Consider the following 72,089-nt stretch of genomic DNA (forward strand, 5'->3'; position numbering starts at 1 on the left):
AGTCGACAAGCCTTGACATGGACCGTATGAGTACCGACCAGTATAGCGATGTATATCACTAATGTAGTACTTTTTGTACGATTTCATGCACTATCTTACTAATCTCTCCTTTTGTTTCATTTGTCCAGTCCCCTCCACCTATCTGTGACAGAATGGAATCGCTGGACATGGAGCAAAATGCGCATCAGAAGCGGTGAGTCGACATGAGAATGCTGTAGAGGAGGGAAGCGTATGAACATCGGTAATACGAGCAATAGTATGAGGAACTATAGCTCAAGCGTGAGAAGGAGGGGCGTATGAGGAAGGCAGCGAAGGAGCGCGCCGTGGCTGAGGCACGTGAAGCAGAGAGGGAAAAGAAGCGGGAGAGGTCCTATCGTGCTAAAGCGGAGGGCCCCGATACCCTGTGAAAAGGAAAATATCCTAGGTGCACTCAGTAAACAGTATCTATTATAACCTAGTCTATTTTCACTCCCTAAAGCATATTTGGTTTAGCAGTAGTACTCTATTAAGTTAGTCTTTAGGCGTACCGTACATGCCAATGTTTGCTGTTGTCGTCTCTTTATGGTTAGGGTTCATTCGCGCAGCGATGAAAAACCTCATATCCTATGTAATGTTTATCAGCATATGTAACCTCTATATCGGATTATATGATAATCGTACTTTACAACTATTATTGTTCGATAAATTAGAATTTGTATCCTCTCAACGATACTTCACTAAAAAGTTACCTACATAAATATATTAAATGAATAATAAAATATCGACAAAATTATGTTCAAACAAATTTACATAAACTCACTCATTCAGTTCCTTTATGTATTCGCTCGTGCCCTCATAAAACAAAAGTTGTGCTACTACACTATTTAGCCTCACTATCACTAGTAGGTACTGCACTCTATGCAGAGAGATGACACGAAATAAAACACGCTCACTCATCAAGTTCTTTTCTTTATTTATTTACTCGTGCCCTAATGAAACAAAGTTGTGCTATTGTACTTTATTCAGCCCCAAAATGACACATGATAAGACGTGATGTGAGCGAAGAAACGGCACAAACGACCTGTATTAGGCACCTCATGTGCCAAATATGGCAGTGGGCACCGTATTCAACACCTTAGGTGCCGAATATATGACATTTTCGATACCTGAGGTGCCGAATATAGTGAACGATGCTGTATTCGGTACCTTAGGTGCCGAACACAGGCTAGGCCTATCGTTTTTCGGTACCTCACGTATCGAAATCGGGTTTACGGTATTGAAGTGCCGAATATAGGTGCTAAATTTAGAAATACGCCGCTATGTTATCTATTTTAATAAATATGATGGCATATGTTGTTTATTTTTGGATTTTTGTCGAAAGCAAAAGATACGTATATACATGTATAGAGATGGCCAAATGGGTTGTGTCTATTGGGCTGACCCGAGGCCCGGCACTGTAGGCACGACCCAGGCACGGCACGGCCCGAGCTGAGCTAGGCCGGGTCTATTGTGCCGGCACGAGGCCATAGGCCGTGCTTGGGCCGAGCGCGTGGCATGGTGGGCCAACACGACACGGGCCGGCTAAGTCGGGCCGGCACGGGCACGACCTAGCGTAGGCCGGCACGACCTGGGCCGGCACGTTTGGACTCGACTATTTTGTATTTTCTATATATATTTTAAATTTTACAGCTATTTTTATCTATTTTTTATATTTTATCTATTTTCTATATATTTTTTAAATTTTGTAGCTATTTTTTATTTTTATTTTTTCAAACCATCTGTGGCACTGTGCCCGTCGTGCCCACAGGGCCAGGCGTGCCGCCGAGCTGCAATTGTACCCGAGCCAGCCTGACATAGCACGATGCATGACAAACCGTATTGTGGGCTGAGAGTACGGTACACGGGCCGACATGATATGACCCGTTACATTATCCAGGCCTATCAGGCTATACCTAACCGGACCCGTGCCGGTCCAACCCGACTTACCAATTTAACCATCTTTGTACATGTATATAATTACCTTCGAAGAATCTAAAGCACATCTTTCTTTATCTCTCCTCTCCTCACAAGGAATTTTTCGTTTGCAGAAACAGGTGCAGGCAGGGCCGGCGTCAGATACGGATGAGCACAAGCTAGGAGTAACCTGGCTTAGCTAGCAGCAGGCCAGGAGCATACTCTGCATTATAGTATATGCATGCACTTGCTTCCAAGCCACACACCAAAAGAATATTGCACAGCCAGAAAACAAACAGGCCAGTGATACTACATCGCACTAGATCATACCACACATACATAAATGCTAGTAGTATATATATGCTACCAAAGCAAAGGCATAATCCAACAGCAACAACATCACCTCTCTCTCTCTCTCTGCCGTGGCAATGCCAAAGCATGCATCAGACAAGTGCTAAAAGCTGGTAATGATACTGCCTGTCTATTTGCACAACAATTACTGGAATAGCAATCTGGTTGACACCAGCTGAATTGAGGCACATATGCTTATTCTTGAAGAGGGGAAAGAGGAGAAGAAAGGGGTTAGTAACTGTGCTGTTGGGTCCCACAAGTTGGAGAAAGCATTTAAAAAGACAAGAAATGGCACCCAAGAATACAGTAGTGAAAGAAAAAGAAAATGGTTCTTATCCCCATACATTGGCAATTGGCATACAATGTGGCAGGAATCAATGGCAGCAAGATTTGGGGACCTCTTTGCAAGAAAAACTAGTTTTATAGAAGTTCTACTGGCACCTAGCAGCCATTGGCTCCATGGCAGAGCTTGCACAATTGATAAGAGGTCCCCCTATAACTACTGAATCACGGAGACAGCTCAGGCGTAGCCATTGCGGCTGAGGTGGAGGAGGCCGGAGCTGCCGCACTTGGGGCACACGTCGGCGAGCTTGGGCACCATGAAGTACATGAAGCACGCGCGGCACCCGGCCGCCACGAGAACGTGCCCGGCGCTGTTGTTGTCTACAGTGCGGAAGGCTCTGCCGTTGTCGCCAGAGGCGGACTCGTCCGTCGGCGAGAAGGACGAAAGCATGGACGAGACGGCGGAGCCCCGGCTGCTTCCGGTGCTGCTCGAACTGCTGCTCGTGGTGCTGCTGCTTTCGGCCTCATCCTCCTCCTCGTCGCCGTCGTCGTCCTCGTTGTCGTTGTCGTAACCGCTGTCGATGTCGGCAGCAGCGCCGGCGTGTGGCCACTCCGCGACGTCCACGGACGACACGGAGGTGTAGCCGGACGACGGGGTGGAGTCGCGGCGCGAGCGACGGGAGGCCGATGACGTGAAGCGCGGCGTCGGCGCGAGGGAGAAGGCCGACGTGCGCGGGTCGACGGTCGTGCGGGTGCCGTCCTCCCAGTTGATGTAGTACACTTGCCCCGTCTGCACAAATCAGCTCAGACATAGATACACATTACTGTTACACATGGTTTCTTTGAGCATGCCCTGCATGCAAGAAATTGGAGAATGTACATACATGATGATTAGATGCAAATGCTGTTCAAGAATGTTGTGTAAATGATATGCATGTAGACTAGATAGATGATGGAAATATGCAAGTACACATTTGGACAGTCTGCAAGAGCAACTAATGCTGCACAGTGGTTGCTTAAGTGATTGAAGAAAAGGTTGATAGTTAAGTGATGCACACAAGGTACAGAGGCTGAGCAGAACAAGACTCTGGGTCAAATGCCACATTATCTTTGTTTCTTTTGTTTGTTTGTTTATATTACAAAAACTAGTGGCATTTGAGGGGCACTATGCAGGTATCCAGGAACAGATTGCAGGGCAGATGGGCTGTGTTGGAAAGCAAGAGCACCACACCTTAATATCTTTTGGGGGTAAAGCTTTTCAGAAAAAGCTTGATGATGAAAATACTTTCGAGTATGATGTCCATTTACTTTGATCTTTGGGATTTGAAAATACTATTTAGGCCTCCCAAAAAAGATACTTTTTTCAGGTACTCTGAATTCCTGATGGAGAGAAGATGTAAGAAAAAACTCGGTTTTGATGATAAATGGGATATTTTGAGCTGCATATTAGAGTACAACCTTTTTAAGTTAATCATGTGTTCGTTCAAAATAAGAGAGTACAAAAGAAAGACATGGGCTCCAATGTAAAAACTTCTCTGCAGTGAGAACACACTTGCGCAGTTGATTAAGCTTGGTGAGTACGGCCAGGGCCAACAGAGGACTGTGGTCCAGAAGAAATCTATAGCGAAATCTAGAGTTTCAGATAGAGACAGATTAAACAGGACCGGATCCGCAGGGATATGCCAGGATTTAGAAGACAAACAGATCTGAACTCTCCTTAATCAGTTAGTTCGATATGAAAATTTGAGAAACAGAACAAGCATATGGAACAACAGCACATTGATATCAGTGGGAGAAAGTTTGGAGCCTTTGCAATCAATACTGAAAACCTAAATCTTTCTGAAGATTAAATCCAGGAGCAAGAGGAAAATGTTTTTTTTTTGTAAGAACTGAAGTCTGAAAGACAGAAGATCAAAGAATCTCAGGAACGAGTGAAATCTCCTCCTGTACCTGAAATATCTGACGAAACAATCCTTAGAAAATACAGGAAAGAACAAGGAGGAAGACGGAGAAGGAACTGATCTGAACCGGGGAGGTAAGAATCCAAGAACAAGAGAACAAAAGAGCGGGGACAAAAGGGGAGCGAGCGAGTTAATGAAGGAAATCTCCGACCGGTTTGTTTGCCACTTTCGCCATTAATGATCGAATGATTGATCCATCTATAGCGAACCTACCCAAACGCGCCGCCGGCATCCACCTACCTCGGAAACTGTTTGCCATTTATGGCCAAATGATTGGAGAACACGCGCGCGCGCATCGCCATGGCCTGCTGCTTCTTGCCCTCTTCTTGGCACCCATGAAGCGAAGGAAGGAAGGAAGGAATCCATGGACACATACATGCACAGGTGAGACCAAGGCGTACCCGGAGGTCGAGGCACTGCTCCCAGTGGTAGGGCAGCGCGACATCGGAGTTGAGCTCGACGGTGACGCCCTCGCTGTCGTCGCCGCCCTCGCTTCGCCTCCTGCCGCTGCCTCCCCGGCGCCGCCCGCCCCCGCCGCCGTTGAGGGAGCAGTGGCGCAGCGAGGAGGCGATCATCTCGATGTTGGGCGCAGTAGTCATCAAGGCCTCGAGGGGGCCGGGCTGGGGCGCCCCGGCCGGCCGGCCGCGCAAGAATGGAGAGGAGGGGAAGGGAAAGGAGGTTGCTTCTCGCTGCGGTGGTGTTGTGCGTTGTGCGTGTGGGGCAACGCGCCGCGGCAGCGAGGAGGGAGGCTCAGTGGGCTCGCTGGAGCCACTGTTATATGCTGCCAGACCATGTGTATTTTTGGTTGATTTCTTCATCATGTATCTTTGGTACTTCTCCTTTTTTTCCTCCTCGCTGGGTTACTCAATTAGGAGGTTGAATTTGTGCTGCCTTTGATGCATTTCTATAAGACTACGAGAAAAGATATATACCTATGATGGAAGAAGTTATTTATACAAATATAATATTATCTTTTAGGATCACGATCGACTCGACTTAAAAAAAAAACTCTCTTGGATAATGAAACGGACTGTTAAAATTGAGTGCTATCAATAGGTACTCAAACTGGGCATTGCCTTTCTATATTGAGAGCGTATTGTTGCGTACAAATAAACTCATGTTAATTAGGCAGGCCAGTTAGCCCAATAGACACCCTGACAATTGGCTACCACACCACGTTTACGGTGCCAACCACAAATAGATGCGTCACACCACTCGCCTGTAGCCGATGCATCACATGTTTTGATATATTGCTAAGCATACAACACATCGTTGGCTATCATCTAAATATGCATTGTACCACTGGCTGCCGTTACTTCCCACCCTGCTCTCAAATGTTCCCGGGTAGCGTAGGCGCATGCAACAAAGTTTGTATGCTAGAACCACCACTGGCCACTCCTCTCTGTCAGCTGCAAACAATGTCTAGTGGCTCGCGCTCATCCTCAACTTCATGCATCTGAGTATCGAGGTTCCAGGGTTGTGACCTAATACTCAATTTTCAAAACCCATGTTCTTAAAATTTAATGCAAATTGCTATATTGCTGCTTTAATATGTTGTCGATTGTTTGGATCCCAACTATTTTAATTGCTACTAACGATGACTTATTGTCCGTTAGTATAAACTAGCATCCTTTGTTTTATTTCTGGCCGTGAAAGGCGGGACACGTTGCTTTCCTAGGGCCAAGAAGAAACGATTAGGGAAATTGAGGGGGGGCAAGGTAACACCCACCAAGCTCCTCCAATCACCTCTCCCTCTTTCTCATATGGTGTGTTTTGGTGCTGCATGTTGTCCCTACATATATTGTAGCACACCGCTGGCTACCATCTAAGCATGCAGTGTAGCATTGGCTATTGTTGCTTCCCACCCTGGTGTCAAGCATCCCCGGTAGCGTAAGGCATAGTGCATGTATACTAGGACCACCTCTGGCGCTATAGTCCCATTTGGATCCCATGTGTACCGAACATTCCTCTCTATCATTTGTTGGCAACAATCAATGGCTCTTGCTCATTCTCAACTCCCCGCATCTGAGTAACCACACCACGTTTTCGGTGCCAACCGCAAACGGATGCGTCACATGACTTGCATGTAGCCGGTGTGTCACATGTTTTTATACACAGCTAAGCATACAATACATCGTTAGTTGTCATCTAAACATGCATTGTACCGTTGGCTATCGTTACTTCCCACCCTGCTCTCAAACGTTCCCGGATAGCATATGCGCATGGAACAAAGTTTGTATGCTAGGACCACCACTGGCCACTCCTCTCTGTCACCTGCTGGCAATGATCGGTGGCTCGTGCTCATCCTCGACTCCATGCATCTAAGTGTCGAGGTTCCAGGGTTGTGGCTTGGTACTCAATTTTCAAAATCCATGTTCTTAAAAATTAATGCAATCGCTATATTGTTGCTTCAATATATTATTGATTGCTTGGATCCTAGCTATTTGAATTGCAACTGACAGTTGCTTTTTATCCGTTAGTATAAACTAGCATCCCTTGATTTATTTCTTGACGTGAAAGGTGGGACATGTCACATTGCTTTTGTAGGATGAAGAAAGAACGATTAGGGAAATTAAGGGGGAGGGGCAAGGTAACACCCACCAAGCTCCTCCAATCACCTCTCTCTCTCTCTCTCTCATATGGTGTGTTTTGGTGCTGCATGTTGTCCTTGCATATATTGTAGCACACTACTGACTGTCATCTAAGCATGTACTACTGGCTGTCATTGCTTCTCACCCTGGTGTCAAGCATTCTTGGTAGTGTAAGCGCGTGCACAACGCCTGTATACTAGACCACCAGTGGTGTCATAGTCCCATTTGGATCCCCACATGTACCGGCCCTTCCTCTCTCTCATTTGCTAGCAACAATTGATGGCTCTAGCTAATGCTCGACTCCCCGCATCTGAGTGCCGAGGTTCTAGGCTTATGACCTGCTACTCAAATTTCAAAATCCATGTTCTAAACTTTGAACAAAAATTGCTAAATTGTTGCTACGATATATTGTCAATAGCTGGAAACCCGGTTATTTGAATTGCAACTTACGATGGCCTATTGTCTATTAGTATAAACTAGTGTCCCTTGATTCATTTATGGCATGTGAAGGGGGGTGATGTCATGTTGCTTCCCTAGGCCAAAGAAGGAATGATCAGGGAAATTGAGGGGGGGGGGGGGCAAGGCAACCCACCAAGCTCCTCGAATCATCTCTCCCTCTCTCCCATGGAACCGAATCCTCTAATGTTGCTCCAGCAATGTTAGAGAGCAGTCCGGATCGTATCGGTCGTCCAACCGCCATCCAACGCCATGCCCTCCTTTACTCGTCGCCCTTCCACTTTCTCTCCCTAATTCGCCTCACCTCATCGCCCCCTCCCTTGACCTGCTCATCGTTGCACTAGCACCACTATACGATGGCAACGACCGAAGCTTCTCGTTCGCGTTGACGCCGTCGCGGGCTGACTTGTCTAGCGAGAACATGCAGCTCAAGAAGGACAACCACACACTGGCAACCAAGCTGGCGTAGGCACAATGGCACTGTGAGTAGAACCTGGGATTCCTCTTGTGCTTCCTCAACGTTTGGCAGCTCGACCTCCGATTTCTCTTGGAAGAAGACATGCGAGCGGCTGGGGACGCGTAGCAGTGCCATGTGGTGGTCGACCAAGAGTGCAGCAGCGAGGAGGAGAAAAGCGTGAAGCTGTTCAATATGCTCCTCAACTCCTCAAGGATGCCACGAGGAAGAGGGACTAGTGCGAGGAGGCGATGGGTAATGAGCGGTTGACCAAGATGATTAGGATCGGCGAGCAATGGGTTGGCATGCCATCGTTGGGTCCAAGGTGGTGCGGTAGCGAGAATAAGGTCTAGAACCGATGCGCGCTAGTGCCACGATTATGACATTGCCGACCGAACAGTGTGCTCGCGCAGGCGTGTTTTGGATGCATGGTGAGATTGATGATCCGAGCTTGGGATTTCTATAGGTATGGAGCTTGCGTGTGGGAGGTCGAGATGGGATTTCCGGCAAGGGGACCTTGCTGGAGATGAGGTCAATGGTGGTGATTAAGGGAGGAGCGGCAAGGTGAGGCGAATTGAGGATAGAAAGTGGGAGGGTGATGGGTGTGACGTTGGATGGCGGATGGACGGTCAATACTATCCGGACTAACTTAAGAGGATCCAAACTAGCGTAAGATCCAGACTACCTCAGATTTGTGGCATTAGATGACGGATGGACTGCCGATACGATCTGAACTAACATAAGAAGATCCGGTTCCCTCTCTCGTATGGTGTGTTTTGGTGTTGCATGCTGTCCCTGCTGGCTGCATTGCAGCCGAGAATACACACACCAAAGCACTGCCCCTGCACTGAGCCCCGCTACGCCCCCCCCCCCTCCCCTCCTGCACAGATTCCCCTTCTGCAAACCGAGGAGGTAGGCTGAAAGGTTCCCTTGTCTCTCACCTCCATGTATTGTAGCTCTCTCTATCTCTCTCATTAGTCTCAGTCTTCTTCTCTCTCTACCTGCATGTATTAATTGTAGCTCTCACTCACTCCTCTTCGGCTTTCTGTCTCTACTTATGTACATGTACACATGCATCATGGCCACTTTGTTCCTCGTTTCCCTCGGTCTCAGACACAAGACCAGAGGGTGCGAAAGAACGACAGCTCTGCCTCGGCCTTTTCCTTCCTGCACCCCACTTTTTGCCTTGCCACCTCCGTTTGATTTGTCCTTCCTTCCCTTGCCTAGAAGGTAAGCAACGATGCCCCTGCCTCACTCATTGCCTGCATGGCTGCATGCGGCCTTGCTTGCTTGTTCGCCTCGTCGAAATCTTTTGGTTGGTTAGCTCTTCGTGTAGTACCGTGCATGCATATCCAATCGCGTCCAATCTCGTGCGCATTCTGCAAGATTCCGGCGTGTACGCGTTCGTTTTTGCTTGGTTTCTCGCTCTTGTCAATCGCCAGGCAGTGGTGATGTTGTTTGCATAACTGTAGGGCATGTGATGACATGACACTAACGAATTGAAAGAAATTTGGTTTAATATGCTGATCAGGGTTCACAAAATCGTTGAGTCAAAATTCACGATATTAGATTAATTCGGTTCGCACCACATTTTGAATTCGACCAATTTTTGAATTTGAATTAAAAATTTCAAAAAACACAAAAAATCTTAAAGTACTAGACAATTCTAAAACCTTCTATAATTTTTTTTTTCAAAAATAATGTTGTTTGCATCATATTTTATGGAGAGAAAGTTTAAGAAAATGCTGAAATAGGCAGTATGAGTAGGATAATTTGGCTCATCACGTTAAAGAAAAGCTTAACATGCAAACATATATTTTTTTTGCGTAGGACGTATCTTAAGAGGATATTTAAAATTAGTTTCACTTTATTAAGTTTTATTAATTTCTTCATGATTTTTATAAAGTTCTAAGTATAAAGTGAACATGTTAAGAAATAACACTGTAATTAACTTTTTCATATCTATCATTATTTTTTCTACATAAAGTATATATAAGTAAACTAACGGAAGTAGTTTCACTAATTTTGTAGGTGTGATGAGTTATTTATGAATTAATTTAGTTGCAACACATTTACAAAATCATGCATGCTACAATAACTATTTCATGAGTTCATGTACTTTTAAAAGATATAGGATCATGTAAGAAGACTAAAAAAATTGGTTTCATGATTTTTTTGATTAGCAAAGAATTAACTTTGCATTTAACTAGGCTTAGCAAATACATTTTCTCATAAAAAATATTCAACTTTTTTATGGGTATAAATACATTTTTCATGTATATCATGTTAGTGGGAAAAAAAATTTGTTTCACTTGATTTGAAGCTCAGATGAATTAGTTATTAATTTTACAAGGTTGAGCTATTTTTTGGTTTTTTTATTGAACTTCATTGAAATTTGAGAAACACGTTCGGTAAATCAGAAAATTCGACCAATTTTCAACTAATTCGTTCGAAATGCGTTCAATATAGAAAATACGGTTGGTTTTTGGTATAATTCGATCAGTTTTTTGTTGAATTCGAGCGGTTACCAAATATCGATTCGGTCGGATTTTGCCTCCGATTTATAAATTTGACCGAATTCTCACCGATTTTGAGCACTTTTCCGCATTTCATGAATTTCAGAAATTTGCCAGGGGTGGTTTTTGAGCCTCAAACAATTTTGTTAACCCTGGCTGTGATACATATGTTTTATCTTAATGTCTTCAAATGGAGCCCTCAGCATTTCTAGTAACCTTGATGGTACATGTCAGCAATAAATCTGCGAATGAGTCAAGACAAACTGCAAATTACGGAACATGGGTATATGTGTGTATATAACACACCATTTAACGTGTTGCACCCTGAATAATATTCCACGCGCTGATGCCAGGACCAATCCAACTCTCTGGAACGATCCAATAGGCCTGCTGGCTTAAAAAAAGAAAAACACACATTATAAAAACAGGAAAATACACATTATAAAACAAGAAAACATGAGTCAGAGCGACCAAAGAAGCCCGCGGGTGGGGTTTTTAGGAATTTTTCATCCTTTAACTGGAAAATTCTTATTATAAAACAAGAAAACAAACATTATAATATAAGAAAGTCGGAAAACACAGATTACAAAAATTGGAAAACACAGATTCCTTTGACTGGAAAACATCTGTTGGCATGAACCGAAAACATGTCTTGACGTGAGTTGAAAACATATATTGGCATGACTGGAAAATATTTGTTTGTATGACTAAAAAATATATGTTAAAAATAAAAACCAAAAATTCGCGCAAGTTGATTCATCTGACAATATTGCACCATATATGTAGTAAAGAAGTAATAACAACATGCGATATTTTCTCTCTAAACAAGGAAACTAATAACGTATTTAGGGAAGTAATCATTGGCTAATCAAGGAAGAATTGCAAGTGTACAATAATTAGATTACCTAGTGATCATTACAAAAGGATGAGCAAATTTTTTTTGACAGTGCATGCTATTGCTTGTGCCCAATTTTTCAGTCTAGCCTTCACTTCCTCTTCCTCTGAATCGTAACATATCAGATTAAATATTAACCAGCAAAGAACAACGTGTCTTTATAGAATAAGTCGATCTGAACGATGCAATAACAAATCCCCTTCAAAAAAATCATAAAACCTTGATAATTGATAACTCCTGAAAGTACGTGGACATTAAATCTCCAATCAAGAAACCCATTAGAACATAACCAAATAGTTGAGCAAAAATGCAAAGAAATAACCAAAAAAGAAAAATAACCAAACGAAACATCTGATCGTCTGATTACCTCTATATACTGAGGAATGAAGCTATGTTGTTTTGATTGGATGGTTTTGCCGGGGTAAATTTGGGTACATCCACGGAAGAGGAGTCATCTTTCTTCCCCTGTGCATGCCAGATTTGATGTTGTGCGCCCAATCACAAAACCCACTTAAATATAACTAAATAAATCAGTATATAAAAGACATGAAAAATAACTAAAAGACGCATTTGATCATCTGATTACCTATATCTAATGGGGAAGGAAGCTACGGGGCGTTGATTGGATGGTTCTATCAGCGGAGATTTGGCGGGAGAGGTGGCAATGTTCTTCCCTCACACTCGCCAGATCTGTGCTCACTTAAACTGAGAGGGGAGAGGGCGAGGAGAGAGAATGAGAGGGTACAAATGACTTGGAGAGAAATACAATTAATATGCCATGTTAAGTCATATGGTATTCACTTTCAACTCCATGATGCGCAAATCACGGAGCCAACGGTTTTGGTCTATTACGAGAGTGAACTTACAATTTTTTGTAGTTAGAAGTTATAGATTTTTTGGCTGCGGAAAATACCTCTTCAAAATGACTGGAAAACAGCCATTCTAAAACCGAAATACTGGAAAACAATGGATTGTTTTTTCTAGTTACAGGAGTGGGGGCAAACACATGACTTTTTCTGGTTGCAGAGTAAAATTATTGTTTTTTTTATTGCGGGATGGTAATTCTGGCTTTCCTTTATGTGGAGTAAATTTTTTTTTGGCACGCTTAATACTTATTTAGCTCACTCGGAATGAAATAAGAGTTATATGTGTAGAGAATATAAATATTATTTTGTTTTATATGTAGAGAAGACAAAGACACAAATAAATATCGACATCAATGATGGTTATTTGAAACAACACCATCAAAAAATTAGAATACTAACTCAAGAGGAGGATACAGAATTTGCCTGAGGAAATGAAGCTGTTTGAGCTCCATCAGCCTATACATGGTTGCTCGAACAAGAATGATCTCCCGTTGTCGTCATTACGCTTATTTGATTATATCGTTCTATTTCCAAAGTTCAATGAGATCGTCTAGAGTAAGTGGAAGCATGAAATGGTTAAGGTAGAACTTTGTGGTGTGCAAGGCCTTGGAGAAAACCTAGGCTTCTTCTTCCTATACCTTTAGGCCTGGATCCTTAGATACAATAGAAAATTATGTTGCTACAAAACCAAGTCTCTCTCATTAATAATTGTACATAGTATGCCACATTTTCAGTTTTATAAACTCTTTAGTATGATCTTTCTGCCCCCAAGTTCTCCATCCTCCATTTCCGTTTCCTATTGGTTTTTCATCACCATATTCCCTTGTATGATGTTACTACTAATTCATGGCTCCTGGTATGACCGAGACAACAGCCGCCCCTTTAGACTACAATCAATGTTGACAGTCACTTGTGTATGATAACTTTTTTTTTTTTTTGCCCCGCATAATTGATATCTTCTATCACTAGATCCGCCCAGGTTCCATTCACTAATTCATTGCTCCACTTGTGATGCCAACTTTATCTCTTGGTATACTCTTCTTTGCCGCCATTGCTAACAATGATACATTGAAATGGTCTAAAAACACAAGCTCAGCATGCCCTTGTTTTTTTAAAATAAATTATACATATACATATAGCGAAAATTGCAAAACCTACTTGCATGATAGAAGGGTTTTCATTTATCCACTAACAAGAACTTTCGTTTCAATATACCACCCACAATATTTAAGTTTTTTCATATACTCACTTAGAGCCACTTGTCCCTTTGACCGTGACACATGGGCGCCATGTGGTCACTGATCGTGCCGTGTGGACTCCCTCAGCTCATCAAGTGTGGTAGCTCGACTTGTTGTCTCTCCCTTTTGATGGCTCAGCTCCGCTAATTGGCTGCAGTCGATTCTTTCCTTAATGACAGATCAGTTTCCTCGCCAAAGGTCAAGGGTTCGTCGGCTGGTGACAATCGCTACTCTAGCAGGCAGACGATCGTTGGTGGCAATTGTTGCCCAAGGAAGGGCTCTACATAATGGAGCCTGATGAGACTAAGCGGGATGGTGAGCATATTTCTAGGTTATTGGTAATGGAGCAAACAAAGATTCACTCTCCTGGTAGTTCACAGGTAAGCCTCAGCTCGCCTGTAGGATTTTACAATCATGTAATTGTTTGGAGGTAAAAGTCTCATAGTTGGATGAATTAGTTGTTTGATTTCGTTCTTTTGATTGATATTGGGCATGGTACAAAGAATTATTCATTTTAGTTCGCCCTACTCAATCTCATCCTATTGTCTGAGAAATCCACATTAGTGACAGATGATAACCCTCAATAGTGATGGGTCTGGACCCATCACTAATGATATACATTAGTGATGGATCTAGATCCGACCTATCACTAATGACTACATGTTAGTAACGGGTCTAAACTCGATCTGTCACTAATGACAAATATTAGTGACGGATCTAGATCTGACCCGTCGCTAATGACTCCATATTAGTGACGGATCTGGTCCTGACCGTCACTAATATATGTTTTAAAAAATAAAAAAGGAAAATAATTTTTGGTCTAAAAAAATTGACACCCGACCAGGCACCCGACAAGTCATTGTTCACCCGACCGCACTCGACCATTCACAAGTCACGTGATTCCAGGACTCGAACTCACGACCTCAGAAGTGAGCTCCGCGTGTGTGACCCCTCTAACCATCTCAACTCTCGTTCGTTGTTGAGTATAATAGCAAAATTAATCCTTTTGACATCTTCTGATTGAACATTTGAATGGTTAATTGAACAACTAAATGATCTTAAATGAAAATTTTGTCAACTACAAAGTTGTAGATCTCGCCGAGTTCTACAATGTTCATATAAAGTTTGTCTTCATCCGATTTTGTATAAAAAAGTTTGTATCCATCCCGTACAGTGTTTAGTAAAACAATCATAACTTTTACATACAGAGTCAGATTTTGATATTTTACTTCTACTTTCGAAGCTAAGAGGAGGTGCATCTGAAAAAATATAGGTCTTCAGATCTATACCTTTCCTGACCCCAAAAAAGGCTCAAAAGACCTTTGACCGAACATTCAAAGTTTTTCGTCGAAAATTGACCTTCTCTGATTTGCCTGAAAATTTTGGAGACACAGTGCTACATCTGAAAGTTAGTGCTGCACAGATATTTTATCAATCCGAGTTACCAAACTAACGATAACAATCTTTAAATTTGCAATTTTCAACTATATGACCATATATGTATCTTTTTCAATGATTCCTACTAGTTTTATGCTAGATCCAACACTTTATTTTGTGGTCTTGTGTGTGGTTTCTTCGACAATCTTTATATATTTATTTGTGTATCTATATGGTTTCAAATAAAAAAGTGATCAACTACAAAGTTGTAGACCTCGTCGAGGACTACAATTTTCATATAAAGTTTTTCCCCATCTGAGTTAGTATAAAAAAATATAAATTTTTTACATGACCAGCTATGACTCGGGATCCGACCAGTCATTAGTAACGAATGTTTACATGACCAGCTATGACTCGGGATCTGACCAGTCATTAGTAACGAATGTGTTTATTACCCATCACTAATAGGTGTACCCTCTCTACCCGCCACTAATGACTGACTCATTAGTAACGGATCTTTAGGTAACCTATCACTAAGGAGTGTGCTATCTCTACCCATTACTAATGACTCTATCATTAGTGTCCAGCTATGAGGTCACCCATCACTAATGAGTGTGCTCTCTCTACCCGTCACTAATGACGGGTTTTAAGGTGATCCGACACTATTATCTCTAGTGACGGGTTATTTTCTCGCCGTTATTAATGACCTCTCATTAGTAACGGGTCTTGACCGAGTCTCAATCCGAACCACACATTAGTAACGGGTTGTCATTTAACCCGTCACTAATAGTGCATTAATGACGCATACTGAACAGCCGTCACTAATGATTTATCTTCTTTGATGGTTTCTTACGTAGTGTGTGTTTCAAATGTGTTATTGAAAAACCTGACATCCAGATCTGGCATAGTGCACATCACTGAAATTCTGATAGGAGAAAGAACATGTTATGGCACATGTTCTCTACCTGTAACTAACATGCTTGTAAATTGCAATTGCTGCATGATTTCAGAGGCTAATAGAAGCGTCACATGTCAGGTGGATGTATTATGTATACTTGGAAAATTACATTAATGAATAGGAGAGCAATTCAACCTGGCAAACTATTTGTATTCATTCCTGACTAATACAAGCGCAGATGCAGTTATCCTATACATTTATCGTGAAGAAATAGAGTTTCAGCAAAACAGCCAGTCCCAACTACTGTGTTCATAATTAGTGAAGCTATTGTGTACCTAAATACACTTACAATATGTGCCAACCAAAAGGTTCATGGATCTTGAAACAAACACTTGTATTAATATGTACATGATTTCTGGTACAACCAAAAGGTTTATTGCAGTTACATAGGCAACATAGTATTACAAATACATTGCAGGGATTAAGACCAACAATTCTATGGCACACACTAGTCATACACTCTCCCAGCCGTGCTCTTCTAGTCCAAGTCCTCCAGCTTGTGCATATTCCTTCTTCCTCCCCCACCTCTTGGCTTCTAGTAAATTAGTTGACAGCACCGAAGGTGATGACCACAATGCCAGCGTACTGCTGTTCTCTGCATCTCTCACTAGTTGGAAGTATGGTGTGCCTGCAAGAATTCGAGCATCCAGTATAAGACAACATTCAGCTTGCCCTTCTTAATTTCTCACCAAATTTATTTACTGTTGATACTAAAAATGGAGAAAAAGAAACCCCCACACACTTTCATCTCCCTTTTGGCCAAGCAGGCAACAACTTCATCAACCAGACTAACTATTCAGACCATCAGTGGATTCAGTGAAAATGAATTCCATCATAACAATAGTAATTATGCATCCAAACAAAACAATAATAACGTGGCTCGAGCCCTGAAATCTAGCAGAAATAAGAGCTTTAGTTAGTAGCATAACCTTGATGCAGCTCATGTCAATTTGAATCATCCATTTTGCCAGGTTTTTCAATAAAACATTCGAAACACAGTAGGTCAAGATTGAACAGGACGAACTAAAAATGAATAATTCTTTGTACCGTGCCCAATATCAATCAAAAGAACGAAATCAAATAACTAATTCACCCAACTATGAGACTTTTACCCCCAACAATTACATAATTGTAAAATCCTACGGACGAGCTGAGGCTTACCTGTGAACTGCCAGGAGAGTGAATCTTTGTTTGCTCCATTACCAATGACATATAAATATGCTCACCATCCCGCTCAGTCCCATCAGGCTCCATTGTGTAGAGCCCTTCCTTGGCAACGATTGCCACCAACAATCGTCTGCCTGCTAGAGTAGCGATTGTCACCAGCCGACGAACCCTCGACCTATGGCGAGGAAACCGATCTGTTATAAAGGAAAGAATCGGCTGCAGCCAATTAACAGAGCTGAGCCATCAAAAGGGAGAGACAATGAGCCGAGCTGCCACACTTGACGAGCCGAGGGAGTCCACACGATGTGATCAGTGGCCACATGATGCCCATGTGTCATGATCAAAGGGATAAATGACTCTAAGTGGGTATCTGAAAAAACTTAAATATTACAGGTGATAGGTTGAAATGAAAGTTCTTGTGAGTGAGTAAATAAAAACTCATTTATCATGCAAGTGAGATTTTACAATTTTTCCTTATAAAAAGTACAACGAGTGCCCATATAGGAATGAATGAAGATAAAAGAAACAACATAACCAATAGATCATGTACATTGCTATTTCATTTTCTTCTTGTCAAATGTTTTGCAATATATAGTCATGAAAATATTAGTTCTTTTTTTACCTTAGTAGAAATGATTTTCTAGAAGAGTTTGAATCCAAAAGGATTTCTAGAAGAGTTGAAGACTTCTCAAACCGTCATCATATCGTTCAGCCTCGAACGCGGCTGACAGACGACCCAACCATTCCCCAATTCACGCGGCTGACAGCGACCATGGCGTCCAAGACCCCCGCGGCGGCCGCCGGCGAGCCCGCCCTCGGCGTCCCGTACCATCCAGCCGAGGTCCAGGGGCCCTATTACCACGCGCCGCCGAACCCCTATGCGGCGGGGATGCCACCGCCCAACGCGATCTACGCCGGCGCGCCCAAGGGGGTGCCGCTGCAGCAGACCATGTTCCGCGACACGCCCGCGCCCTTCCACTGCCAGGCCTGTGGCGCCGCCGCCGTCTCCTCCGTCCGGTGAGCGCTCCTCCCTGCTTCGCTTACCCCCTCTATGGTCGTGTGTTATTGCGTAGGTTTGGGTAGGAAAAGGTTCGTTCGTTGTGGATTTTAGATTCGAAATTCGAGTGGAGAGAGATGAACTTCTATTGATATATGGGTCGATCGAACGGAGGAATGCGATGGGCTGGGCAAATCCTTAAATTTCCTGGTGAGATAGATGTTCCTATTCTTCCTAGGACTGATTTGACTGGAAGACTGGAACGCGGAAATGCTTCAATGATCGATAGGTCAAGATGAGATGTTGATCATATGGAAATCTAATTATTGATATGGGTTTGCATGCTTAGATTGGTTGGGGAAAGAGACGGTGTTTGGTTAGTCGTTTCTTTTGTTGAGTTTACTGTTGTGACAATTGGTATTAAGAGCCTGTTTAGTAGAGTTTTTCCTGATTCAAATTCTCTGTGTAGAGTGATTCTTTAGGGGAAGTGATTCTGTGGCTGAAAGTGATTCTCTAGAATGAACTATATGGAGGAAGTGATTTTGTGCAGGAAGTGAATCAGGTAAAGCTGTTTTTTTCAGCTCCCCAGCTTCTAGTTCATTTCAAAGAATCACTCATACGGATTCCACTCAGGGAGCTTAAAGCTGAAAGTTGCTGTTTGGCAAAGCTCCCCCTGATTCCAGCTGGGAAGCTGCTCTGAGAGCTCTGCCAAACAAACCCTAATTGTTCCTTTGAAATATAAGATTGGTGCTAACTATAATTACGAGATAGAGAAGAAGGAATTTCTTGGCTTCCTATTGACATCGTATCGCAGTAGGGGCTGGGGATTGGGGAGTACATTGATTACCATCACTATCTCTCTGTGAAGGACACCCCCAATCGCACCAGCAGGGCAGCACGCCCACTACGTGTCTGCCACAAGCCCACAACTGGATCATTGCTGAAAGCTAAAAGTAAGGAGACCATGCAAACCTATGAATGAGAAGGCGTGCGCTGCACCCCTTACCACTGTGGATAGCGACAAACACCTGGACCATCTACTTCCTCTCACCCCTCAGGTTCCCTTGCTACGATAAAGTGGATCATTGTTTGGTCTCTGCCCTTTATGGACAAGCGAAAGGATAATTTGATACTATGGACCATATTGGTTGTAATGGCTTTTTACTAGCACATCACTTGTAACCTCTTTACCACACAAATGGAATAACCACAATAGTACCTTCCTAAAGGGCTAAGGGCTCCACCAAAGGGCTTCTCGACTTCCAATTGACATCATATCGCAATAGCCTTGAAAGGATCAAGATGTAGTAGCTCAATGGGTGACGGAGGAGGGCCTTGTTTCATTTATCAGAAGACACCTTGATCATCACAATGATCTCTTAGGCCATCTCCAGTGCAAGTGCTTGGGCAAAAAAAAAAAAAAAAAACCGTTCTTTTTTCCCCATGTAGGACAAAGGAGGTGCTTATTATATGGCTTCGTTGCCTGGGAAGGAAGTGAAGCTCGTTTGGGGCTCCCCCACGTTAGGGCATCTCCAATGCAAAAGTGCCTATAGGAGTGCCTGAGTATAGCCACGCCATGAAGCACCTATATACAGCACCTCTCTCCAATGAAAGCGTCTTTCTGTAGATGCTTAGTCGGGTGCTTGATGCACTTATTGTAGTTATATGTGCAAGCACCTTGATGCTTGATGAAACACCGATGCTACGAAATAAGCACCCTACTCATTCTACGTGGCGATAAAATCTGGTTTTCTTTTGGTAAGCACCTTCGAAGCACTCCCACCAGAGATGGCCTAACCGCCCTTCCTTTCAAATCGGTGCTTCCTTGATTGCTTGATCAAGGTTATTGACCGCTTGCTATTGCATGGTGTATGTATATGCACGTTAGCTTACTTGCATGCATGACTGATTGTACTAGTTCACGACGAGATTTTGTGCTATGTAGCCATTTTTGTTCATATATTTCCGATTCTCCTTAGCATGTTCTGCTACCAATTAGCTATGAATTCTTACCCAAATGGTTGTTTCATCAGTTTGCTATACTCACATAATTTCCAAGCTGAAAACTCCAATGACCAATATATAGAATTTTTCTTACAGCCACATCATTCAATCAGTTCTCACCACTTATTTTTTAGATTTAGATTATTTGGATTGGAGAGCATGAGTGCTTAGATAAGTGCTTGAAACTATCTAAGCACCTTCATGAGGGTGCTTGCATTGGAGGAGTTAATTTTTATGTCCATGCATGCTGATGTGTCAACATTCTCTTTCCTTAGTTCATAGGTGCTTGCATTGGAGAGGCCTAAGGGTTCCCCGATTGCAGCAGGACAGGTGGTCCACTATGTGTGAATCATAACCAAATCATATCAGCAGATCAGAGCTTGTGCTGAAGCCTGAAGGCAGAAAGTTATACTTTTCTATGTTGAACCGTACAAACCTACGAATGAGAACGCCTGTGCCCCTCACCACTATAGATAGTGACAAAAATCCATTTCGCACACATGATATCTCCCTAAGCTTATCCAGTACATGACACCACTGTTTTTAGAGTATTGTCCAGTATAGTCTCTACACTTAAACTTAACCTGTATCTATATGGATAGTCTGTAACTTGGTACTTGGTAGTTCCTTTACTAATCTCCTATGCTACAAGGTTCTGCGGCACTCGACCATCTACTTCTTCTCACCCCTCAGGTCCTCTTGCTATGATCAAGTGGGCCCTATTTTGCTTTGCTCGATGGTTTGTGGCCTCTATGGACATGGTTATGTGTTAGCTTTTAAATTTACTATTGTGGAAAAAATGAGACTTTGATTTACTCTTGTGAGCAACTGGTGTGGATCATATAACGTATCAAAGATTTATTTGTCTTTATATTGCTAGAAAGAGATGACATTCTGATGATATCTAGTGATTCAAGTGAAAAATAATGATGAGACTGCGATAAATCTGTAGTTTGATTAAAAAAAATTGACATAAAACTATGCCGATCTTTATTGGTAGTTTGAGTGAATGAAAGACGAGAAATTGATGGCTTGTTATCTTAAGAGTGAGATGAAATTTAAGAGAGATTTTGTACTATGTAGCGATTTAAGGACTTCACACCTCAAGTGCACCTCAAGTCGATTGTCACCGTATCTGGCAGTGCCACTCTCTGCCGGTCTGATTTTGAGGGAGGGCAGCTCAATCCAGTGGCTTCCAGAGAGAACAGCGGCCTTCCTAGCCCGCGTGATGGCCAGCCTCCTTGCACTTAAGCGCCAAAGGCGCGTGCCTTAGTGATGGCTCTGCTCCTGGTGCAGCTTGAGGCGCTATTGCTGCGCTGTCCCCGCTTTTTGCTCCTAGGTGCACGCCTTGTGCACTTTTGACTACACTGTTCAAAACTATTGTATTAATCACGTGGGTAAGTATGAGCTGCCCATAGTTGTCACCATCCTAGTGTTTATTCGTGATATTAGTAGGCTGTCATAATAGCTCGATCTGGTTCAACTTGAGATTGATTTTGAGTTCAAACCCAAATCTGAGCGCAACTCAGCTTCCAATCTTTGCTACAAGCCTACAACAGGGTTGGGTATACCCAAATTAGAGTTTGACTCGAGCTGTAGCTTTGATCTTGTAGCTTCTGCCTTCTACATTGTGGTAGCCATCGAGCTTGCTGATCTCATAGTCACTCGAGCTCTAATTTTATTTCTGTATTTTCTGATTTTGAACTTGTCGAGCCTGTCCAAGCTGACCTCGAGACTATTTGAGCTTGCTCAAGCTGAACATGAGTTCAGTGTTGAGCACTTGAGCTTGCAAATAGTTTTGTTTTGAGCTCTTCTGATGAAGCCCTATGATCCCCTGGAGCAGGGGGTAAGCTTTTCAAGGACCAGAATGGGTCATGGCCCCTCCTTCTTTGGAGAATTTCTTAATTAAACACTTATTTTTACCACTTAATGCTAAGTACTAAATTAGCTCCTTGTCTCAAACTTTAGCAATTGATTGGCCACCTCAGCATTTCCATCCAAGCTCCGCCACTACCTTGGAGTAGCATTAGCCTCAAGATCTGTATGGTGACTCAAGTTGGTCTTTGTTATTTATTGCAACTTGGGTATGTTTTTGGGAACGCGAGGTGCCAGTATGTTGAAAAGAAATTATTCTAGCAGTTATGTGGTAACTGGCAATACACTTGAACTGAGCACTGTTTTCTAGGACTAGTTTACTAATGTTTGCTGGCAGCCTCAACTCTGGGACACCTGCTTGGGAATGCTAATAGTAAATTGTGATACTGTTTGTTATCAGGATCTATGGTAATTAGCAAACTATACTTCAATTAAGCATTTTCTCTTTTGAAAAGATCAAAACACCATCTGAGTAACATCTGCTATTTTTATTTACATTACCTTGTGTTGATTACTTCTACTTGAATAGTCGTGGGCATTCGTGTTTTTTTACCGTTGATGTTTTTTCTTTTTGTGATTCATGGGGATCTGTTAATGGAGCTAGGTCGTTAGTCATATATTGCGGTAGTTAGTCATAAATTGTTTTTCCGAACCATCAATCATGTAGCAGTGCTGCAGTGGTCAATTGAGTTTGTGTATTCTGCTTTATATTTCTTGTTTTATGTGGCACATTAAGTTGTTAATGCAAGATTTGTTAGAGTAGGTGAAAGAGGCATTCTGTTGTGAATGAAAGATTTGGCTAAAATACCACATTTCTTGCAGAAATCTTCTTTTCCAGTTTGCCCTGACATTGGAATGGATTTGACACACTGTCTTCATGCATTATCTTTTGTTGCGAGTAGTTTTGGCAATAGGTATTTTGATTTTATATGCCACTTATCTGGGACAGCAGGACATATATGTTCCGCACCGAATCATTAGGTGAAACTTTATAGCTAAAACAAAATCACTTATTCATTCCTATTGTTCCTTGGAACAGGTCGAAGCCAAGTCTTGCATCCGTTGTGGCTTGCATGATGCCCTTCATGATGGGGGTCTGCTTCCTGTGCCCGTCAATGGACTGCCTCTGGCACAAATACCATTACTGCCCCAGCTGCGGGGAAAAGGTTCGGCTTGTCCCCACACATTAAGCTCTATCTTGTCTTGACCGCTTCGCTTCCAGGTTTTGATCCCTCTTCTGCGGCACTCTGCAGGTGGCTGAGTTCAAGAAGTCCGACCCGTGCCTCGTTGTGGATCCAACCCGCTGGTCCGAGCCGAGCTTCGCCCTTCCTGCATAGCGTGTGCACCACTTGATGTCATACCGTTTCCTTCAACTGAAAGAACGCGTTGTTCTTGTGTGATATGCACATAAGAAATGTCACTAGCCTGTTGCAAGTTGTACATCCTGTACCTCATCTGCAATTTCTTCTCCCTGCTGTCTGTTTCTTTAGGATCAGACTTAATGTGTTGCTGTAGCATTTTGGTCCATAGCTAAAGGTAAATGTTTCGATGATTACTAGTAACTATATCATTGTAATTAATATGTTTGCTTTAAAGGGTAACTAAAAAAATTAGTTTGTAATAGTGTTGGACGATCTTGATCCTTTAATTAATTGAATGAACGATCAAAAGAAGATGTGAACGAGGCTTCTAGTTCTAAGTGTCATAAGAAGATAAAGTATATTTAAAATAGTATATGGTCTGAGTGTTATAAGAAAATGAAGGATATTGAAAATAGTATATGCTTTTTTTCTTTAATCGTACTGTAAAGAGTGATTAAGAGTAGTAGTTTAAACTAGTTAAGTCTATACTTGGTTGGATGTATATTTGTGGAATTTTTACACTAGGTAGTTCAGAGAAGATCATAGATGAGTTGAAGCGAAGATAGGATTTAGAGAAGTTTGAATTGAGCAAGTTCGAAAAAAACTTTACACGATGGGTGGTTCGACGCTGAGTAGTTTATACACATTGAAACTTTTATCTCGGCGCTCTTGTACACGTTGGATGATCCGATGGTGTGAAGTTGTCTACGTCAGAGTTTTTTTCTTTCTTTCAGAAGATGGACTTCAAGCTTGTACATGTCAGATAGTTCAGCGTATACATCGGATACTTCGTCGGAGTAAAGTCTAGACGATTTCTTTCAGTTCACTGAAAGATGGACATATACACACGGGATGGTCTGGAGGCTTCGTTGGAGCATTGTGTGTTTGTAACGGCTAGTTTGGATGAACGATTCACATCGGATAGTTCGATGCTTAAAGCCTGTGGGCGCTGGATCATCCGGTGTTCACGTGTGTTTAGACAATGGCTAATTTTGGATCTCTAGCCTATATATACCCTCTCATTTTTTCTTCATTAGTGCCTTTGCCATTCAGATGAGCTGAAACACTTAGTGCGTGATCAAGAGGCAAGTGAGTGAACTAGAGTGATTTGCAAAGTTCTTAATTAAATATTAAGGATATCATTAGTGCAATGAGAGTAGCAAGTGTGCATCGAGTTGTAGTCTAGGCTTGATTTGGGTCAAGTGAAGCTATTTGCTTGTTACTCTTGTTGGTTGGCAACATTTAGCCGGTATTAGTGATTCGAGGTGTCCGAGAGCTCTTGGAGATCTTATGGGAGCCCCAAGAAGAAGCCATGCTTGGTTTAAAACCCACCAATTTAGAGATAAAGAAGTGACTATCACTAGAGAGCACTTGAGTTTTTGTGACTCAAAGGGGAGCAATATCCTTAGTAGATGCTCCAACGAAGTCTGGAGGAGTGCCAACTCCTCGATGCCTTAAGAAAAAAAATTGGTGTCTTCTTGCCTATCTCTTTACTTCCTCATATTTACTTTGAACATTTACTTTCTTGTAAGCTAAATTTTCGCAATTCACTTCTTGTTGTAGCTTGCATGTTTTCTTACTTAGAATTCTATCTAATTTGATCGTTGATGTTGCTTTACATTTCTTCTAGGTCTAGTTTGTCTATTTGTTCTAGATTTAGTTTGAAATAGTTTAACTATAGTCCAATTCACCCTCCTCTTAGACTATTCGATCTTTTTAATTGGTATCAGAGCTTCGTGCTCTTGTTAGACTTAACATCCTAAAGCAATGGCCCTCGGGATTGGCAATAGCGTGCCAAAGTTCAAGAAAAATAACTTTGCTTATTGGAAAGTTCATATGGCGAGCTATCTTGAAACTATTTCCCCCGAAATTTGGCTAGCCACTTCTATTGGGTTTGAAAAACCTTTTACTAAACAAGAATTTGGATGGAATGCTAAAGCTAGAAATACTCTCTTTGAGGGAATTAGTGAAGAAGTTTTTCTCTAGAGTAAGAAGCAATGAGTTAGCACATGATATTTGGACTGGTCTATGTGAAATTCATGATGGCTCAAAGAAAATTTGGGAGGAAAGATATCATGTGTTAATAAACAATCTTAATCAATTTAAGATATTTCTCAATGAATTATGCAATGATATATATTCTTGTATAAGCATGCTTGTTAAGAAAATTAACTAATTTGAGCTTACTCAATTGTCTTAAAGGGATATAATTTGTCGGATCTTGATGGTGCTTCCCAAGCCACAATTCAACATTGTCATTTCTTTACTTCATGAGAGAGACATTAATGAGATGAACGTCATCAATGCTGTGGGAAAGATTCGTACTCATAAGATGTTCTTGTTTGGAGATTAAGGTGACGAATCTTCCTCCAAAAAGAATCTTACTCTCAAGATCAAGATAGTTGAGAAAACAAGAAAAAGATAAAGTTTCCATCATCAAGTGAAAGTGATAAAGATAATGATGAAGATGATGATGATGACTCTGATACCAAGCTTGTCCTCCTCATAAGAAGAACCACAAAAATGATATCCAAGTTGGGCAAGAAGGGCTATAACTATGATTCCAAGAAGAACAAGTTTTGTTCAAAGAAATTTGACAAGTCTGGTGGCGGAGCCAAGAAGAAGTGCTACAATTGTGGTGACTATGATCACATGTCATATGATTGTCTTCATCCTGATTAAAAAAAAAAGAATAAGAACATTTCAAATAAATCAAGTGATGATGATGATAAGTACAAAAAAAACAGTCAAGACATGAAGAAAAAGGAGATGCTCTTAAACAAGAAGGATAGATGCCGCAAAGCCTAAATTGTTGGTGAATGGGTCTCTGATGAGAGCTCAAGTGATGATTCAAGTGATGATGAAGACAAGAAATTCGTAGGCCTCGCCATCACCAATGATCATCCACTATTTCCTCCACCACCTATGTGCCTCATGGCAAAATGTTACAACAAGGTGAGTAGCAAGGAAGATGATAGTAGTAGTGATGATGATGGTCTTTACCTAACGATCTATCCAAACTCATGAATGACTATGCTATTATTATCAAGAAGTAAAAAGCTAAACTCAAGTTGTGATGATGATGGTCTTTACCTAACGATCTATCCAAACTCATGAATGACTACGCTATTATCATCAAGAAGCAGATAGCTAAACTCAAGTCCTTAGAAAATGTACATGCTAAGCTTAGTTTTAGCCATGATGAGTTACTTGCTAAATATAATGATTTGATAAAAAAAAACATGATGAAGTAGTTGCATCTAGCAAGTCACTTAAAGAAAGTAAAAAGAAGCTTAAACTTGAGCATGTAGATTTGAAGTGCAAATACCAAGATCTTGAGTTTGCTTATGATGTCATTGATCCTAGCACTAATGAGTTAGCTAACATTGATATTGTTAAGGTCAATGCATCCATTTCTTGTGAATATCTTCATGATGTACCATGCTCTTCTTCATGTGATATTATTGCATCTTCTAAGACTAACCATGAAAGGGAGCAAGAGCTCAAAGATGAGATTGCAAGTCTCAATTCACGTGTGGTCTAGTTGACCAAGGGGGAATACAAGAACAAAGGAATCCTCATGAAGAATGTGATGTACTTCAATAAGAGAGGCCTTTGGTGCTTCCCTAACCCGGTAGAAAATATTACCAAGTTATCAAAAATTAAGGATTGCTTCATCAAGAAGTTGGTTCATATTGTTAACATTGTGAGGTCACTGGCCACCACACAAGGGAGGGTCAAATTATTACTCAACCCCTCCCTACTTTGCCTCGTAACTACAAGTGCATTTTCAATGAAATAATTTCTTGTTGCATAAACTTAATAGTGGTAAAGTTATGGCAAAGTTTATTGGCACTTAAGTTAAGGGCAAGCTTCCTAGGCAACTTTGAATACATAAAACTCTTGTGTCTCATGTCAAGGGTATCAAACTTATTTGGGTACCTAAACAAGAATCTTGATCTCTTATGTGTAGTTGAACTATAAAGCCGATGGCAAGTATTAGGTGCTTGATACGAGATGCACACAATATATGACTGGTAATGTAAATATGTTCACCTCACTAAAAGATAAAGTGGGTGATCATGATAAAGTCACCTTTGGTGATAACTCAAAGGCCAATGTAGTAGGTTTGGGTAAAATTGCAATCTCCAATGATCTTTCTATCTCTAATGTGCTCTTAGTAAAGTCTCTTAGTTTTAATTTTCTTTCCGTAGCTCAACAATGTGATCTAGGCTTCACATGCTTATTTAGTGATGTTGATGTTGTCATAACTAGCAAGAAGCACAATGATTTAATATTTAAAGGTTTTAGACATAGACATATGTATCTTGTGGATTTTTTCTCTAATAAAGCTAGCTTGTCAACATGCCTCTTCACCAAGACTTTAATGTGTTGGCTTTGGTATTGTTGACTTGCACACATTGATATGAGCCAACTCAAGAAGGTGTTTAAGAATGAAGAATATTTGAGAAAGACAAGTTGTGTAGTGCTTTGCAAGCGGGGAAGTAAGTTGCAAGCTCTTATCTATACAATTCTATGATGCCAATATCAAGACTCTTGGAGCTTCTACACATGGACATCTTTGGACCAACTACCTACAAAAGTCTTGGTGGTAATTTCTATTACTTTACCATTGTTGATGATGATACAAGATACACATGGACGTTCTTTTTAGACGACAAGAGCAAGATCGTTGGTATCTTCAAGAAGTTCGCGAAGATGGCTCAAAATGATTTTGAGGCCACAATTGTGAAGATTCAGAGTGACAACGGGACAGAGTTTAAGAACACTCAAGTTGAAGAATATTGTGATGATAGAGACATCAAACATGGGTTTTCATTAACCTACACTATTCAACAAAATGACGCAGTGGAAAGAAATGTTGGATGAGTATGGTACGTCAGAAAAGTTTTGGACGGAAGCAATCAACACGACGTGTCATGCATCCAACTGAGTGTACCTTAACTGACTCTTGAAGAAGGCGCTATACGAGCTTTTAATTGAGAGAAAACCTAATATCTCATACTTCCGGGTGTTCGGGTGTAAGTGCTTCATTTAAAAAAAAAGAGATTGCATATGGAAGTTTGAGCATTGTTGTGATATTGACTTTCTTGTTAGTTATGCATCAAACTTCAAAGCATATTGAGTATTCAATAGTGTCATCGGTTTTATTGAGGAAACTTGTGATGTGGAGTTTGATGAATCTAATAGCTCCTAAGGAGAAGGTATCTCTTATGATGATGTCGGTGATGAACCCTTGAGAGATGTGATGAAGAAGATGACAATTGAGGATATCAAGCCAAAGGTGGATGAAATGTACCTTCTACTTCCACTCCACTCATGGCGCCTCAAGATGATCAAGATGATGAGAAGAACGATCAACCAATTCTATCACAAGATATGCATATCTCTGAAGAGGAAACTCAAGCCCAAGCTCAAGATGTTGGATTACTTGAAACTCAAGTCCAAGCTCAAGATGTTAGATTACTTCAAGATACATCTTAAGTACTACAAGTGAAGCAAACACACATTTCCAAGGATCATCCAATTGACTTGATCATCGAGAGTCCATCTAAGAGAGTAAAAACACACTCTCACAAATATGCTTCATTTTGTGAACATTACTAGTTTATCTCTTGTTTGGAACCCACACACGTAGATGAAGCTCATGAGGATCCAGATTGGATGATTGCAATGGAAGAGGAACTCAACAACTTCACTCGCAATGAAGTTTGGGTTCTAGAAGAGAGGCTTCAAGATAAGAACATGATTGGAACTAAGTGGATCTTCTTAAATAAGCAAGATGAACATGGTGTGGTGGTACACAACAAGACAAGACTTGTGGCACAAGGATTTTCTCAAGTTGAAGGTTTGGATTTTGAAAAAACATTTGCTCCCGTGGCAAGCCTTGAAGCCATCCATATCCTACTTGTATTTGCCTCACATCATGACATTAAACTTTATCAAATGGATGTGAAGAGTGCATTCTTAAATGGCTTTATTAATGAACTTGTCTATATTGAACAACCTCTCGGATTCGAGGATCCTAGATATCCTAACCATGTTTATATATCGCACAAGACACTTTATGGACTCAAGCACACCCTAAGAGCTTGGTATGAACGTCTACATGACTTCCTCATCAACCAAGGATTCAAGATCGGGAGAGTGGACACTACATTGTTCACAAAGATCATCGATAATGACGTTTTCTTATATCAATTTTATGTTGACGATATAATATTTGGTTCAACTAACTATGAGTTTTGCAAAGAATTTGGTGATCTAATATTTAGGGAATTCGAGATGTCTATGATTGGCAAGCTCAACTACTTCCTTGGGTTTCAAATCAAGAAATTGAATAAAGTGATATTCATCTATCAAGAAAAGTACACGAAGGACGTCGTTAAGAAGTTTATGATGGATGATTGCAAGCCAATAAAGACTATCATGCCTACAAATTGACATCTCTACATGGATGAAAAGGGTAAACCGGTTGACTAAAATCTTTATCATTCTATGATTGGGTCACTTCTTTATCTTACCGTATTTAGGCCCGATATTATATTTAGTGTATGCATGTGCGCTCGTTTTCAATCTAATACTAAGGAATCTCATCTTAGCACGATTAAGAGGATCCTTAGATATCTAAAGCATACACCTAGCATAGGCTTGTGGTATCCTAAATGCACTAGTTTCTTAATCTTGGGATACTCGGATTCAGACTTTGCCAGATGTCGTGTGGATTGTAAAAGTACATCGGGTGGGTGCCCTTTGCTAGGGCATTCTCTAGTTTCATGGTGTTCAAAGAAGCAAAACTCCGTGGCTTTGTCCACTGCGGAGGCGGAATACATAGTCGCTGGAGCATGTTGTGCTTAAATCCTCTCTATGAACCAAATCTTGTTGGACTTCGATGTTCGTATAGAGAAGATTCCACTCCTTTGTGATAACGAGAGTGCCGTAAAACTTGCAAACAATCATGTTCAACACTTTCGTACAAAGCACATTGATATTTACCATCACTTCCTTAGAGATTATGTGGCTAAGAATGATATCTCTTTTAGAGGGGTAAGGACGGAAGATCAATTAGCGGATATCTTTAAAAAAACCTCTAGATGAAGCTACATTTTGTAGGTTGCGTAGTGAGCTCAATGTTATAGATACTTCAAACGTCATGTGATGCCTTGTCATATAGATGCATTTCATATGTATATATGCTAGGTGCTTGTCTAACCTTCTTAAGATAGTGGTGAACATGTGTTTTGCTTGAGTTGGTGGCCCCCTCATTTCACTCAAGGCATGTAGTTGGGTTCACTGTGGATAAGCTTGAGAAGGAAAGTAATACGACAAGATAAATTTGTTTTATGTTATGCATTCACTTGTCATATAGCTTGCACTCATGTCTACTTTTTATGCATTTGTTTTGCATTGTGCATTTACGGTAGTAAGATCACAAATAAGAATATCATTCTTTGAGAAAGTTGTTCGCTCTCAATGTGAACCTACAACTCTACAAGTGTTCTTAAATCAATATTTGTGCTTAACGCCAATTGAGTTATGTCCTAGCGAATTTAGAGCTTCAATATTTAAGTTCATAGTCAACATGACTCATACATTTCCTTGAGTTTTCCCCTCCCCTTCTTGATTGGTTCTTATTGCCTATTGCGAACTTATGTATACAATAGCCTTTTTGGCAAATACTTTCAAATGAGTGTTTGAGAGGGTAAGTTTTTCACTCGAATTTAGTCCAAACATGTATTTTTGTAAAGTGTTTTATTTGAAGTTTGGACGCAGTGAGAGATTTTAGTTCAGGAAAAAAAATTTCTATACACCGAAACATCCAGTGTATTCAATCTTATCCGCACCAGAACATCTATCATGCTGTGTTCTTTTAGCCATCTTCTTGACTTTGTGTAATCATTTAGTGTATTATTTTTCCTCATCACCGGATTATCCGACGTGGTTAACTCAGTTTTCTTCACTGGACCATCCGGTGTTTATATCTTCAAATCATGTTCATTTCTTAACCTCCTAAATTTAGTCCAGCATTCATTCCTTGTCAACAGCGGATCATCCGACATTCGAAAAATGTGATGGACCCACTTGTCATATCTGGATCTGGGTCGTTGTCTCATCTTTCTCTTGACGTCGCCACCTCGCTCTCGCGACCATCTCTACCGGGCGCCAACGCCGAGCCCCACGACCTGCCATCGCCGCTTCCTCCTCTCGCCTTGTAGCTCCATGTCACCACAACCTCATGCTCTACTGCTAGGTTTCCACTAGTTTTGCTACCGCCGCTATCTTCTCTGGCCGTTGTGCCATTCTTTATGCACCGTCGGCTACCATCATTGCCACCTCACTTCATCTCCTCGTGGTGGTGAGCTCAAATCTGATCAAAATCTTCAATTCAGACAAAGTTCCTTCAATTTTAGTTCAAGTTTGTGCAATTTGATCAATTCTTGTGGCATTCTCTCTTAATCTGAAGCATGTTCATCAAATTGTGTCAATTCCATGCTTTAGGATTCGATTTCGGTAAAAATTAATGTCAAATTTATTCAAATCCTAAGCTCTTTTGTTCCTTTTTCGTGCTAAATCTATCCCAACATCAATCTTTGGCTTTGCTCTAGATGGGTTGTGAGTGACGTGATAAGGGCAAGGGAGTCGAAACTCCTAAAAAGAAGAAAACAAAGGAGCAAAAGGAATGGGATTGAGCTCAGGCAGCGACAGATGCACCTATCACAGTTGATAGTACTCCACCTCATTGGTTCACCAACAGTCGCTCTGCTGCAGGATTGGGAACAACGACTTCTGGCCAGTCAGGGCTCATCAGGAGTTTGAGTCAGAGGAGGAGGAGCAGGCTCAGGTGGAACAGCCAGAATAACAGCCACAGAAATAGGCTAAGGTCAGATTGCGTGATTTGACCACTCTCAAATCACCCAAGGTCAAAAGGTTGAGGCTTTTTCCAATTAGTGAGTGGTTTTCTCCTCAGAGGGATGATGGGGGTGAACCCCTAGTTCTGGTCAGTGTTGCAGGAGAGCTTTCATGCCTCATACTTGAGAAGGAAGGTTGAAAGTGCATCTAGGCCCCCTAAGTGGCTTTTGGCTTATTGACGACAAAACGATTAAGGATCTAATATGTTTATCTAAGTCATGAACAGGTCTAAGTCTAAATTGAGAAGACATATGATGTTTGACGCCCTTCGAAAAGAAAGGAGAAGCAACTAGGAGTACTCAACAGGATTTAAATTCTTTTATTTTTGAAATTGAGTCTAGGATAGCCGCTGTATTAAGAGGGTTGCATTTGATTGCTTGATTAGTGTCTCAATGCTCAAGATATCCTTTAGAATCAATAAGTTGAGAGACACACTCAACCACGAACACCGAGTTTGTATTGCAAAGTTCAGTGAGTCCGGAGTCTCCGGTGTTCACTGGATACTCCGGTACTTAGTATTTAGTCCGGAGTCTCTGAGATAGACTCCGGCAAAGGGTGCTCGGTTCCGCTTTATTTTTGTAGAAAAAGACCGGAGTCTTCGGTGTTCACCGGATACTCCGGTAGTTGGTGAGTTTTAAGTCCGGAGTCTTCGAGGGAGACTCCGCCAGAGGTCGATCAGTTAGGCCTTTATTTTTATTTAAAAAGACCGGAGTCTCCGGTGTTCACCGGATACTCCGGTAGGAGAAATTGTTTTAACCGGAGTCTCCGAGGGAGACTCGGGAGACTCCGGCAGGGGTGTCTCAGTTAACATTTATTCTTTTTGATAAAAGGACCGGAGTCTCCGGTGTTCACCGGATACTCCGGTACCTGGAGAAGCCGGAGGGTCCGGCAAGTCTCCGGACTTAGTCTTTTTGATAGCCCTGTCAGGACCGGAGACTCTGGTGTTCACCGGAGACTCCGGTAACTTAACAGAATTGTAACAGCTAGTTCTGACACGTTCTGTGACCGTTCTGACGCCGTTTTTGGATTTGGGACCGAATACTCTGGTGTTCACCGGATACTCCAGTCATGTCTGACAGAACAATAATGGCTAGTTTTTGTGAGAGGGCTATATATACTCCCACACCTCTTGGCATTAAATGCTTGCTGTTGCTGGTGAACTCTAGACTCGTTGAGCATTCTAAGAGCATTCAAAATCCCTCCAACCACTTCTAGTGCTAAGTTTTGCAAAATTTAGTGAGTTTGAGTTTGGAGTGAGATTAAGCCACTTGAGCATTGAGAGTTCTTCCTCGAGCATTCACTGTGATCTTTACTTTTGAAGCTTTGTGCTTCTAGACGGCAAGGTGTCGCCCGTAGAGCGCCCAATCTTTGTGGAGTGCCACGAGAAGTTTGTAATCGACTTCAAATTGAGTAAGGAAATTCTAGCTTGATCTTTGTGGTCGCTAGAAGAGGATAGGGTTGCAAAAGACCCGGCTCTTTGTGAGCTCCTCAACGGAGATGTAGGCACTTCTTTGTGAGGTGGCCGAACTCCGGGATAATCCCTTGCGTTCTTATTTGTGCAATTTACTTAATCGTGTGAATTTGAGAATTTACATATAAGTTGCCTTAGTGATCATCTTGCTAGTTTTAACTGTTGTTTTAGCTTTGTGATATCTAGTAGACATAGCTTCACCTTTAGATTCTAGCTGCTCGCTTTAATTCATAGTTGTTCTTGATTTCCTGTATAGACCGGAGACTCCGGACTAGACCGGATACTCCAGACCAGACCGGAGTATCCGACCTTCACCAGAGTATCCGACGGTTTTAATCCGTTGTTTTAGTTTTAATTTTCAGAAAAGCCTATTCACCCCCCTCTAGGCACTTTCAATTGGTATCACAGTCTAACCTCCTACAAGGCTTCACCGTTTGGAGAAAATTATAATGTCGACATCCGGAAGTCCGAGGGGTTTTAAAGATGATCCATCGAAGAATGATGACGGAAATGGTAAAGGAAAGGGAAGTGAAATTCCTTTCAATTATGATCGGTTAAATTCTTCAAGCAACTATATCTCCGTGCCTTCCGGGCGTGCACCATTTTTCGATGGTACACATTATGCCGCTTGGAGGCACAAAATGAAAATGCATTTAATCTCTCTTCATCCTAGTATTTGGAAGATTGTTTGCACAGGATTTGAGTTATCGGAGGAAGATCAAGAGCTCACCTCAAGTGAAGAACAAAATATGCACCGCAATGCTCAAGCCACAAGTGAATTGCTTAGTGCCTTGAGTCCGGAAGAATTCAATAAAGTGGATGGACTTGAAGAAGCCAAGCAAATTTGGGATACTCTTCAAGTTGCTCATGAAGGGACAACAAGCGTAAGAGAATCCAAGATAGAGCTACTTGAGGGCAAGCTACGAAGATTTGTGATGGAAGATCATGAAACTCCTCAAGCCATGTATGATTGAATAATGGTGCTTGTGAACAAGCTAAGAGGGCTCGGGAGTGAGGACATTGATGATCACAAAGTGGTAAAGAGATTGCTTAGAGCATTTGCTCATAGAAACCCCACTTTGGTGACTCCTCCGAGAGAGAAGGGACTACAAAAGGCTTACACCAAGCGATGTGCTTGGAAGGATCCTTGATCATGAGCTCATGGAAGAAGAAGCAAATGAAGTGAAGATTCATGCCAAACAAAGCTCAACCTCCAAGAACAAGGAGGTTGCATTCAAGACAAGCAAAAGCAAGCAAGCTCAAGAATCAAGTACAAGTGAAGAGGAAAGCTCTGAAGATGAAGAAATGACCTTCTTTGTGAAAAGATTCAAGAAGTTAATGAGAAAGGGAGGCTCCTCAAAATACAAGAGAGACATGCCCAAGAAGAGAACATCAAGAAGGGCATGCTATGAATGTGGCGAAGTTGGTCACTTCATAGCCGATTGTCCGAACAAGAAGAAAGGAAAGGACAAAGAAGACAATAAGATCAAGCCATACAAGAAGGACAAAAATATGATATACAAGAAGAAGTATTCAGGCCAAGCACACATTAGAGAAGAGTGGGATTCAAACTCTGACTCCAACTCTGATGATGAAGGAGTCGCCATCATTGCCATCCATGAGCCAACACCAAGAAAATCACTCTTAATGAGTGATGATGATGACGACTCCCCAAAGTGCTTCATGGCTAAAAGCCGCAAGGTAAAATCTCAATCCAAGCTTTTAGATAGCGATAGTGAATATGATAGTGATTGTGATAGCTTGTTTAAAGGTTTGAATAAAAATATCATGGCTAAAATAAAGGAGCTAATGGATACAATAGATAGTCATGAGGAGACCCTCGAGAGACAAGAGGACTTGCTCATCCTTGAAAAGGAGAGAAACCTTGAACTCGAGGAGCTCTTTGCTAAAGAGAAGGAGAAAGTTGAGAAATTGTCAAATGACTATGATTTGGCCAATTCCTCAATTGCCGACCTTAAGAGTAACAATTTCTTGCTTCAAGAGAAATTATCTTGTTTGGATAAAAATTATGAAACTCTTGAAACACAAATTGATATCCTTAAGAAAGGCTCATCCAACTCTAATGAAGCTAATTTACTATCTAGTGCATCTACTAGCAATAGATGCTCTCGTTGTTTCAATTTTGATATAAATGCTTATACGACTAATGTTGAATCCTTGCAAGCATTACAAAAGGAGAATAAGAGGCTAAATGCCTTGGTCAAATATAGATGCATCAAAACCTATAAATCAAAAGATGCACTTTACAAGACCATCCAAGCCAAGGATAACAAGCTAAAGAGAGGTCTTGGATTTGACCAATACACGAGCAAACCAAATGGTCGTGTGCTATTGAATGAAGTGGAATACCTCAAGTTTGTCAAAGGAGGCAAGCAAGTTGATCACACGGCTCAAACAAGACAACCAAAGGCTCATGCTCCTCAATGCTCACTCTATGCCTCATATATGTTCAAGAGATACCACTGTGGTAAAGTGGTTGCTCTCTATGTTGATCCCCGCACAAGAGATAGAATTGTTAAAAGGAATGTGTGGATATCAAAAATGCTTATGACTAATGCTAAAGGACCCAAACAAATTTGGGTACCTAAAATAAAGGCATAACTTTCTTTTGTAGGCATACTCCTCCGGTGGATCAAGTTGGGTCATTGATAGTGGATGTACAAATCACATGACCGGAGAAAAGAGTATGTTTTCCTCTTTTGAAGAAAATGGAGGACCTCATGAAAACATCATTTTTGGCAATAATGGAAAAGGAGAGGTAATAGGCCTAGGTAAAATCGCCATCTCAAATGATCATTCTATTTCAAATGTCTTGTTAGTCAAATCTCTTAATTATAATTTGTTATCCGTGTCTCAATTATGCGAGATAGGTTATAATTGTATTTTTACCAATGAGGGTGTTATTGTCTCTAGAAGGGAAGACGCCTCAATAGCTTTCACCGGTTAGTTGAAGGGTAAACTTTATCTTGTTGATTTTTCAACGGATGAAGTGAAGCCTAAAACTTGCTTGATGGCTAAGTTTATCATGGGTTGGCTTTGGCACCGCTAACTAGCTCATATTGGCATGAGGAATTTATCTAAACTTCAAAAAGACGAACACATCCTAGGACTAACAAATGTTTCTTTTGAGAAAAATAGAATTTGTAGTGCTTGTCAAACGGGAAAGCAAATTGGAGCATCTCATCCCGTTAAAAATGTGATGACAACTACAAGACCATTGGAACTCCTCCACATGGGCTTATTTGGGCCGATTGCCTACATAAGTATTGGAGGTAACAAATATGGTTTAGTTATTGTTGATGACTTTTCACGTTTCACTTGGGTATTCTTCTTGCATGACAGAAGCGAAACATAAGCTATTTTCAAGAAGTTTGTAAGAAGAGCCCAAAATGAGTTCGAAGTGAAGATCAAGAGAGTGAGAAACGACAATGGAAGTGAGTTCAAGAATATACAAGTTGAAGAGTTTCTTGATGAAGAGGGAATCAAGCATGAATTCTCGGCTCCTTACTCCCCTCAACAAAATGGAGTGGTCGAGAGGAAAAATAGGACTCTAATTGAGTCCACTAGAACAATGCTTGATGAATGCAAGGTATCGGATCAATTTTGGGCGGAAGCAATCAACACCGCATGCCATGCTATCAACCGGTTGTATCTACACAAGATATTGAACAAGATCGCATATGAGCTTCTAACCGGTAACAAACCAAACGTTTCCTACTTTAAAGTTTTTGGTAGCAAATACTTTATTTTAAATAAGAAGGCAAGAAGTTCTAAATTTGCTCCAAAAATAGATGAAGGTTTTATGCTTGGTTATGGATCAAATGCCTACGCCTACCGTATTTTCAATAAAACCACTGGTTGCGTTGAAATTGCGAGAGACGTGACATTTGATGAATCTAATGGCTCCCAAGTGGAGCAAGTTGATCCTAATGTGCTAGGTGATGAAGAAATACCAAGCGAAGCAATCAAGAAGATGGCAATTGGTGAAATCAAACCTTTAGAGCAACAAAAGCTATAAGAGACTCAAAATGATCAAGTCAACCATCTTCATCAATGCAAGTGGAACCATCAACATCAACTCAAGATCAAGGTGACAAACGACCACAAGATCAAAATCAAGACTATGAAGACTCAAATAACTTTTTGGATGATAAAGTGGGAGATATTCAACATCAATTTCAAGTACCACACCCACGCGTTCATCAAAGCATCCAAAGAGATCACCCCATAGACAACATACTTGGTGATATACAAAAGGGGGTAACTACTCGTTCAAGAATTGTAAATTTTTGTGAATTTTACTCTTTTGTTTCCTCTTTGGAGCCTTTGAAGGTAGAAGAAGGTCTTGATGATCCGGATTGGGTGATGGCCATGCAAGAAGAATTGAATAACTTCAAAAGAAATAAAGTTTGGTCCTTGGTGGAAAGGCCAAAGCAAAATGTGATTGGCACAAAATGGGTCTTCCGCAACAAACAAGATGAAAATGGGATAGTAACAAGGAACAAAGCACGATTGGTTGCTTAAGGGTTCACTCAAATCGAAGGTTTGGATTTTTGTGAGACTTATGCTCCCGTAGTTAGGCTTGAGTCAATTCGTATATTATTAGCCTATGCTACTCACCATGATTTCAAGCTATATCAAATGAACGTGAAGAGTGCATTTCTTAATGGACCAATCTCTGAATTGGTGTATGTGGAGCAACCGACCGGCTTTGAAGATCCCAAGCATCCCGCACATGTTTACAAACTCCATAAGGCGCTCTATGGGCTAAAGCAAGCTCCTAGAGCATGGTATGAATGCTTTAGGAATTTTCTTGTCAAAAAGGGCTTTGAAATAGGCAAAGCCGACTCTACTCTCTTTATCAAGAATGTTGATAATTTATTTGTTTGCCAAATATATGTCGATGACATTATATTTGGTTCTACTAATCAACAAAGACTTTAGTAGGATCATGACAAGAAGATTTGCGATGTCTATGATGGGGGAATTGAAGTTCTTTCTCGGATTTCAAATCAAACAACTCAAGGAAGGAACCTTCATTTACCAAACAAAGTATATCAAAGACATACTCAAGAAGTTTGACATGGAGAATGCCAAACCGATCAAGACACCTATGCAAACTAATGGACATCTTGATCCCAATGGAGAAGGAAAAAGCGTGGATCAAAAGGTATATCACTCCATGATAGGTTCTTTGCTTTATCTTTGTGCATCTAGGCCCGATATCATGCTTAGTATGTGCATGTGTGCAAGATTTCAAGCCGCTCCAAAAGAGTGTCATTTAATGGCTGTTAAGAGGATTCTTCGATATTTAGTTCATACACCTTACCTTGGCTTATGGTATCCTAAAGGGTCATCCTTCGACCTCATCGGCTATTCGGATTCTGACTATGCCGGTTGCAAAGTAGATAGAAAAAGCACTTCGGGGACTTGCCAATTCTTGGGTAGGTCCTTAGTGTCTTGGTCGTCCAAGAAACAAAACTCCGTAACCCTATCCACCGCCGAAGCTGAATATGTTGCCGCGGGAGCTTTTTGTGCTCAACTCCTATGGATGAGGCAAACACTAAGAGATTATGGCCACAAAACATCCAAAATTCCACTTTTGTGTGATAATGAGAGTGCCATCAAAATAGGCAATCCCGTACAACACTCAAGAACCAAGCACATAGACATTAGACATTACTTCTTGAGAGACCATGCAACAAAAGGGGATATCGATATTCGCCATGTGAGAACGGAAAGACAACTAGCCGATATCCTCACTAAGCCACTAGACGAGCAAAAGGTTTTGCGAGTTGAGAAGTGAATTAAATATCCTAGATTCTCGAAACGTGGTTTGAACTGTTTCATACATTTGCTTGTTATAGATTTGTAGTTTTCTTAGCTAGGAGTTTGCGAAAACTACATTTTTGAGTGAATTTCTCAAAATTATTTGGTTCTTTGATCTCTCGATCATAATTTGCAATTTGTGATCATAGTTATATAATGTTGCTTGTTGGCTGATCACATTTAGCAAATTAGTCTTTTATGTCCAACGGCCTTCACCCGAAAAATTTCTCCCCAAATTTCAGCCTTCAATCTATTCTGTAACAGTTCCAGGTGCCAGAATGTCCGGTGTTCACCGGAGTATCCGGACCTAACACTGTTCACTTTTCCAGCTGATTCCTGTCCAGGTTCCAGTTACCGGATAGTCCAGTCTTCACCGGAGTCTTCGGTAAAGTATCAAAACTGGAGTCTCCGGTCTTCACCGGAGTCTCCGGGGTCTCCAGATTTCTTATATACCCCTCTGCCCGAACAGTTCCTCGAACTCATCTATTCTCAACTCCTCTCTCCCAAACTTAGTCTCTCCGGTGATTTTTGAGGAACAACCAAGGAACTTCAAGATTTTCATCATTCCTCACTTGGATTCAAGGTCGGAATCTCCGGAAAACTCTATTAATCAAAATCTCCGGAGTATTTTTGCTCCAAAAGGTACTTTTTCCCAAATCTTCCCGATATATCAATGCCCTCATCTAGGATCGATTTTCCTTGGTAGAATAGCTCCATATACTTCCTAGAACTTGTTCCTAAACCGGATTCAACTCTTGTCGGCCAAATCTTCCAAAACCCTAGGTTTTAGGGATTTTCTCGGGCTGACCGGAGTATCCGGTTGTCACCGGATACTCTGGTGTCTGCCTGTTTTTCAGCAGCAATCTATTAATTAGTGTTTCTTCTTATCCTCCTTATTCCTTCTATCTCTCTCAGGTAATTTTCTATGGCCGGAGATCGCTTTGTGAAGGGTCACACGTTTGAGAGGAAGAAGAAACAGAAGAGTGATCCTCGTGCTCAAGAGGCGAGAGCACCGGCCCATTCAGAGGATAGCGGGAGTGGGCATGCGAGCGGTGAGAGAGTCCGCAAAGTGGCCACCAGAAGAGGAATTCACATAGAAGAAGGGACATTTGCTGAAGATTCTCAAAGAGACGTTGTCACTCTGTGTAGGACCAAGAGTCAAGCCATGAGGGGCCGCGAAAGTGGTCGTGGAAAGGGTTTAGCCCGAGTGACAGCAGGAAGGGGAAGAGGTAGGATGCCTTCTCGAGAAGAGAGAGGCAAATGCATCGCCACGGAAAACAGTTCTAAGTCCAATGAAGCTGATGAAGAGGATGAGGAAGAAGAGGAAGCTGATAATGTGATTGGACCTTTGAAACTCCATAGACCCCTAAGGATTGCCTCTATCTTTGACACTCCGAAACAAACAATGAATTACATGAGGCATGCATCCAGGGTGGTCAATGAGAGATTGAACAACCCGTATGACTATGAGAAGAATGTCACGGATCATCGCTTTTGGAATGACTTCCAAGCAGATTTTTATGAAACGGTGATCCTATCAAAGAAGAAGCCGATTACACATATGCAGTGGATTGATTGGAACTACATGGCGCAGAAAAATGACCAAGTGTTTAATGAAGTCATCGCTGCATGTGAGAGCAAGAAGGTCAAGAACATAATGGCATTCAAGTATGATTGGTGCGAGGAAGTCATCGCACAATTCTATGCCACCGTTTGGTTTGAGGGATCGGAGAATCCCTTTATGCATTGGATGACAGAGGGAGTTCAGTACAAAATAAGCTTCAGAGGATTTTCTCATCATTTCCATTTTGATACTCGAGACACACACAAGGATCAAATCCATAACGAGAATCAACTTACCTTGGAAGAGCTTGGGTTCATGTATCTTAACCATGGACGAGTCGAATTTGGAAAACTTACAGGAATGAGACCATTCCACCGTTGCTTGAACTCCTTGTTTCGACTCACTTTGGCACCAAAGAGCGGGGATGCGACTACTGTGCAGAGCATCTCTAGGAATCTCCTCGCCGTCATGTCCAACGATCATGTTCCTTTCAGTGTGGCGTATTTTCTTTGGGAGGAAATTGTGTTCACATCCAAATCGCCCATCAAGAGTTGTGGATACGCTCCATATATCATGTCTATCATCGAGCGAGTATCCAATAAAACCTTTGTGAAGGAGATAAAACATGAACCCTATCGGATGAGACCCCTTAACATCCAAGCTCCATCTCCCTCGCCATCACCTCCTCATGCTCCACCAAGCTCAAGGAAGATTGCCTTGAGACGTGCTCCTCCTCGAGGGTCATCTTTTATCAAAAGTGCTCTCAAAGCTATTTTCAATGTGTGCACTCATAATGCTACACAGATCAAGGAGCAAAGTGTTCGTTTGAAGAAAATGGAGAAGCGTCAGAAAACTATGTATGCCTTCATGAACCTTCAGCCACCTTGCTCACCTATCGCTTCGGATGAAGCGGAAAGTGCACCCGTTGAATTTGAAAATCCATGGGCATGGTATGATGAAGCCCAAGCAGATGCCGAGAGCTCTCGAGCTCAAGCTCAAGATGACTCCTCCGACGCTGTTCCTGCAACGAGCTCATCTCCTGGCAACGACAATGATGGAAGTGATGATGATGACGACGCCGACAACGACGAAGAAGCCAGCAGCGATTAGGTTCTCTCTCTTTTTGGTGCTTGATGCCAAAGGGGGGAGAGAGAGTTATCCGATTCTTAGTTTCCTTAGTTTCTTTCTTTTCTAGCTATGTATTCTATTTCATCGCTGTTGGACATTTGGACTCTATTGTGTGTGTGATGAACTATGTGCTCCATTTGAATTTGTAAGACTCCTCATGTTAGTGTGATGCTTGTCGTATTTCTTAAATTAAGTGTGATTCATATCTTGCCATATGCATCTTGTCTACTTAATATTGCATCCCACGGATCCTGGGGAGCTCTTGCAAATTTAAATCTTGAATATGTGCATTTGAGTATAACTCAATCTTAAATCAATGCACATATTTAGGGGGAGCTCACCATATCTTCTAGAATTCAAAATCCTGTTTCAAATATCTTTTTGTAAGCTTTAATCGTGTTGTCATCAATCACCAAAAAGGGGGAGATTGAAAGTGCATCTAGGCCCCCTAAGTGGGTTTTGGCTTATTGATGACAAAACGATTAAGGATCTAATATGTGTATCTAAGTCATGAACAGGTCTAAGTCTAAATTGAGAAGACATATGACGTTTGACACCCTTCGAAAAGAAAGTAGAAGCAACTAGGAGTACTCAATAGGATTTAAATTCTTTTATTTTTGAAATTGAGTCTAGGATAGCCGCTCTATTAAGAGGGTTGTATTTGATTGCTTGATTAGTGTCTCAATGCTCAAGATATCCTTTAGAACCAATAAGTTGAGAGACACACTCACCCACAGACACCAGGTTTGTTTTGCAAAGTTCACTGAGTCCGGAGTCTCCGGTGTTCACTGGATACTCCGGTACTCAGTATTTAGTTCGGAGTCTCCAAGATAGACTCCGGCAGAGGGTGCTCGGTTCCGCTTTATTTTTGTAGAAAAAGACCGGAGTCTCCGGTGTTCACCGGATACTCTGCTAGTTGGTGAGTTTTAAGGCCGGAGTCTCCGAGGGAGACTCCGCCAGAGGTCGATCGGTTAGGCCTTTATTTTTATTTAAAAAGACTGGAGTCTCCGGTGTTCACCGGATACTCCAGTAGGAGAAATTGTTTTAACCGGAGTCTCTGAGGGAGACTCCGGCAGGGGTGTCTCAGTTAACATTTATTCTTTTTGATAAAAGGACCGGAGTCTCCGGTGTTCACCGGATACTCCGATACCTGGAGAAGCCCGAGAGTCTGGAAAGTCTCCGGACTTAGTCTTTTTGATAGCCCTGTCAGGACCGGAGACTCCGGTGTTCACCGGAGACTCCGGTAACTTAACAGAATTGTAATGGCTAGTTCTGACACGTTCTGTGACCGTTCTGTCGCCGTTTTTGGATTTAGGACCGGATACTCCGGTGTTCACCGGATACTCCAGTCATGTCTGACAGAACAGTAACGGCAAGGCGTCGCTCGTAGAGCACCCAATCTTTGTGGAGTGCCACGAGAAGTTTGTAATCGACTTCAAATTGAGTAAGGAAATTCTAGCTTGATCTTTGTGATCGCTAGAAGAGGATAGGGTTGGAAAAGACCCGGCTCTTTGTGAGCTCCTCAACGGAGACGTAGGCACTTCTTTGTGAGGTGGCCGAACTCCGGGATAATCCCTTGCGTTCTTATTTGTGCAATTTACTTAATCGTGTGAATTTGAGAATTTACATATAAGTTGCCTTAGTGATCATCTTGCTAGTTTTAACTGTTGTTTTAGCTTTGTGATGTCTAGTAGACATAGCTTCACCTTTAGATTCTAGCTGCTCATTTTAATTCATAGTTGTTCTTTATTTCTTGTATAGACCAGACCAGAGTATCCGACCTTCACCGGAGTATCCGACAGTTTTAATCCGCTGTTTTAGTTTTAATTTTCAGAAAAACCTATTCACCCCCCCCCCTCTAGGCACTTTCAAAGGTTAGTCTAAGTGTCACAACCGGTTCTAATGGACAAACCAAGTACAGCTTATGTGTGCTCAGGAAATTCATCACACATAAGGACATCATAAGTGAAGATAACAGTACCAATACTTTAACTTACAATCGTTCAACTCTTACATTAAAGACTTAAACTAAACAACTTTATTGCCTAAACGATAGCAAACTAAACGATAGCAGCAGGACAAAAACATCAGCGACAAAGCACTCCACAAGCACCGATCTGAAGACATGCTCCTAGAACATCAGGTCGTCGTCTTGGAAATATTCAAAGTCTTCCACTGAGCAGCATATGTATTGTGGGAGATAGCAAGGGTGAGCACATGGAGTACTCAGCAAGTGTGGTAAAGTAATGACATGCAATCTTTCTACAAGAATAGGATAACATATGGTATATTTGCGTGAATACAAGTAAAGAAACAGTAATATAATTGAAAAGCATTGAACAATTGTTAAGTGAATGTAACACAAATGACCCAACAACTATCATCTGAGTTTAACCACCATAATCATCTAGTATTCCCTGTACTACAACCAAAACCATAACCAAAACCAACTAATCATAACCAGAACCAACTAATCATGTGAGGATCCAAGTGTCCCATAACCGCGGGCGCGGCTGATATATCAGATTTTACACTCTGCAGAGGTTGTACAGCTTTCCCTATGAGTCGTGATTTCTATGTTGCCGTGTTCATGAAACACTTAACACACGCCAGTGGTGTGCCTCTAGGAGATCACTACGAAGCATGGTCCATCAATTAGGTCCTAGTACCCTAACAAATGCAAGTTAGGTATTTAATCAATATGCTAAGCCTTACCCATATCGGCCTCGTGGTTTACGGTAATTCTTGGGTTGTCGCTTTACGAACCGGTCCTTATATGTGAAACTTCGAGAAATACTATCCAACAGGGAAACAACAATAAAATCTAACACCTTTTCTTGGAATGTATTCACAAGCCCGCCACATAAACCACCATTGTCAAACCAACTCCTTGCCCAAGTCCTAGGGTTCCATGTTACTATATCATGTTTACCATCAACACTGCATATGTCCACTAATCCTGTAAATGACACTTCCCAACATCACGATAGCATGGCTAAGCAATTATATCCAAAGACTCATATCAACTACCATCTAGGCTTCAAGGGATATAAAGGAAAAACTAGGGCAAACCCTAACATAGGTGACTACCTATCAGATTAATAGACACTGCATGCAATTTGTAAAATAAAATATTTAAAAACATAGGTAAAAGGTGATGAAGGACACTTGCCTTCTCCTTGCTGCTGCTCAATGAACTCTAGCTCCCGATCTTGATGTTCCTCAAACTGATCCAGGGTGTTGTTGTCTAATCGCACAATTATCGACAAAGCACGCCGGAACCTCATCACCAGCCTCAGGGCACGATGCGGGTGGTGGACTATGATGAAAGGACGACGGTGACTCCATTTTGGGGCTTACCTCGGGCGATGAAGCACTGGAAGGGTGCTGGTGATGGTAGAGGCGGCGATAGCACAAGGGACCACGTTGGGGAAGCAACTCCAGTGGTCAAGAGGCGAAGGAGATGATGGCATGAGCTTCAAAGAAGGCAGGCGGTTCTGTTGGTGGGCTCGAGTGAGGCTAGACGACACTGGAACGGTACGGTGGAGAGATTGACAGAGGGCGACGCTAATGGCGGTGGTGGCGATTGAATCTCGGCGAGGTGCACAAGATTAGGTGACTTGGTTGATGCGAAAACACGAGGGGGTCACGGGGGACATATATAGGCGGGTGGAGGCTCGGGACGGGCCAGGACTCCTCGGGCGATAGCGAATTCCAACTCATACTTGGCAGCGACAGTGAAGTCGACTCGGAGATGAAGACGAGCATATCCTACCTTTATAAATCCTAGGCCTCATAATGTAACTACTGCTATGTTGCTAAACCCTAGATCTAGTGGTACTTCAATTACTAATAAAAAGATAAGTCTAGAAAAATTACCAGAAACCGAGATCCAAAATCCGCATATCAAAAACAGTAGGACTTCGTCGCTCTGCCTCCCTCTCCTCTCCTCCCCCTTTCTTTCTTTCTTTTTTTTCTAGATTTAAATGGCTATTTTAACTGATTTTCAACATTTTCATACTGTGAGGGCAGTGGAGGGATGCGGGAGCGGGGGGCTACCCGCCCTCTCAGTAGGCGGTAATGGGCAGCATGGCCGGTGGACGCGGGGTGGATCCTAACTGCCCTCTAAAAGGGCGGCAAGGGATGACGCTATCATCATGGCATCCTTACCGCTCTCTGAAAGGACTGTAGCTTACCTCAGCTGCAGCCCTTTTAGAGGGCGGTAGGTGTCTAGTTGTACAAGGCAAGCTGCAGTCCTTTCAGAGGGCGGTAGACGTCTAGTTGTATAAATATTGCCATCAAAGATCTATTTATTTAAATATTAATGATAAAAAATATAAAAAAAACTCGCAAACAAGCATGCCATGGGCGATGAGTGGATGAGTGCGTAAGTGTGGGGTTAGCCAGTGCATCATTGTGAGAGTTGGGCCACATGCCGTGTAACGCTTGTGGGCTGACGTGGAGAATGAACTGGATATAAGCGTGTGTTGTCATGAGGAGGGGATAAGAAAGATGGCGAACTTTGACTCGGCTGCTTGCTAGAACAACCTTCCTTCCTATCTCAATCCAATCCCTCCATCCTCGTGATCCCTTTCTTGCTCTTGTATTCCACCGATCGCTAACAACTTGGTATCATAGACTCGTGACGATCCACACTGGAGCAGCACCACCACTTCACCCGATTTCAGAAGCAACACGGCGCCATGGATGCTCAGACCAAGTTCATCATCGATGAGCTTAAGAACTTCAGCGAGCGTTTTGAGGCGGTCGATAAGCATCTCGATGGCATGGAAGGAACCAGTGATGAGAAGTTCAAGCACGTGGATGAGATAGCCGTTGCGATCGAGTCCTAGAAGCCACAAATCAAAGCCGCGGTGGAGAACCTACGCATCGACATTGGCGTCCTGCGCAAACAAGTGGATTGCGTCATCCTCAATCCCGCTTCGGCTGCGCCTGGAATTATGCGATCTTTTCAATTGTGAAGAATTCTCAAATGATTTCTCTGATGTTCCTGACAATACCCTCTTGACAATGTCGTGCGATGCGTTGTCTGACAAAGATTCACCAAATACAATGAAATTTCTGGGCAACATTCAGGGTATTGAGATTCTGATGCTTCTGGACTCCAGCGGTTTGCACACCTTTCTTAGTGCCAACATTGCTAAGAAAATCAAGGGCGTTACAAGATTACCAATTCCTCTTAGAGTGCAAGTGGCTAATGGCTCTATTCTCACTTGTACTAAAGAAATTCAGAATCCGACTTGGGTCATTCAGGGTTATACTTTCCAGACACCACTGAAGATTCTACCTCTCCAATCGTATGGCCTCATTATTGGGATGGATTGGCTTGAATACTTCAGTCCCATGAAGATTCACTGGAAATTTAAGGGATTATCGATTCCATATGAGGGCTCATGGATCACCTTACATGGACTATCTTCACAGTTACAAGGGGCTTCTGTTTAGTTTCTTGACAATGAGGTAGTAGACATTCGGAGCATTGAGTCCAGTGCATATCCTGCTCTTATTCAAGCTCTATTGACTGAATATCAAGATATCTTCGAGGAATCTCAAGGATTGCCACACCTCGTATGTGTGATCACAGAATTCCACTGATTCTGGGTGCCAGGCCAGTAATAGTGCATCCATACCGCTACCCACCCAATCTGAAGACAAAAATCGAGGATCAAGTTCAGTCTATGCTACAGCAAGGTATTATACAATACATCACAAGCGAATTTTCCTCCCCAGTATTGCTGGTTTGCAAGAAGGATGGTGCTTGGTACTTTTGCATCGATTACAGGTAGCTCAATGCTTTATCTGTCAAAAGTAATTACCCAATGCTGGTCATCGACAAGTTACTCGATGAATTGACAGGAGCTCAATGGTTCTCCAAATTGGACCTCAATGGTTCTCCAAATTGGACCTACATGCAGGCTACCACCAAATCCGACTGAGTCTAGTAGAAGAATTCAAATTGGCATTTCAAACACACATGGGCCATTATGAATTCAAAGTGACCGCATTTGGATTAGCAGGTGTGCTAACAACCTTCCTTAGTGCCATGAACAATACATTGCAGCCACTCCTCCGCAAAAGTGTTTTGGTCTTCTTCGACGATATTATCATTTACAGTGCCAATTAGGATGATCATTTGCAACATCTAGCTCAAGTCTTTCAATTGCTCCAAAGGGATCAGTGGAAAGTGAAATTATCCAAATGTTCATTTGCACAGACAAGCATTTCTTATTTGGGGCACATTGTCAGTGCTGCGGTGTTCACACTGATAAGACCAAAATAGCAGCAGCCAGAGATTGGCCTACACCGAACAATACCAAAGAGTTGTTAAGTTTCTTAGGACTCACCAGGTATTATCGCAAATTCGTCCATCACTTTGGTTCTATCAGTCGACCCCTCACTGATCTCCTTCACAAAGGAACTATTTTTGTCTAGACATCCATTGCAGACACAATATTTCAGTTATTGAAGAAAACCCTGGTACTTGCCTTGCCGGATTTCAGCAAAACTTTCCACATCAAAACAGAGGCTAGTGACTACGGAGTGGGTGTGGTTCTCATGCAGGATGGACATCCACTAGCATTCAAGAGCAAATCATTGGGTCGACGCACCCGAGGCCTCTCTATCTCTACATAAGAAAAAGAACTCTTAGCCATTTTGTTGGCCATGGAATAGTGGCGCCCATATCTTCAGCAAAGTGAATTCATTATCCACACGGATCAATGCAATTTATCACATCTAAATGAACAACATTTGCACACACCATGGCAACAAAAGGTCTTAACAAAGCTATTGGGTCTCCATTACCGAATCATCTACAAGGAAGGTGCTGATAACCGCACAGCTGACGATCTTTCTTGGCATCCCCGTCGATGAATATGCTAATGATCTAGTGGCTCAGAAGATTTTGATAGAGTTGGTTGCCTCATCTATGTACACTGGACCTTATACACCGCACCAGGGCATTATCAGATACAAGCAGCGTATTTGGCTCGGCGACAATACATCATTACAGACGAAGATAGTTTCAGCTTTGCATGATAGCGCGGTAAGGGGGCACTCAGGCTTTCTAGTGACATATCGCCGTATGAAGAAAATTTTCATATGGAAAGGGATGAAATCACAAATACATGAAGCAGTGCAGAGTTGCCATGTCTGTCAGCAAACAAGACCGGATCGAGCGCGCGGACCTGGGTTATTGCAGCCATGGCCAGTTCCAACACAGGCATGGCACATCATATCCCTGAATTTCATCGAGGGGCTACCACAATCAAATAGATTCAATGCTATCTTGGTAGTTATCGACAAATTCTCCAGGTACAGTCATTTTATTCCATTGGCACATTCGTTCACTACTCTGAAAATTTCTCAGATCTTCTTTGACAACATCTACAAACATCATGGGCTTCCTTGATCCATTGTTTCCGACTGTGATCGGATCTTTACAAGCAATTTGTGGCAAGAATTGTTCAAGTTCTAGGTACAAAGCTCCGAATGAGCTCGACATACCATCCGCAAACCGATGGGCAAACCAAACAGCTAAATCAGTGTGTGGAAACATATTCGAGGTGCTTCGTCAATGCTTGTCCCAACAAATGGAGCCGTTGGCATGCTCAGGCATAATTCTGGTATAATTCATGCTTCCACTCCACACTTAACAAATCCCTTTTCGACGTTCTCTATGGATATGCCCCGCGTCACTTGGGTATTGAAGATACTACTAATTGTCCAGTAACTGATTTGGCGAATTGGCTTGATCATCACGCTCTGATGAAGACTCCTGCACCAACATTTGCTCCGTGATCAATAGTTGTAGGACCGAGATTAGCGACTAGAGGAGGATAAATATACGCCTCAAAAAATTTCTTTTGAAACTAATGATCTTCTCTTATTTAATCACCCAACGTACCTTAAAACCTCAGCAGAAACAAAAATACTAGAGAGATTATTTAAGAAGAGAAGTTGCATGACAACTTGACTCTACGGATGATATATTACCCATAGGTTCTATTCAAAATCATCCCATATGTTGTAGTGCACAAAAGCTTGCAATTTTAAGTCAACACGAGCAACCTAGAGAAGAAAACCTCCAAGTTGATATAATAGAGGCAAGAGAATTCAATACCCTCTTGTACACATATGTGTGCGAATTTTATACCTCTAACAACAAAGAGAATCACTTCACAAGATGCTGAACGTTTTTAGCCCAAAAACCAAGATGAAAATCGCAACCAAAAAGAAAAACTTACAACAAAACACAGAGCCAATAGAAGAAGATTAGAAGGAGATGAACTCAAACACAGGAGAAAACTTTCACTTCATTTCAAAAAGAGGTCAGCCCTATTTTAGAAAGATTATAAAGTATTTCCTCTCACAAAAGCTCTAACCTATTACAAAAGCTAAGCCAATCATCTCATCTCCTTTAAAACCCTAGCTCTCAAGCATAAATGGTGGCTAGCTCACCACATCCCGGCAGCCCTACCCCTCTATTTATAGGCCTAAGGAGGTAGCTTAGTCCTTAAGCTTCCTTGTTCCTAAAATACTCTTTGCTTACAATGGCCTCCTACCTACCACCGGGACATTTTGGTCGGCGGCGCCGTGTTGGGGAGAAATGGAGATGAGAGTGAGTGAGGAAAGGAGAAAGGAGAAAGATCAGGAGGGAGAAGATAAGGCGAGGCTGGGGGTGGGAGTGCCATTTCCCGTGGGGAGTAGGGACAAGGGAGGGAGATGAGACCGATGGACTTAGAAGAAGGGTACATGCTCATTTGGCTTGCGAGCTAGCTCAGCTAGCCTCGATTCAGAAATGAGCTAGCAAGGTAGACTAACTTCTCTATATGTCGAGGGTAAATCCTTGACAATGTATCCCGGGTATGCCAGACGATGGGTGTGTGATCAACATTTCCAGTGGTTGTTGGTGGGTTTGTGTGTGTGTGTCGAAGGAACTCAAGAATACTAGAGTTTATTTGGGTTCAGGCCTCCCTTATGATAATAGCCCTACGTCCTGTGTATTTTCTTATGAGTTGGATGAATTTATCTAGAGTGTCCTCCTTTACAAGCCCGGTCCTCCCCCTTTATATAATAGGAGGCGAGATGTACCGTGTACATATAAGCAGATCGTGCCACGGTGACTGCCCTATACCTGATGAAAATAGCTACTCCTGATGAGGACATCACTCCCTCGGATACATACAATGATCCTCCATTGAACTTTCAAGGTCCAATCACAAGAGCTCGCGCACGACAATTAAATTTAGAGGTGAGCTTGTTCCTAAGCAACTCTTTATATAATTTTGAGAATAGATTACTACCTAATGATTATGTATTGCTTAGGAATCATGGAGAGGACAAGGAGACACATAGAGGAAGGCTTGGAGGCGTGGAGGAGCAGCTAGGACGTCCAACAACAGCAGGAGGTCCAGTCCAACTCGAGTCCGAATCAGTCTCGACCTCCAGGACCAGCGAGCAGTAAAACGGACGCCCAGGACGCATCCGGATTCCGTTTTCGACGATTCACATATGGTTGGAAAGATAATTTCATAAGGAAACCAATGGAGTTGGTTTGAGGTCCAAATTCCTTCTGAGTCAACGGAAAACGTCAAAACAAGTCAGCGTCCAGAATCTGTCCCGGTGCTGCGTCACCGTTTTTGGTCCGTTGGGCCGTGTATCATCGTTGAGCCCATTAGGGGGGCGTGACCAGGGGGTGTGACGACCCTTAGACCCTTATTATCAGCCGCCGCCGCTCTCGTTAGGGGTGGGTTTTGCTTAGATTATTCTGTCAAGAACAGTTTCGCCGTTTCGTCGGTTTGTGAGACCCCAACTCGTGAGATTAATCATTCATCTGCAATTTGGTTGCATTCTTCCTTGTTCTTGCTTGTGTTCTTCGATTCGCAGGCAAGGACTTTAGCCTTCTTGGCGAGGTCAACCGTGCAACGCCGGTTGATAACCAGAGGAGACGTGGTGCTGCGATTGCGGGGTTTCGGATCGTGTTGTTCGGAAGCCGGATCGACTTGTGTCTCGTTTCCACCAAATCGAGAGTTACCAGAACCTTTCGGAAGATCGGGAACCCTTGTTCATACTAACTCCTAGGTCATCATTATAGGGGGTGGGCATGCCCAGCCCATCCTAGTCATCCTACACGCCATGTCCCATCCGCCAAACACTATAATGTTCGCTGCAAGCTCGTCTGCTTGCCTGCCAGGCCATCCCGTAACATTAAATGCTATAGGACGAGTCACACTATCTCTGCGTCGGCCCATAACTTCGCCCATCAAAAGGGTGCCTAAGGAAGGAAGACGCATGAGTGGATGAAATCAAATGCGATTAGACTGGTTATGTGAGTACCTGCCCCGTGTCTAGTAAAGGCTAGTCGTAGGGTTTCCATCTGCGACCAGGGAACTAGTTGTGAGAGTCTCGCCTGGTCGCGCGGGGGGCCATGGTTTTTAAAATATCAACTGCCAGCTTGCATCTACCGGTGTGGGCCCTCCTGACAGGGAACCCCTTATTCTTTACATCGATAATAGCCCTCCAAACCCCATTGCAGATGGGGTGGACTGAGTGGTTCGCCGTATGGTTCTAAGGTCGCTAAACACCATTTGGCCATGGTTGGGCCTGGTTGAATCACTTGGGCCCCGTGTGTGAACATAATTTCACCCAAGGAGTGGTTGTCGATGCGGCTCGTTTTTGAGGTCGACTCAGGAAACCTCATCCCCAGTGGAGGTTTAAACATCTGGAGAGAGAGAGAGAGAGAAATCACAAGGGAGAGAAAAATGTGAGTGGGAGAGAATCGTGGGAGAGAGGAACGTTAATTGCTGCAATACCTGAGGGAATTTTAATTCCTCACGCTCAGCTTTTCAAATTTTGAACCAGCTGGACTCCATGATGGTTGGGATATCACGCCATCCCTATAAATTAGAAAGCCAAAGGTTCCCCACGAATACTTTCACCACCTCCCATAGCCTCTAAGCTTATGCGCTCAAAACCCTTTTTCTCTGTCCCTGTTCTTGCACCTGCAATGGCGCCGTTCATGGCAACGAGCCAGATTTCCCTAAATCCAAGTGCAATACGGCTAGGATGAAGTAGATACGCAAAAACCACCAGCTCCCTCACCTCATGTCCTTAGGGTACCGTGCCAGCGAGAGCGTGTGGACCCCCCGTCAGGGGGAGATCATGATGTTCGTTTCCTTTTTCTTGGCTGGCCTCGTGCTACCCTTATTTGAAGTCTTCATCACTGTCATTTCCTTCTACGAGATCTACCACCTCCACCTCAACCCCAATTCCATTATCATGTTGAGCGTCTTTGCCCACATGTGTGAGAATATCATTGGGGTCGAGCAGTGCCTTGATCTCTTTAGGTTTTTCTACACATCCAGGTTATAGATCAGGCCAGCCACCGAAAGCTGCGGGTTTCACCTCCACAATAGCGTCATGGGTTCCTACCTTGAGATGGGACTCAAGCTGTCATGGTCGGGCTGGAGGGGGGATTGGTTCTACCTCGTGATAGAAGACTCCTTGGACAACTTTCGTGTGCCAAGCAAACTGACACATGCCACCGAGAACTAGGTGAATGCCCCCACGACAACTCCAAAGCTGATGACCCTCGCCAAATGGGTCAAGCAACTTGGAGAGGCCATGCTGACGGGATTAAACATTCTCCATTATTTCATCAAGTGCCGGTTGTGCCCCTTGCGGAGGAGAGCGTATCTGGCATACCAGTACACCGGAGGCGACGATGACACCTGAGAGAGTTCCACAGGTAACCCTGCTGCCATTTCCTTGGCTCTTGTTTTCGATCGCGTGACATCTTAAGTATCCTTACTGTTCATATCTTCATGATGAGGCCATTGACTCGTGGGACAAATTCCTAATGGTGGTGGCCCCCATGAAAGATGGCCCTTCATGCGGTGCTCCCATTGTGTGATCTCCCTTAGTCGAAGGGGGCTCGGATCAGACTGGTATGTTTAGTATTTTCTTGGAATTTTCACCTCCAAGCCTTCTCCTGGGTGAGGATGTCATGGTTCATGCTGCTACAGGGTCTTCTCGAGGTTGATGTCCTGCCCCCGATGATCAACAAGGTCATGGTAGTCATTCGAGAAATCAACTTCGGCACTCGCTGACTCCTCCATCACCCAGCACCGCTCCGATCAGCAGTCAATCTGGTTGTGGTGATGACAAAGCTGCTCGGAACCAGATATCTACCACTTGTGGAGGCTCTACGAGCAGTGCTAGTCAACAGAGGGTTGACCAACCCTACCTTGACTAGACTCACTCGGACCAGGCCGACACCGACCAGACCCGCTCCGACCAAGTCCACACCAACCAGACTCGCTCTAACCAGTGTCACTCTGACTATGCCCACACTGACCATACTTGCTCTAACCATGCCAGCACCGACTAGACTCGCTCCGACCAGCATTGCCCCGACGAGGCCGAGGGCAATCCGGCTGTTGCTGGTCAAGGCTCTACGCTAGAAGAGTGCAGCGAAGGACTTGGCTTCCGCGAAAGCATCCAAACATGTCTGTGGGACACCGATCACCAGTGGCTTCACGAGGATGAGGCTCGTGCTCACCCCTCTGCCCATGCGGTAAGTTTCCTGGTTAGTTGTAGATGCTTTGGAAGTTTTCTTTCTTTTTTGACTCTGTGATCTGTTTGAAGGGTTGCGGGTAGGCTACGCTAGCACAAAATAAATTTTCTCTACCGCGTTCAACCAGGAAGCCATGCGAGTAGGGGATCATGAATCGTTACCACTTGACGAGCAGTGCAGCGGAAGAAGAGTTGGAGCAGACCAATCCAACGTCGTGCGCGTCAAGTAGTCGATCGTCAACCTCGTCCCGAGCACGTCCCGAGCACCTTCCGAGTACTCGCGAGTACGTCCCGAGTAGATCAGCACTGCAATAGTAGCAGCGCCTCTACGGTATCCACACGTACAAGGATGGAATCGCCGTGCGCCGGTGTGCTAGCACCGCGCGCCCGGCTAGGGTTTCGAAGGGAGTTCGGGAATAGGAGGCGGCTAGGGTTTCTTAAAAAACTCAATGCGCCTTGGCCCCTGCCTATTCTTATATAGAGCACGCTAATGGGCCTTTAATCAACATTAAAGCCCATTATGACTCTAAACCCTAATGGTCCTTTAATCAATATTAAAGCCCATTAGCAGATCCAATCCGCAAACTCAATCGCCTCTAGGGCATATCACCAACAATCTCCCACTTGCACTAGAGTCAGTACAAGTTTTATATTCCATCCCCTTAAGTGTGTGACCCGTTAGGTTCATGTGTAAACGGCCGCTATCCGGAAACCCTTTTCCGAATTGCAAGTCAATAGCGGTACCTAGCAGGACATATTGACTCCCGAATGCACACAAAGATCATATCGGCTGAACCTTGATATACTCATGCACCAATCCCTTTACCACACGATACCAGTCAAGCTCAAGGCGAGATTCGTGCCACCCTTGTGATAGCTCGACCATTCACTCGATCAAATAGTGGATTCACCATGATTAACTCTTTAATCACATTGGCATGGCCATGCACTTTCCAATCCAACTACCTCGAGGGGCCCAGAGATATCTCTCCCGTTATTTAGGAGGGGTAAATTCCATCTTGATCACTCACATCCCACGATATGTTTCATAACATACCCGAAAGCAACCTTTATAACTACCCAGTTACGGAATAGCGTTTGGAAGCCCCTAAGTGTGTTACTACACATTCTGGAATCAATGATGATCTCAGGTCAAAGGATTCTGTAGGTACACCATTTGAGATAACAACTGATGGCACATTAAAAATAACAATCCCAGCAGTATCTCAGGGTGGGTCTATCCAACATCATGTTCTCTAATATGTGTCCACATTACTGATTGATATCTCCATATCTATGATCCGTGAAACATGATCATCATTAAGTCAAATGTGCTAATCTATAAATCATTATTGTCCCACACAATGATATGAGATTAGGGACTATTTAGAATAACATCATAAAAACAAAGAGTTTCACAAACAAGTCACATACTTGCTGATCAATGTAAATGATAATTATTCATGGAACCAGATAACAATTATCCAAAAGTACATTAGCATAGACAAAACACATTCTCTCACATGCACTAGAGTCTATCCCGCAAGTATCTAATACCCATAGAGCTCAAGTGTGCCTCATGCTTGGGCTGTGGGAGAGGCTTCGTCAACGGATCAGCAATATTCGAATCCGTGTGCACCTTGCATATCTTTACATCACCTCTATCAATAATCTCTCGAATGAGGTGATAGCGCCGAAGTATGTGCTTGGACTTCTGGTGCGACCTAGGCTCCTTGGCTTGTGCAATGGCACCACTATTGTCACAATAGAGGTCCATTGGACTGGACGCACTAGGGACCACACCCAACTCAGAAACAAATTTTCTGATCCAAACAGCCTCTTTTGCAGCTTCCGAAGCTGCGATATACTCGGCCTCCGTTGTGGAATCAGCAACCGTTTCTTGCTTGGAACTCTTCCAACTCACTGCACCTCCATTAAGGCAAAACACAAAACCAGACTGCGATCTCGAGTCGTCCTTGTCGGTTTGGAAGCTAGCATCGGTGTAACCATTTACAACGAGCTCCTCCTCACCTCCATAGACTAGGAACATATCCTTAGTTCTTCTCATGTACTTGAGGATACTCTTTACTATAGCCCAGTGACATTCACCTGGGTTCGATTGATATCTGCTCGTAACACTTAGAGCATAGGAGACATCTGGACGTGTACAAAACATAGCATACATGATGGACCCGATAGCAGAAGCATACGGGATCGCACTCATCCTCTCGAGCTCATCAGATGTCTTAGGACATTGATTCTTGCTGAGAGTGATGCCATGTGACATTGGCAAGAAACCTTTCTTGGAATCTTGCATATTGAACCGATTCAATACCTTGTCAATGTACATGCTCTGGCTTAATCCGATTAGTCTTTTCGACCTATCTCTATAGATCTTTATGCCCAATATGTATGCTGCCTCTCCTAAATCTTTCATTGAAAAACTCTTTTGCAATGAAGATTTGACAGCATCGAGCATTGGAATATTATTTCCGATCAATAATATGTCATCCACATATAAGACCAGAAACACAAGTGCGCTCCCACTAGTCCTTTTGTAAACACAAGCCTCTTCTTCATTCTTGATGAAACCAAACCCTTTGATCACTTCATCAAAACGAAGATTCCAACTCCGAGAAGCTTGCTTTAGTCCATAGATGGACTTTTGCAGCTTGCAAATCTTCCCAGCATTTTTCGGATTGACAAAACCTTCAGGCTGTGTCATGTACACATCCTCACTTAGGTTTCCATTAAGGAAAGCCGTTTTGACATCCATTTGCCATATCTCATAGTCGAAATATGCAGCAATTGCTAGGAGAATCCGAATAGACTTTAGCATTGCGACGGGCGAAAACGTTTCATCATAATCAACACCTTGAATTTGCCTGAAACCTTTCGCCACCAATCGTGCCTTATAGATGTGAACATTTCCATCAACGTCTATCTTTTTCTTAAAAACCCATTTACACTCGATAGTTTTCACACCATCAGGTGGATCGACCAAGTTCCAAACTTGGTTTTCTCTCATGGATTCTAACTCGGATCTCATGGCTCCAAGCCATTTTTCGGAGTCTGGTCCCACCATTGCTTCCGAGTAAGTCTTAGGTTCATCATTGTCCAACAATAATATGTCGCGCTGCCCCGTGGTTAGGAACATAAACCGCTCGGGTGCACGACTGAACCTTTCCGACCGACGTGGGGCTGGTGTCTCGACAACAGGTTCTGCAACATCTTGCATACCGAGTTGTGGTTCAATAGGAGTTGAAACACTTTCAAGTGGTTCCCGAATTTCTTCGAGTTGCACCGTGCTCCCACTAACTCTCTTCGCGAGAAACTCTTTCTCAAGAAAGACACCATTCCGGGCGACAAACACTTTGCCTTCTTCCCGGTTATAGAAATAATATCCTTTGGTTTCCCTATGATACCCCACAAAGAAGCATTTATCAGATTTGGGAGTGAGCTTATCAGACGACAAACGTTTTACATAAGCCTCACAACCCCATATCTTAAGGAAAGACAATCCGGGACGCTTCCCGGTCCATATCTCATATGGTGTCCTCTCTACAGCCTTAGATGGAACCCTGTTTAACGTGAAAGCAGCAGTTTCTAGAGCGTATCCCCAGAAGGACAATGGAAGATCAGATTGGCTCATCATCGACCGGACCATGTCTAGCAGAGTTCGGTTCCTCCGCTCGGACACTCCATTCCATTGTGGCGTACCCGGTGGAGTCAATTGTGGAACGATTCCACATTACCTTAGATGATCACCAAATTCATGGCTCAAATATTCACCTCCACGATCTGATCGCAGAAATTTAATTGTCTTGCCTATATGATTTTGTACTTCATTCTGGAACTCCTTGAACTTTTCAAAGGATTCAGACTTGTGCCTCATTAGGTAGATGTAACCATATCTACTAAAGTCATCGGTGAAAGTAATGAAATACTGAAAACCACCTCTAGCTGTAGAACTCATCGGTCCACATACATCTGTATGTACTAGGGCCAATAATTCATTTGTCCTCTCACTTCGACCAGTGAAAGGCGTCTTAGTCATCTTGCCAAGTAAACAAGACTCGCATGTATCAAATGATTCGAAATCAAATGAATGTAGAAGACCATCTTTATGGAGCTTCTGCATACGCTTCTCATTTATATGACCTAATCGACAATGCCAAACAAAAGTGGGATTCAAATCATTAAGCCGAGGCTTCTTTGTATCAATGTTATAGATAGTTATATCCTCAAGATCCAATATATATAATCCATTTACTAATGGACAATTACCATAGAGCATACCATTCAAAAATATCGAACAACACTTGTTCTTTATTATGAATTCATAACCGTCTTCTTCCAAACATGAAGAAGAGATAATGTTTTTGCCCAAGGCAGGAATATAATAACAATTATTTAATTCCAAAACTAATCCTGAGGGTAGCGATAAGGAGTAAACGCCAACGGCCAACGCAGCAACTTTTGCACCATTGCCGACGCGAGCATCCAGTTCGCCTCTTGCACACTTCCTAGTCCTTTTCAGTCCCTGCAACGATTTGCAAGTATGAATCATTGATCCGGTATCAAATACCCATGAATCATCAGGACGAGTAGCAAGATTAATTTCAATAACATTTATACCTGAAGAGGAAGTCTTACTTCCCTTCTTCTTTTTGAGTTCTTCCAAGTACAATTTGCAGTTCCTCCGCCAATGACCAGTCTTATGGCAGTGGTGGCAAGTGTCAGAAGCGGCAGGGCTAGCCTTGGGCTTTCCAACAGGTTTAGGCTTAGAACTCGAGATCTCATCCGAAGTTTTAGCCTTGTCCTTGCGCTTTCTCTTCTTGCTATCCTTTTGAACCATCATCACATGACTAGAGCTCTTCTTAATGCTTTCCTCAGCAGTTTTTAGCATCCCATGCAATTCAGCCATGCTTTTCTCCATGCTGTTCATATGAAAGTTCAAAATGAACGGCTCGAAGCTCGCAGGGAGCGACTGGAGAATTACATCCGTAGCCAACTCAGGGCTAAGGGGAAAATCAAGTTTTTCCAGGCTTTCAATGTAACCAATCATTTTGATCACATGAGGACTGACTGGACTGCCTTCTGTTAACCTGCACGCAAACAAGGACTTTGAGGTGTTGTACCTCTCGGCCCGAGCTTGGTTCTCAAACATGCCTCGGAGTCCCACAATCATATCATGGGCATCCCTGTTCTCATATTGCTTCTGAAGCTCAGAGGACATACAGGCAAGCATGAGGCAGCTAACATCCAGTGAATCGTTGGTGTGCTTCTCATAAGCCCTCCGATCCGCGGCAGGAGCATTATCAGCTGGTTCATCAGGATAGGGGACCTCTAGAACATATTCCTTTTTCTCTTGTTTGAGAACAATTCTCAGATTTCTATACCAATCAATAAAGTTTGTTTCAGAAAGCTTCTCTTTTTCAAGAATCGATCGCAAATTAAAACTGGAAGTGTTACTAGCGGCCGGTGCCATGATCTACAACAGAAAATACAGGTTCAGCACTATGCCTATGTGAATCTTCTATTAAACAATTTAACAAAAGATACTCCACTATATGTGTTTTCCCTCTAACAACATATAGAGGATCAAGATCCATATTCAACTAAGTTCTAGTGAGCTTTGGCATCACTGCTAGAAACTTAGTGACATAGGTAAGCAACGCCTTGCTAATCACATCCATATGTGACTCTTGTTTGTTAGGTGGCATCGAATGCCCCGGCGCCCAACACCATGCCCCAAAGCCCAAAACCGTTTTGATAGCTTTATCAAGTAAACCAATACTATGCGTGTGGATGTCCGACATCCACTCTAACTGGTTAAGATAAATGATGGCACCCTGCTTTGGCAGACCTACCACACAATGATCAAAACCTTTGTAGGTGCAGCTATTGGAAGGGCATCAATTACTCTTGATTTTTCTGAGGGAAACTAATCTATCATGAAAATCATATCCACCACATATAAAACATGAAAGAATAGTATGACAGGAACATAAAAACATCACAGGCAATCATATTAACTGTGACATAGTATGGCCCCTTCACATGGTGATCTCCATCGCCACGGTTCCTGTCCTCCGGGTCATCATGCTTCAAATCTCCATGATCTTGTACTAGTCTATTACACCTAATAGCACTAGATAAATTACATGAGAAGAAGCATCACAAGTCGACACGCAGGCCGTTATACAATAACATGACAGCCTTGGGCTGCAATTAACCATGACTCGCAGGCCATGAAAAATTACACACATGCATCACATATCGCAAGGCCATACCAGTCACAACATTCTCTGCAAAAACGAGTTAAGCGTAGAATCGAATTCTAATGTCGTGATGGGATCATGTTATTACAACAATCTATGTGTGTACGCAACGGCATCTATGAAATCGCTATGAAAATCTCATCGGATCGATCGTATCGAGCCAATTCCGAGTCATTCATAATGCCTCAATTTCCATTAGATCAATCCCATTGATCATCGCGTGAGGTTTTTCCAGAAACGATGACAGCACACACGACCTCGATCTGCTGTTCTCCCGACCATGTCGCGATGCACGCAGTTAGCCCCGATGGTGATTCCAGCCGGTAGGGGCAAGTCGCACGCAAAAACAGGTGGGGGATCGAGCTAATCTTTTTGGCTATGTGGTTTCATCGACTGGCATCTCATCCGATCTCTAATTCACCAACCGTGCATTGATCAATCCATCATATGAACTGATAAAAAACAATAGATCTAATCTATTTCTATCACATATCTTCTATATGTGACTGATCCAGATCAAAAACTACGCAGGATGGCTCTGATACCACTGAAGGGTTGCGGGTTGGCTACGCTAGCACAAAATAAATTTTCTCTACCGCGTTCAACCAGGAAGCCATGCGAGTAGGGGATCATGAATCGTTACCACTTGACGAGCAGTGCAGCGGAAGAAGAGTTGGAGCAGACCAATCCAACGTCGTGCGCGTCAAGTAGTCGATCGTCAACCTCGTCCCGAGCACGTCCCGAGCACCTTCCGAGTACTCGCGAGTACGTCCCGAGTAGATCAGCACTGCAATAGTAGCAGCGCCTCTACGGTATCCACACGTACAAGGATGGAATCGCCGTGCGCCGGTGTGCTAGCACCGCGCGCCCGGCTAGGGTTTCGAAGGGAGTTCGGGAATAGGAGGCGGCTAGGGTTTCTTAAAAAACTCAATGCGCCTTGGCCCCTGCCTATTCTTATATAGAGCACGCTAATGGGCCTTTAATCAACATTAAAGCCCATTATGACTCTAAACCCTAATGGTCCTTTAATCAATATTAAAGCCCATTAGCAGATCCAATCCGCAAACTCAATCGCCTCTAGGGCATATCACCAACACTGTTGTCACTGCAGGTCCTCAACCCCACCACAGGCTTCGGTCATAACTCCTCCTCCAACGCCTCAGCAAGATGTTCCAGTTCCCCAGCCTCCAGTATCTCCGACGCTGGGAGCACTGGTCATGACCTCCGCGTCTGCGAAGCCGGTTGTGGAGCCCGCTCTGGACACTGACCTACTTTCCTTGGTTGCCAGCCTTCCCGCCTCCATCCGAAGATTGACCGCTGAGAAGGATGTGGTGGTCAGCAAGTGTGCTGAGCTAGAGAGGCTGGTGGCCGAAGAGAAGTAGGCGAGGCGCTTACTTCGGGAAGAAAATGCCAAGCTTCAATAGGAAAATACAACGCTCGCTGTTGAATGTTCTTAGCTCAAGGAGGATGAGTGAAAGACATCCTGTATTCTTGAGGAAGCCTTTTAAGGCAATCTGGCAACCCCTAACGAGCGTCAAGCTAGACGCCGCCGACCCGAAGGACGAAAGGGCCTCTTAGTGCTAGTCCTACGCCATCGATGTCCTGACGGAGAAGTCCTACGCCAACTCTTATTATATTTATTACTCACTATCGTCAACCCTACTTCTAAGATGTGGATGTAGACAGGGTGCCTAAGGGCGATGCTGCAACTCACATCTGACACTCACAAACAACTCCAAGATGACCTAATTGTCACAACTAATTGATCTCTATTATTCTAATAGGAGACTCCCTATTTGGTACACATGGTGGGGTTGCAGGTTCTCCTTCCGAGTCACTGTTTGGGTACTATGATCCTGAGCTGGAAAGAGGTCTGAAGCAGGCTCTCTTGCTTGGGGGTGAAACTGGTGTCGGAGTGAAATCACGCAAGTGGTGTCAGAGTATCATGTTGTCATCTTCAGCTTCTTCCAAGTGATGGTGAACTGCCTTCCATTCTTGCATGATGCTCTCATAGAGTCGATCCAGGATGATGGTGAGTTGAACTTGGATTTGGAGCATGGTGTTCTCTTCATTGCAGTAGCATCGGACTCTAGTATCCGGGCTTGCATCACTACGAATGGGGATGTAGCGGTACATCGAATCCTTGGTTGTTGCTTCATAGTCCAAGCACATGTGGTAGAGGGCTTGGCGTGCAGCATCTCGTATGCCTTCTTCAAAACTAGAACGGCGAATTACGTTGAGATCCGTCTCCATCTGTAGGTTTGAGCATAAGGGGGAGAGGGTAAGTAAACCATACTAGAAGAAAAGAAGGTAAGGGGTCTTTGAGCATAGTTTTTATTCTTTCCAAAATTCCTCTTTTTAGGGTTGACCGGGTTATCTAAGGTTGCGTTCTAGGTCGATATGTCTATGATACCACCTCTGTTGAGACCGGTTTAAGGAACAAACCAATCTTATCTATGTTATGAGCCCAGGAATCAATCCCAACACATAATGACTTGATTGATGATAACCATTACAATATTCATATCTTAATTGAATAAACTGTCTTACACAAATGACCTTCAAGGGTCAAACCAATTAAACTGTAGCGGAACTAAACGAACTACGATAACTCTAATCATTTACGATTCTTCCACAGGCATGATCGACATAGAAAGCATCTTAGAACGATCCATCTTCAGCGTATTCCTTGATACCTTCTCCAACTGAGTGTTTGGTGATAGCAAGAGTGAGCACATATCATACTCAGCAAGTTGTGAAGGAAATAATATGCATATGAAGGCTTCAACAAGAATATGGTTAAATGACACTTTTGCATAAAACAACATTTAAGTAAAAACATTCGGAAAGCGATAGTAATTAAGTGAATAACTGTAAATAATAAACCACCTCAAGATTCCATCATCTTGATTTGACCAACAACTAACCACCTCAATCGAAGTTCCATCCACTAAGGTTGTACACCTCAACTATGATTCCTCCCATCACAGTTGACCAACTAACTAAAACATCAAGTTCTAATCATGACAGGTTTTCAATACCGCTCGTGACCATGGGCATGGCTAAATATTCAGTTTTAACTCTGCAGAGATTGTACACTTCACCCACAAGACATTTCTTGCCATTTTCCAAGCATCCATTGGCCGACGAAAAACTCTTACACACTTCTAAGGTGTGCGCTAGGAATCCACTACAAAGCCGTTACAAAGTATCCACTAGTATGCATGTACCCACTAAGGTTTCACCGCCGTGGGAATCACTCCACTCCAGAGACCCCCTCTTGTGCCATGGGTCCAGAAATCACTTACGCGGACATCACACCTGCCCACATCCACATGGTACACACAATACTGGCGATCCACTAATTAATTCTCTATTTATTGTTAGTTTTAATTATTTTTACATTAGAAATCTATTTATTGCGTAGTATATACCTATTATGATGTCAGCAACACAATTAAAACAAATAAAAAAGAAAAACAATGCTAACTGGGCTAGCTGACTCAACAACTAACGCTGATGTGGCACGACACATCGGACAAATACACCTATGTGGATGCCACATCATCATGCTGACTGGGATTATGAAGGCCATGTGGCGACCTCAGATTAGTTCGCGAAGGGGTATGTTTTAGATCTAATCCTAGCCCACGGTTCTGGATCGAATGGCTCACACTCGCCCGCTCTCAGCTCCTGCGGAACAAAGGTGGCGGCACTCTCCTCGCGGTGGTGCATGGCTGAAAACTCACAGGAATAGTGCTTTGGTGTACTATGGCCGATGACAAGCGGCGGAAAAGCATCGGGGAAGCACGGGAAACTCACCTAGGGCACACGTCAGCATTAGCGATGCTCCAGAGAGACGGGTGACAGTGATGGGTGGCTTGAAGCTTCAGCTCTCGTCGTAGAGGGGCTCTGGGCAATAATTTTGCCTTGGCTTGATGGGCAAAAGCTACGGGACACTCTAAGGAGGGTCTAAAGTAGCATATTTATACATGGGCGGCTCCCCTATCTTCAATTCTACTTGGATTTGAAAGGAGGCGGCAACGGTGGGTCCAAATGTGATTCTGATGATTCAAATGGTCTCAAACTCTTATCTCTTGGGAAAAAGCTCGCATAACCCTTCTGGATTCTTCCTTGCTTTGATCCGTAGCTTATCTCTAACACAATCTCTAGAATTCGATTGGGATTTCGTGCAGCTAGCGGACTCCCTCACGAGTACTTCACAGGCTTGGCTTGGGCTTTGGCAAAACCGGTGTGGGCTTGAGCTTCTAGGTGATGAGGACATTGCTCCTTCTAATACGAACAATACTACTAATAATCCTCAAATCATACAAGGATCAATTACAAGAGCATGTGTGCGACAATTAAACCACCAGGTGAACTCGTTCCTCACTGTTCATGCCTTCTTGGATGGATTACTACTAAATTCTTGTAATGTTTTATTGTTTAGATATATGAGAGGGACATCACAAGCTCACCTGGACGTAATCACTCGAGTGCCAAGTCTACTCGAACAACAAGTCGAGCTCAAGTCAGACTCCAAATTTTGCTCGGAATCTTAAGATAGCACTTCAGTAAAATGGGCATAACTCTCGCATACGGAGTCCAATTGAGGCAATCTTGGACTTGCTTGAAAGCTTATGACTAGACCTTTCCAATTGATTTGGGATTGACTAAATATTCCTTATATTTTAGTCATAGTCGAAGAAATAAGGTGTTGTATCACCATTTTAGACCTTGTCAGGTCATGTAATCGTGTAGAGGTTGAAGTCTAGGTTGTGTATGCCTCTTCTCAAGTCCACACAACCCTAGGGTGACCTCTTCACGTCCTCCTATATATACATAGTAGCCGTCATAGTTTAGGCTCGGGTTGTGCTTAGATTATTCTATTTTAGACAATTTCATTGGTTATCAATTTTTAGAACCCCAAATTCGAGCACTTCATTGGTAATAAGCAATATTCAGATTGCATCTGTATGTTCTTGCTTGTGTTCTCGATTCGCTTGTAGAAAAAGCCTTCAAGCGAGATCAACCGCGTTTTGGCACAGTTGATAACCACATAGTAGCGGTGTAGTGGTTATGAGAGTTCTCAATCTGTTATGGTCGGAGCCTTTGGATCATTAATGTCAAAACTCCACCAAATTGACTTATCATATTATCTTCAGAAGATCGAGCAAACCCACATCACTAGGAGTCCTGGTGAATCCGTTTTGGCGATGGGTGCTTGATCTTCAACTCGAACACAGCGACGTCCATGCATGCGGCGGCCAGCTACTGCTGTTGCAAGTTGACCAGAGAAGAGAGAAGAGAGGGTGGGTTGGGCTAGCTTGACTGGGTAGGCCGGACGGTGGGTAGGCCGGACAGGAGAGGGAAAGAGAGATGGGCTTGGACCTGCTAACCTAAAAAACTTTTCTCAACCTTTTCTGATTCTCACATGTATACACACATGCATATATATATATATATATATATATATATATACACACACACACACACACATATAACGTATATATTATATATTACTTATATTAGCTCACACAATCAACCAACCAATCAACAATCAAATATACACACACATATATATCCATAGATATTCTTTTGTAAGAAAATAGTCCTCAATGTATATATGTATTTATACATAATATACATACTCACATATATGTGTATATGCATAAAGGCACACATACACACTTCGGATTTTTATTTAGTTTTTTCAAGAACTTTTTTTATTCCCTTTGAAAAAGTTTTTAATTTTATTGGTTTTGAGAATTTGGGTTGTTACATAGAGTCCCAGGATTGACCACCCCTCCTGCTCGCTCCGAGGCCCCGACCACGCATGTTGACAATGCTGACAACCAGCGTAGTCTGGAAGCAGTGGCCGAGTGCGAGCTTAGGTTTGTGGTCAAGTGAAAGATCCTGTAAAACGATCTTCGAGGTGCATCAGCCATACCACCATTAAGCCTTGTGTAGTCTCAGGCTAGCCAAGTGAGACTCGACCAGCTGACTCCTGCATGGTTTGCGACCTGTTTCCATGACCAGCTTGTCAAGAGGAGCTGTTGGTGGTGAAGAGAGACTTGGAGCGAGTGATAAGAGAGGATGACCAGTGGCGGGTGCATCTCTATGATAGTCTCAGTCAGGCGTTCACCCCCTTCGACTCACTACTCTGGGCCACCAGCATTCAGATCCGTCCTACTCCTAGAGACACCATAACTGGTCATGTTGACTGGTTCTTGGCAGCCTTCGAGGAGGCCGGTGCGCTCGAGCAGAGCTGAGCAGGAACATAGCAACCACTTATTTGTGACCACAATCCATGGTGCCTACCTTGCCTTCGCTTGTGTCAGTAAGCACTTCCCTGATCTAAATCTTGTTCTAGCAATCTCTGAAGGCTTCATTGGTGTCTGGAAGACCACAGAGAAGCTTCATGACCTTACGGAATCATTTCATTTTGAAGCTCAATATCTGCTTTGGTCTATCTGGTTTGACCCGCAGAGGGGCATCTTAGGATCCTAGGGATACTGAATAAAACCATTAGAAATAGCCCCTAGGCATTACCCGAGCGGTTATTTTATAAAGCAAAGACCTGATTTTATGTAAATTTTCCCTGTGTTCATGTGACGAGTAGGTTCTTAATGCTTGTTACATGGGGGGGACCAAGGCTTTTCGTACCGCTCGCTTGTTAGGTTCGTGGCGCCTAGGACAACCCTTGGCACGACAAGCTCTTTAGTTGTGACCAGCACTTGCCGAGTTAGGGCTTATGGCTTCGAGGTTCTAACTATCAGCTCCTCAACCATATCCTTGAAACTGCACGAGTGGCAACTTGAATCCCCACTAAAATGGTTTGGTACTCACCATATGAGCAAACAGGAAAAGTAACAAGCATCACGGAAAAATAGGAAAAAGGACTATATAACCTAAACTACTCTAGCTCCCGTCCGCTTGGTCGGCAAAAATGCTGCCGACCAGGCGGTCAAGCCTTTGAGTCGGAAAACTACAAGCAGGTGAGAGACTTTTTATGGGAAATCCTACAAAACAGAGAGTCTGGTTTTTAAATCGAAAAAGCTTACAAGGCAGTGGGAGACTGTTCCTTTTTGGGAAATCCTGCAAAACAGAGTCTGGTTGTTGAATCAGAAAAACTTGCAAGCTATTCCACGTTGGTCCGGAAGATCCTGCAAAATAGAGAAGCATACTTGTCTTCGACTAACCCTACACATAGAACTTGTGCAACTAGACTATGTTCCAGGAGTTGTGCAATTCACGGTCGTCCTCCATGGCTAACCTGACTGCACTAGGCCGGGTAACATTGACCACCATGACGGGCCCCTCCCACTTGGGTGAGAGCTTATTCCGACCTACCTTTTTTGGATTTGCCTAAGGACGAGGTCGCCTACAACTAGTGTTTGCTCTTGCACCTTACATTCATGATAGCGTCTAAGGCTTTGATGATATCGGATTGCTCGAATTAGAGCATGATCGCAGAACTCTTCGATCAGGCTTATATCATTCTCTCGTCGTGCCACCTAGTTGTCGTCCAAGTAGCTGGTCACTCGGGGATACTTCAATGACGTAGTACATTGGTCGCTGAAAACCTTCTTGTTCGATGACCAGAACTGTGCTTGTGACCTGTGGGGTAGCTGCAACATATAACAAGAGCTCCTCGTCTGGTTCAAGTAGCAATAAGTACATGAGACAATGAGAGGTATCTTTTGAGATCTTGGAAAGCGACCTCCACCTATGGCTTTCACTGGAAGTGGTTGTTTTCTTTAGAAATTTGAAGAGATGAACCTGCTCAAAGCTCTCACACATCTGGTCAAAAATCTCTGGTTGACAGCCTCGATCTTGTCAAGGTTCGCTTCTATTTCTTGGCTAGACACGAGGAAGCTAAGCAACTTCCTTGATGATACTCCGAGCGTGCATTTCTCTAGGTTTAGCTTCATAGGGTACTTTTGAAGGTTGTCAAACGTTTCTTGTAGGTCCACGACCAGGTCATCCTTGGTCCTACTCTTCACGAACACATCATCAACATATACCTCGACATTTCTACCGAGCTATGGTTGAAGAATAAGCTGAATACACCGCTAGTAAGTGACACCAGTGCTCTTAAAACTAGAAGGCATTTTTACATAACAAAAGACCTCGAAGGGCATTACAAAAATAGTCTTCTCTTCATCTTTCCTACACATGCTAATCTAATGGTACCCTAAGTGGACATCTAAGAAGCTTAATGGATTGCAACCGGTGATTGAGTCAACAAGCTGGTTGATCTAGGGGAGAGAGAAGAGATCTTTTTGGCATGCCTTGTTGCGTTCGGTGAAGTCGACGCACATCCTCTATTTACCATTGGGTTTACGGACCATCACTGGGTTAAGTAGGTACTCTAGGTATTGCACCTCTCGGATGAAGCATGCTTCCAGGAGCATATCTATCTCCGTACAAAGTGCTTCCTTCCGGTCGGCCATGAACCAACACGCCTTTTGCTTTACTGGTCGCGTGCCCGGTCACACTAATAATTTGTGCTCAATCATGTCCCTAGGGACTCTGAGTATATTAGACAGACTCCGAGTATATTAGACAGACTCCAAGAAAATACATTCGCTTTCGCCCATAGGAAAGTGATGAGCATGAATAACTATTTAGAGTCCAGGCTGGCCCCTATCTAATCCGTCCTAGATGGGTCAAAGTTGTTTAGGCAAACTTCCTTGAGCCAATCGTCTAGATTGGCGACAACATGGACCTTCAGTGGGCGACCACTAGGCCTGGCATTCTCGTGCTACAACCTGAGAGTCAGCTCAACCATGTCAAGGCTCCTCTTATCATAGTGCAGGGCTGTCTTTGCGTTACCAAAAACGGTGATGGCCCCCATCAGGCCAGGGATCTTGATTGCCTGATAAGCATAGTGGGTGATCGCCATGAATTGGGCCATCGTCAGTCACCCTAAAATTGCATTGTAAGCGGTCCCGAAGTCCACCACATCGAACATGATCTTTTCGGTCCTGAAGTTACTCGACGAGCCGAAGGTGACTTGCAGCTAAATTTGCCCCAATGGCTTAGCTGAGGAGCTAGGGGTAATTCTAAAGAAGGGAGGAGATGGTTTCAATGCTCTCCTCTGAATCTGCAGGGTGTCCAACGCATCGGCGAAGAGGAGATTGATGGAACTCTCTTCATAGACTAGTACACGACCCAATCGGATGTTTTGTACCACAATGGTAGCAACCAGGGCATCAGACACATGCGAGGTGATCTGTCTTGTTGTAGGTGAGGGGTACCATCAACCTCTTCAGACGTGGGCTCAGGCCCGACGTGGTCGTCCACACCTCACGGACCATCGATTTGTATTCCCTGTTCGAGGAATATGTTGTGGCACCTCCAAAGATACGGTAGACCATGTGAGCGGCCTCCTGGAAACCCAGCGCTGATTGGTCGAGTCGGCCCCATGCTCACCATTGTCATCATGCCTGGGTTTACGCTCCCCAAGCTCCTTGTCAATGATGCCCCGCATGACCTTGCATTCGGTTAGGTCATAAGTGTTTGTGCGGTGGATTGGGCGGTAGCCTCAGCCCTTCTTTTTGTCCTTTTTCTTGAAGCACCGGTGTAGTTGGCCAGTGTGGTTGGACAGTTTGCTCGATCTCCATGACATTTAGTGGTCCTACCTTGCATTTGATCTTTTTCTCCTTCCGGCCAATCCCTTTGAAAGAGGCGGGCTGGTCGGAGGTAGGCTACGACTTTGGGCCGCTCTAGCGCTCTCGGGCCTTAGCGGCCTGCGCCCACTTGTCCGCGAGCTCGAAGAGCTCGGTGTTACTCCAAACTTCCTTAGTGGCTAGCATTTTGACCATCTTCTGGTACCTGACTCCCCTCCGGAATGCTATGACCATGGACTCACCCGTGATCCTTGGAATGGAATTCAAGCATTCGATGAAACACCAGATGTAGTCTCACAGCGACTTTCCCTATGAATGCCTGACCTTGTACAGGTTATCCTCGACCCCTTGGGCATAGGTCCCTTGGAAGATGGTGAAAAACTAGTCGCACAAGTCCTCCTAGGAGTGAACCGGCTCGCGGGGGATGTTCATAAGCCAGGACCATGCTGAACCGGCCAAGTGGTTAGGAAATAGTTGGTCATGCCTTTCCCGTGGCCTCTCATAACCTACACCATGGTGGTGTATATCTAAGGAACTCCTCGGGATCGGTCGAATTGTCGTATTTTTCAGCTAGGACTGGCTGAAACTTGTCCGGCCAGTGCACCTCTTACAGCCGGGCGAACAAGGCATTGCACCTCGTGCCGTAACAGGGAGTCACTCGCTGATGGGTAGCGGTGCATGCTCGAAGAGAGAGACAATGGTCTCGTGGCCCTGGCTATTGGGTGGAGGAGTTCGACACCTCCCTATGATAGGGAGGTGAGTTGTAGGGCTGCTTGCCCTTTTCCTGCTCCCGCCGAGCATGATCTTCCTGCTCCCGTCCGGCCCTCTTTCCCTGGATCACGCCACGAAGGTCACATTGGCGAAGAGAGTCATGTAGGTTAGTGGGTCGGCTGTCCCGATGCGGCGGGGGTCTCCGAGTACTTCCTGTCATGGAGGGAGCACTACGTCCTGTGTATTTTTTTTATGAGTTGGATGACCTTATCCAGAGTGTCCTTCTTTACAAGCCCGTTCCTCCCCCTTTATATAGCAGGAGGCGATGTGTACCATGTACATATAAGCAGACCATACCAAATACGGTGGTTGCCCTATACCTAACGAAAACAGCTACTCCTAGATCATTATTGCAACGGGTGAGCACGCTCGGCCCACCCTGATCGTCCTGCATGCTCTGTCCCATCAGCCAAACATCGTCACTCTCACTAGAAACCCGTCACGCTCGATACAAGACCATCATGCTCGCCTGCTAAGCCATCTCGTACCATTGAATACTACGAGACGGCTCACACCATCTCTGTGCTAGCTCACGATTTCACCTGTTGAAAGAGTGTTTAGGGAAAGAAAATACATG

General features: G+C 43.2%; 2 protein-coding genes across 2 annotated transcripts; one reads left to right on the forward strand and one right to left on the reverse strand.

Moving 5' to 3' along the window:
• Window positions 1–2,593: 2,593 nt before the first annotated feature.
• LOC133922086 (protein CURLY FLAG LEAF 1-like) lies at window positions 2,594–5,292 on the reverse strand. Its single transcript, XM_062367251.1, has 2 exons — window positions 4,928–5,292; window positions 2,594–3,355 (listed from the first exon to the last, which is right to left on the reverse strand). The coding sequence occupies exons 1-2, from the start codon at window positions 5,123–5,125 to the stop codon at window positions 2,804–2,806; spliced, it is 750 nt and encodes a 249-aa protein (XP_062223235.1). The 5' UTR covers window positions 5,126–5,292; the 3' UTR covers window positions 2,594–2,803.
• Window positions 5,293–17,739: 12,447 nt separating this feature from the next.
• LOC133922087 (GSH-induced LITAF domain protein-like) lies at window positions 17,740–23,967 on the forward strand. The gene is made up of 3 exons (XM_062367252.1): window positions 17,740–18,061; window positions 22,960–23,086; window positions 23,174–23,967. Exons 1-3 carry the CDS (start codon window positions 17,817–17,819, stop codon window positions 23,255–23,257), a joined length of 456 nt encoding a protein of 151 aa, XP_062223236.1. The 5' UTR covers window positions 17,740–17,816; the 3' UTR covers window positions 23,258–23,967.
• Window positions 23,968–72,089: the final 48,122 nt, after the last annotated feature.

The sequence above is a fragment of the Phragmites australis genome, chromosome 6, assembly GCF_958298935.1.
Source record: "Phragmites australis chromosome 6, lpPhrAust1.1, whole genome shotgun sequence".
In the NCBI taxonomy this organism is placed as follows: domain Eukaryota; kingdom Viridiplantae; phylum Streptophyta; class Magnoliopsida; order Poales; family Poaceae; genus Phragmites; species Phragmites australis.

Coding starts and splice junctions, on each gene's coding strand:
- LOC133922086 (XM_062367251.1), bottom strand. CDS start 5,125: ATGACTACTGCGCCCAACATCGAGATGATCGCCTCCTCGCTGCGCCAC. Junction 3,356..4,927: donor AGCAGTGCCTCGACCTCCGG/GTACGCCTTGGT, acceptor TGATTTGTGCAG/ACGGGGCAAGTGTACTACAT.
- LOC133922087 (XM_062367252.1), top strand. CDS start 17,817: ATGGCGTCCAAGACCCCCGCGGCGGCCGCCGGCGAGCCCGCCCTCGGC. Junction 18,062..22,959: donor GCCGCCGTCTCCTCCGTCCG/GTGAGCGCTCCT, acceptor TCCTTGGAACAG/GTCGAAGCCAAGTCTTGCAT. Junction 23,087..23,173: donor GCCCCAGCTGCGGGGAAAAG/GTTCGGCTTGTC, acceptor GGCACTCTGCAG/GTGGCTGAGTTCAAGAAGTC.